A 72,089-nucleotide genomic window follows, 5' to 3' on the forward strand; every position below is an offset into this window, starting at 1 on the left:
TAATTATTTTCTACTGCTTTGAGTCCCCCTGGCTGGTTTGGCTCAGTGGATTGAGCGTCGGCCTGCGAGCTAAGTGTCGCTGGTTCGATCTTCCAGTCAGGGCACATCAGAGAAGGAAAACTCTGACTCCAAAAAACCTCCGCTGCCTTGCGGCATACCTCTTCAGGGGAAAGACTAAGGGAGTAAACCCCGACAGAAAATCCGGAGCCGGAGTCCCTAAGGCGGTTTGACGTTGTAGTCAACACCGGCAACTCCTGCGGCGCACCTGAAACCAAGCTGTATTGACTCCGTCTTTCCCTTGGATCCTTCAGCTGCGAAGAGAGGGGGGGGTCTGCTGCATGGGCAACAGCAGACCCTCCATATCACCCTGCCCAGGCTCTGTAGCTTCAGCTTCACTGGAGAGGACACTCCAGCGTCATCGCAAGATGTCGATTCAACACGGGAGGAGACAGATACCGTGTCACTCCCGAGTCGGACTGCACAGCCATTCTCGGCGGTGCAGATAGACTCTTAAGAAGTTACACCATCGTCTCTCGAGACGGACGGCTGCCGACGAGTAGGATAGGTTTCTACCCATCTTGAAAGCGTGTCAACAGAGACTAACAAATCTTTCCACACTCGTATCCCTGGCATCTGGGTAAATTGTATTGGCTAGTTCTAAAATGGTCACTGTACTTGGTATTGTTTCCCTTCTTTCTCTCTTTAGTTTTTAAATAGTTTATTTATTTTTAGAGAGAGAGAAAGGAAGAGTGAGAGACAGGGAAAAAACAACAATGTGTGGTTGCCTCTCACATGCCCCCATACGGGGACGTGGGCCCAACCCAGGTGCATGCCCTGACTGGGAAACCAACTGGCACCCTTTGAGTTCGCAGGGTACACTCAGTCCACTGAGCTGCACTAGCCAGGGCCCCCTTCTTTCTTTTTTAAATATTTTACTTTAGTTTTTGAGACATAAGAATTGAGAGGAGAGAGAGAAATATAGATGTGATGCAAGAAAAACACGGATCTGTTTCCTCGTTCTCACGTGTCCCTAACCAGCGTCCTGGGTCACAATGCAGGCACATGCCCTGACTGGGAATCGAACCGGTAACTTTGGTTTGCGAGATGATTGCCAACTTACTGAACCACACCAGTCAGGGCTTTTCCTTGATAGAGATCTGTCTTGGGGTTATTCTTCTGGCATAAAGCACATGTAGCAGTTACTTTTTGTATGGCTTTAGACAATCCAGGACCTGTGAGCTGTGGCTCACTATAGGCAGTTAATGAGCCCCTTCCACAGTGAGTGAACTTGTGCAAATGCTTCAGGACGGGCTCTAGCAATTGTCCAGGAAGCAGTGTGACTTCTTTCAAATTCTTTCTCCATCTACTATCAGGACCTTCTTCATCAAAACCCCGGCTATTAGCTTTCTCTAAGTCTGAAGTTGAACATACAGGGTCAAATTGAGACAAGTCTCGAACAGATGCCAGAGGCATTATAAATGTTCCTTTAGCATCCTCCGTCGTTGCTTGATCTGCCAAATGGATTCCTACAGCGACTTCAGTCTCTTTCTCCTGTCCAGGGTAGTGCATGACTGCCACCAGTAAAGGCACCTGGATAGCCTCTACTAATTTTAAACTTTCTGCTGCATGCTTAATCTTCTTTTCATTGGAGGTTAATAGTCTTCTTTCCTGCCAGATGGAACCATGTGTAGGCCAAACTGGGAAAGCATACCTCGAAGCAGTATACACATTCACTTTTTGTTTGACAATTTCAGTGCCCTCGTCAAGGCAACATGTTCAGCTTTCTGAGCACAGGTTCCTGGCAGCAAGGGTTAGCCTCCACTATTCCTTCAAGAGTCACAACTGCAAATTCAGCCTGTTTCCTTTGTCCATATAATTGCTTCCATCTGCATATAGACTCATCTCCCTCTTCTAGAGGAAGGTCCTGTAAATCAATGCTGAGACAGTAAAAGTTCAATTATCTCAGTACAGTCATGTATTATAGCACAGCTGAGTCTGGCTCTCAGAGAAGAGAGGCAGGCCTCAGCTTACTTGTAGTTTTGAGGTAGACGCTGAATTGATGAGAATAATTGCTTGCTATTTGCCCATTGAACTGGATTCATTTCATTTGCAGGATAAAGCTCAGCCCGCTCAGAAACAGCAGCAAAAGCAACAAATTTTTGAAAGATATGTTCCTATGAGGTTTTTGTGGAGAAGCGCTGCTTCCTATCCAATTTAAGTTGCTATGTTGAACAGCTTTAAGGTAAAAGCAAATATTTATGGGAGACCCTTATGTTAGAAAGTAAGTTGTTACTTAATACCTTTGAAGAGTTTAAAATCAAAAGCTATTTTTGCCAATGAGTGCAAGCACCTCCTGCTGGTGAGAATGAAGCAACTCTGTAGGAACTGGGATCTCTGAGACCTGGATGTGGGGACGGTGTTGGATCCAGAAACGTTTCTGCTATTAGAATTAAGGGAAACAGTTTAATTAAACAACTTCTGCAATGATCTGTGTAACCTTGAAGAACTAGGGTGTGAAATACACAGCTATACTTGGGTAGAATACACCACCACACACTGATAGCAGCATTTCCATTTTTAGTCCATGCTCGCCAGGAGGCCATGACTGAACAAGGCTCTTTCAAAGTATTAATAGGGACACGACAAGTACAAAAACTGATTATTTAGGACAATATGCATTGCTTTTAGAAAGAAAATGAGGTTTTAAAAGTTGTGTCAATTACATTAAAATAAATGCTGTTCTGTACCATACTTGGAAGAAAATAGTTTGAAGTACCATTGAGACAAAGTTCTTCACATCATAGGATACTTCAATCGTATCCAAATATAATGAAACTTCAGATTCATTATACGTCCCTTAGGGTAGTAACTACAAAGCTTCCATTTCATTTTAAAATGTTAACCTATTGTTCTTCTTTGCTGTCCTATTTCTGAATGCTATCACATATGAAAAACTAAGCCTGTAAAACATAAACCTCAAGGATATATTCAGACTTATTTTTACCTCAAGAATCACTCATTTTGCACCATTTACTTAAGGCTTATTCTCTGTAATGAAAGCCTTAACTAAATTAAATTATCAAGTATCCAGTAAGTTTATCTCCCTCTCTAAAGACAATAATTTTTGTTATATCTGGTACTCACATCTATGCTGCAGTATGTTTCCTTGTGGAAGATTTCATCTATAGAGAAATGGCGAGACCGTGTGCAGTGAGCAGAGTTCAGATTAAGTGAGCTCGTTCCTGTGAAATGAGGTAGAGATGGATGCGGAATCATTGTTTTGTATTTTTGCTCAAGAGCAATTTACCTTCCAAAGTTTCAAAGTAGTTGAGTATATTATTTATTTAAAATAATAAAACCTCACTAAAATATGACGGTACAAAACATTTTAAACGTTTTAAAACTCCTAAGGAAAAGAGAAAGATGACCTTTATTGGAAATAACCTTTTAGATATTTCTGTAGCATGTACATTTAGTTTGTGATTGATCCCACACCTGCCAAGACCACCTTCAGCAGCTCTACAGCAGAGAATAGTAAATATTAACTTGCAGATTTCTTATTAAAATTATTTTTAAAGATTTTACTTATTTTTAGAGGTGCGAGGGAGGAAGACAGAGAGAGAAACTTCAATGTGTGGTAGGCTTTCTCACATCATGACATTTCTCTCCTCGCTCTCCCTCATTTCCCTTCTCTCTCTAAAAAAAGGAAAATCTTTTAAAAAATTAATGGTATAACAAATTCTATTGAAAATGTGAAACGTAGTGCTACTCTGTTTTTATTGTTCACATCAGGAAATAAGCATTCTTACCACGTCTATGGCAGTGGCACAGAACTTAGAAACACGCTCCTTTGACAGGATCCTTCTGGGAAGGGGTGTCTATTCAGTCCTGAATTAGAGACGGGGAGTAGGCTGTGTACCATCAGCAGGGCTGGTTAGTATGGTTTGTTTAGGGGTATATTGGGATGTCCTAGAAGCGCTATAGAAAGGGGGGTTAAGTATATATGTAGTGATGTACCAATGTGTAAAAAATGCCCAAGAATCTCTAGAAAAGAAGAGTGATGCAAGAAATATGCTGTTGGATTTCATAAATGCATTTAAAGAGAAAAAAAATCAGAGCTTTTCTGATTCAAAAATGTTAATAATTCTTCATACAATGGACAACTCAGAGTTAAAAACTAAATACTGGTTTCTATTACACTTATTGGTTTGAAATGTACATAAGAAATCTGGCCGAAAAGAAACCTCTCACAGACACAAAACACATAATGGTGATTTTCAGAGGGAAAGTGGGGAAGAGGCAAGTAAGAAAGGGTCAAGAAAAATGTTCATGGAAGTACACTTGACTTTGGATGGTGAACACACAATACAATATGCAGAGGATGTAATATAGAATTGTACCCCTGAAACCTACATCATTTTATTAACATATGTTACCCCCAAAAATTCAATAAAATAGTAACACATGAATGAAATGTTTATGAATCTCACCTCTTTAACACTAACCACTTTGTAATCACTGCACATCAAGTTCACAAAAGCTCAGGTGGTTATTTAGCACTTGCATTCAGAGGTATTTTCTTTTATTTTTTATAGATTTTATTTATCTTTTTAGAGAGCAGGGGAGGGAGAGAGGGTGAGTTATGCCAATGTGCCAGAGAAACATCCATCTGTAGCCTCACACACCCTAATCTGGGACTTGGCCCGCAACCCATGCCTTGACTGGGAATAGAACTAGCAACCTTTCAGTTCACAGGCCACCAGTCAACTAACTGAGCCACACCAGCCAGGGCAGATTCAGTAGGTGTCTTAAATAAAAATGGTTATCATTTAGCCAAGACATAGAAGCTATCACTATATGGGAGTTCAATATAAGAAGTAAGGATAGGGGTGTCTTAGATAAACACAAGGGTTAAATGTTCATGACCTTCGATCTGCAGGGAGATATTAAGAATAACACCAATACAACAAAAGAGAAAGATGAAATAAGATAAATCAGTCTTTGTCACAATTAATGCTGTGTAATGAAGGACAGTATCACAGAAGAAAATATAGTCTATCAAAGGGAGAAAATAATTGTAAGTCACAGATCTTGTGTCCATCCACAATATTTGACAAGTTCTTACAACTCATAACCAAAAACAAGACATCCAAATTAAAGATGTCAGTCTCTCATTTTATGTTCATCAGTATTTCGTTTCTCTAATCTGGTGCACGTATGTTGGGTGCAATAATATTTACAGGGATTATATCCTCTGGTTAAATTTATCCCTTAGTGATTATGACATATCTTCTTGCTTTTTATAGCCTGTTTTAAATTCTTTCATTTATTTAACATAAGTATGGCTACCACTGCATTTTAAAATTTACAGTTGCATGACATAACTTTTTTCTTCACATTTCTGTGGAGGATGAACGAAGATTAAAAACTTTACCAAATTTGTTACATTTCAGGACGTCTCTTCAATATAAATTGTCTGATGTTGAATGGAGATTGAAAATGGTTATAGATTTTATTTAAATTCTTTACATTTTTTGTTTCCCTCCAGCATCAATAATCCAATGTTGATGAAATTTTGAGGACAGATTAAAATCTTTGCCACATTCTTTACATTTAAGCGGTTTTCTTTACAAAATGAATACTCTCATGTTGAATAAGACAGTTCTGCTGATTTGAACGTTGCGCTTTTACAATATATTTATATGAATTCTCAACAGTATGAACGACTTGATGGGCCTTTAACTATTCAGGAGCGAATAAAAGTTCTAAAAGTAAGATGACATTGATGGTAAGGGCTGAGGACCACATAAAGGCTTGGCCACATTTCCTACATTTGCATGGCTTTTTACCATGTAAATGAATTCTCTCAAGTTGAATAAGGTTTTAGAAATCCCAGGAGGCTTTGCCAGATTTTATACTCCAGTGAAGCTTCTCTGCAATATAAATTTCCGCTATTTCCGCTGTTGATTAAGCATTGAGGATGGGCAAAAAGGATTACCACACTGTCCATATTTATAAGGTTTCTCTCAAGTATGAATTCTCTGATGCTAAGTAAGCTTTGAGGACACCCTAAAGGCTTTGCCACATTCTGTACATTTATAAGGCTTCTCTCCAGTATGAATTCTCTGATGCTCACTAAGCTTTGAGGACTCCCTAAAGGCTTTACCACATTCTACACATTCATAAAGCTTCTCTCCAGTATGAATTCTCTGATGTTCGCTAAGCTTTGAGGACTTCCTAAAGGCTTTACCACATTCCCTACATTTATAAGGCTTCTCTCCAGAATGAATTCTCTGATGTTCAGTAAGCTTTGAGGACTGCCTAAAGGCTTTACCACATTCTTTACATTTATAAGGCTTCTCTCCAGAATGAATTCTCTGATGTTCACTAAGCTTTGAGGACTGCCTAAAGGCTTTACCACATTCTCTACATTTATAAGGTTTCTCTCCAGTATGAATTTTCTGATGGTTTCTAAGAAATGATCACCCGAAGAAAGCTTTACCACATTCTCTACATTTATACGGTTTCTCTCCAGTATGAATTTTCTGATGGAGTCTCAGCACTGATGACCAGCGAAAGGATTTACCAAATTCTCTTCATTTATAAGGCTTCTCTCCAGTATGAATTTTCTGATGAATAATAAGGGTTGAGATCTGATAAAACACTTTGCCACATTCTCTGCACATATGAGGCTTATGTCCAGTATATATCTTATGATCTAAACTATGACATGAAAGCCAATTAGATGTATTCTCATATTCCTTACATTTATGCATTTCTCCTGTACAGATTTTCTGAACTCCATTTACACTAAATATTTTACTGATGAGTTTACCACACGCAAAACTTTTGTAAACTTCATTCCCAATAGCAATATTATTTTCTTCAGTACTACTTGAAGATTGCTTAAAACTTGTGACACATTTACGTCGTTTGTTTGTCTTCTCCACAACAGGAATAACATGAGGTGTATTGTGATTGGACATTTGGTCAAAGAGTTCTTCACCTTCACAGTGGTTCTCTGGAAGATGAGTAGTCTTGTTACAGAAACAGGGGAGTCCAAAAATCCCCAGAGTTTGCTGCTGGGGGATGGGGAGAAGTAAGCAGCTTTTCAAATGCTTCCACATGCCTGAGGCTGGTGGCTACTGTCTTTCTTATGCAAATGGCTTTAATGCATCCAAAGCCTCAGGCAGATGGGAGGAGTCTTGAACCAGGGGACAGTATGGAAAGCACACAGAGCCTACGTAAGGGTCTGTGAATGGTCAGAACTGTTTGCAACGCCCACTGCGTCAGATGACGCAGTCAGGGATATATAAGGAGCTGCAGACATTTTAGACTCAGACTCTCTCTGGCGCTCGGACTCTCTCTGGCTCTGGCTCGTGCTCTCACTCTGGGACTCTCGCTCTCTGGCTCGCACTCTGGCTCTGGCGCTCTGACTCTCGCTTGTGCTCTCACTCTGGGACTCTCTCAAGCTCTCATTTGGGCTCTGGCTCTCACTGGCGCTCTGACTCTAGCTCTCTGACTCGGGCTCTCACTTGCGCTCTGGCTCTGGCGCTCAGATTCTCTCTCTGGCTCTTGCTCGTGCTCTCTCTCTGAGACACTCTCGCTCTCTGACTCGGGCTCTCACTCGCGCTCTCGGGCTCTCGCTCTCTCGCTCTCCCGTGTGCTCCCTCCACGTGGCTTGGTGAAGGGGCCTTCTCCATGTGGCTTGGAGAAGGGGTCTCCGGGCTGCTTTAAGAGGCTCTCGCCATGCGGTTTTGAGGAGGAGAGGAGATCTGCGCGGTTTGCAGGAAGAAGGCAGTTTGCAAGGAGGCTGAGAATCCAGGCGGTCCTGCATTGAGAGCTGGAGGGCACCACAGCACAGAAAGGACCTCCCCAATCAGATCGAATGATTGGCAGCTGCTGGTAAAGCTGAACTGTGTTGGGAAAGTAGGGAAACGGTTTCTCTGACTTCCCTAAAACTAGCCTGGTTTGGAAGGGGGGGAGGCAAGGATATGTGTTTGTGGGTATTTTAAAGAGCATAAGACTTAACAACAGAAATCCACAAATAACTAAATCTATATAACTGTTAAATAAACAATTCTTTTTCTTTTCACCAAACTCTGGTATTGAGAGTTATAATTTTGGCGGCGGGCAATCGGGCCCCTAACTAAAGAGCCCGTGGGTTTGTTTTCAATTGGAGCAGCCCAGGGGTTCTGTAACAATTTGGCGACCCAGATGGGACGTTAATAATTGCCCGTGGCAGGTCGACCCACTTGGGAGACACCTTCTGAGGGTGCCGACCGCCTAAGTACGCCTGTGTGGTGAAAAGAAAACAGAACTGGGAAGAGATTAGAGAAGTAAGGTTGTTTGCTAAAAATTATTTCTGTGTATTTCTAAAATAATGGCATCGTGGATACTAGATTTGTTTGTCCGATTAGGAGAATTCCTGGACGTAAAAGAATTATGGATGCCAGAGTGGTATATATGTTTTCTAGTCCTTGGGATTGTTTTGGTTATAGCCATTAGCATGTATGTCTGGGTTAATAAGAGCAGTTCTGGGCAAGTCCCTGATGGCAGCCCACTGGAGAGAATTTTGGAAAATTGGGATATGTACTGTCGTTATCCTATGACTAAGAAAATATTAATTTATTATTGTAATACTGTTTGGCCTGAGTATGTTCTGGGTGGTAAGAAAAGGTGGCCTGTGAATGGTACCCTGAATTATCATGTCATTAAGCAATTGAAAAGGTACTGCCTGCAATCAGGAAATTGGGAAGATGTTTATTATCTAAATGCATTTGCAGAGTTGCATAATAAGACCTTAGCAGAAATGGAGGCCCAAATAATGGTGCAGAGGAAAAAAGAGGTCTCAAAGCCTTTTCCTGAGAGTCAAACGCCGGAAGAAAGGGAGAATGAGGAAGTAGCCCTCTTTAATTCTCTAAATCCGGGAGACAAAGGCCCTAATTTGGCGCCAAGCCAGGCACAGGTGGGGGCGGTTCAGGAGGCCATAGCTTCCGCAGCAGTGGCTCCACCTCCTCTGCAGGAGGCCCAGGCTTCCGAGGTGGCGGTTCCTGTGGCGCAGCGCCCTCTGCAGGCGGCCGCAGCTCCTGCAATGCCAGTGGCGATGGCACAGCACCCTCTGCAGGTCGAGGTTGCTTCCACCATGCCACTTCCAGAGACGGAAGTGGCTTCCGCGGTGCCTGCCCTTTTTCAAACTCAAGGGACTTCTCTCGCGCCACCCTTTTTGGAGCCAGCCTCTGAAGTGACTACAAAGTCAATGACTCCATCCTTACAGGAGAAGGAGAGGGTCTCCCCCGCCAGAACCCGCCAAGGAACTCAGTATAGTCAGGGGACCTCCCAATTCGGAGCAAGCCAATTCCCTCTACGGCAGTACCCAATAGGTGGAATAAATCAGCAAGGCCAGCCCTCTGGCTACTATTGGGCCCATACTCCGTTTTCCACTTCAGATTTGCTAAATTGGAAGAATTCTAACCCCTCATATAGGGAAGATCCTCAGAAGATGGTAGAGCTTGTTGCCTCCATTTTTGCCACTCATAACCCGAACTGGGCAGATGTACAGGCTCTCCTAAATATTCTTCTAACTGGGGATGAGAGGCGACTGGTTACAAGTAAGGCTAATGAAGAGGCTCAGCGTCTCCATGGAGAGGATCCCCATGGGACCCCCGACCCAACTGTGGCAATTCCTTGGACAGAGCCTAACTGGGACCCAAATGGTGGAGGCTTAGTTCCTTTGAAACACTACAGGAAGTGTATATTGGAAGGACTTAGAAAAGGGGTACCCAAGCCAAAAAGCCTGACTATGGTACAGACTATTCAGCAAAAACCAGATGAGGATCCTTCTGAGTTCTTAGAGAGGATCTATCAAGCCTATAGAAAGTACACTGATGTTGATCCACAGGCACAAGAGAACTTAAGAATGGTGAACATGACATTTATTGGGCAGAGTGCCCCAGATATTAGACGGAAACTCCAGCGTATAGATGGGGTATTAGGAATGAGCCCCTCTCAGTTAGTGGACATCGCATTTAAAGTTTACCATGCAAGGGGAGTAGAAAAGAGAAGACAGGACCTGATGTTCTTTAAAACAGGCTGGAGAGGCCAAAGGAAGAAACAGGACCCTAAAGAGAGGAGGAAAGAGCCATTGGGCAAGGACCAGTGTGCCTATTGCAGAAAGAAGGGCCATTGGAAGAATGAGTGTCCAGATCGTAAGAAGGGAAGTAGAAATGAGAACCCTTGCACCCATTCAGACCTGGGGACAGAGTCTTACTGAAGAACTGAAAGACGCAAGGTCCCGAACAGCAGCTGGCTGAACAATGGACTGGTCCCTATGATGTTTTGCTAACAACACATTCTTCGCTGAAGCTGGTAGGAATCAAGTCCTGGATACACCACACACGGGTAAAACGAGCACCGCCTGAGGAGGACACAGACCCTGCTGCTGTGACTGACACCGAAAGGGAAAGTTGGACCTGCACTCCAGAAGAAGATTTGAAATTACTCTTTCGAAAAAAAGGACAGTGAACTGAAACACAGATTTAAAATGTTTCTTTTGCTTTAGGCATGTGCTTGCAAATCTAGGGAATTTTAGCTGCCAAATATTGAGTTTGGGTAGAGTCCTTTACAGTGTGGAAAAGAATTGGAAATGGGTTATGGTTAAATCTGAATGGGTAAACATATAGAAAGGTTGTGAAAGTTTTTAAACCTGGGAAAAGGGAAACCTCAACTACTTGTGGTCTAATTGTATGGTTACTGTACCTCTGTATTGGCATTTAGCCATTGGGGACCTAGGAAAGGTCATTTGGAATTCCCTGTATTGGTTTGGCATTAGCCACTGGAGACCTATGTAAGGTCTAGAATTCTCTGAGGCCTTGGAAGGGTCTGGAATTCTTTGGTTTGGCATTAGCCATTGGTGACCTAGGAAAGGTCATCTGGAATTCCCTGGATTGGCATTTAGCCTTGGGACCTAGGAAAGGTCATCTGGAATTCCCTGTATTGGTTTGGCATTAGCCACTGGAGACCTATGTAAGGTCTAGAATTCTCTGAGACCTAGGATGTGTCTGGAATTCTCTGTATTGGTACTGGCCATATAATCTGAAAGGAAAATTGAGGTTTCCCAGAGAAAGTTAAAAAAAAAAAAACTTCACATGTAGGAAAGTGAACAAAAGAAAGTATAAGGCATGGAAATGCAATTTTGGGAATATTAGAAGGACAAGGATTTTCCTTCACACTGTGTATTTTTCTCCTACCTGATCCCTCCAGAATTTGGCAATTTAAAGGAGTAAGTAATTACATTAGGTTTCTTTGCATAAAACTAAAAAGACCAGTTGTTAATAAAGGTATTGTTAACCAAGACTTTGACTGGAATGACATGCCTGAAGGAGGCATGCTTAGGCTCTGGTTGTTACCAGAAAGCCCTGAGGAACTGGACTTGACTTTTGAAGCTAAGGAAAGCCCAGAAGGAAAAAGGCCTGACACCTTGGTTGGTTGTGCGGTTCATGGCAGTCTTTCCAGGGAAGGAACGAAGGTTGCTTTCCTGAAGGATGGATAGAAAGAACCTTAAGGCACAATGGAAAACCCAAAGGATTTGGGAAAGCAGGTGTTTGCAGGCAAGGCTGAATGGCAGGTATGTGGCTCAGCTTCTGTGCCCTAATGGGCAAACCAAAAGTCAACATGAAGGTTCCTTGTGTAAGTTCCAGCATAGTAGACTTAAAGATCATATGTGATCAATCACTGCTCTTGTTGTGTTTATGCAAATGAACAGGCTAAATTAAAAACTGGACTTAATGCAGTCCCTTTACTGGCAAGGAGGGTGATCTTAAGGAGAAAAATCATGACTTAAGAAAAATTGCAATGCTCAGTGCAGCTAACTGTCTATAAAGTTTGTTTTCCATTTGAAAGTTAAACCAAGTCTGTGACATTATCAAGAATGCTTTATTTACAGGCAAGAAGAATGTCAAGTGCCTTGCAACTGGATGTCTTAACAATAAGACAGTCTCTCAGATTTGAAGACTGGTTTGTCAATTGTGTTGTGCGATTTAACATGCATGTTCTTTCTGTTTTCATAGGGCATAAGCCTATGATCTCTACCTGAGTAATTATCTGTACATATAGGCCTCACTTAAGAAGCCCATCTGCATTGTCACCTCCTGAGACTCAACGGTTTGGCTGAACTAAGTGGCTGAGTTGGTGAAGTATGGGGTGGTCTGCAGGCTTCACTTTAAAACTGGTTTCTTTTCTGTCCTAATGGCTTGGACAGAAAGGGCCCAGAGGTCTGAGAGGGGGGAAATCCAAAATTTATACCCCTCAGCCCAAACTAAGTATAGTGGGCAAAAGGGCTTTGAACAGGTGTGATGTGCCCTGCACACCTTCCTCCAAAGAAGCCATTTCTTTTTCCTAACGTGGGACATTGAAAAATTAATCCCTGCCTTTTGTATATAGTAGTTATAGGTTGAATTGTTTTTTTTAACCCTGTTGCCAAATCTGTTGCCCTCAGAATATGACAAGAATGCCAGCTTGTCCAGCAGTACCAGCCCTTGGAAACCAAGCATGCTGCTACCCAGGAATAGCCAACTGACCTGGACTCTGCAAGATTCTTCCCCATGTGGGAAGGGCACCCTCCCCTACATCCCCACTCTTATTAGGGATTTCTAGACCCAAGGGTAGGTAGGACAACGACCACGTTCAGCAGGAAGCAGTTAGAGGAGCATGAGACCTTCGCCCATTGTCCTTTATAAGATTATAAAGGGTCTTAGTCTGAACGGGGGGAAACTGTTACAGAAACAGGGGAGTCCAAAAATCCCCAGAGTTTGCTGCTGGGGGATGGGGAGAAGTAAGCAGCTTTTCAAATGCTTCCACATGCCTGAGGCTGGTGGCTACTGTCTTTCTTATGCAAATGGCTTTAATGCATCCAAAGCCTCAGGCAGATGGGAGGAGTCTTGAACCAGGGGACAGTATGGAAAGCACACAGAGCCTACGTAAGGGTCTGTGAATGGTCAGAACTGTTTGCAACGCCCACTGCGTCAGATGACGCAGTCAGGGATATATAAGGAGCTGCAGACATTTTAGACTCAGACTCTCTCTGGCGCTCGGACTCTCTCTGGCTCTGGCTCGTGCTCTCACTCTGGGACTCTCGCTCTCTGGCTCGCACTCTGGCTCTGGCGCTCTGACTCTCGCTTGTGCTCTCACTCTGGGACTCTCTCAAGCTCTCATTTGGGCTCTGGCTCTCACTGGCGCTCTGACTCTAGCTCTCTGACTCGGGCTCTCACTTGCGCTCTGGCTCTGGCGCTCAGATTCTCTCTCTGGCTCTTGCTCGTGCTCTCTCTCTGAGACACTCTCGCTCTCTGACTCGGGCTCTCACTCGCGCTCTCGGGCTCTCGCTCTCTCGCTCTCCCGTGTGCTCCCTCCACGTGGCTTGGTGAAGGGGCCTTCTCCATGTGGCTTGGAGAAGGGGTCTCCGGGCTGCTTTAAGAGGCTCTCGCCATGCGGTTTTGAGGAGGAGAGGAGATCTGCGCGGTTTGCAGGAAGAAGGCAGTTTGCAAGGAGGCTGAGAATCCAGGCGGTCCTGCATTGAGAGCTGGAGGGCACCACAGCACAGAAAGGACCTCCCCAATCAGATCGGATGATTGGCAGCTGCTGGTAAAGCTGAACTGTGTTGGGAAAGTAGGGAAACGGTTTCTCTGACTTCCCTAAAACTAGCCTGGTTTGGAAGGGGGGGAGGCAAGGATATGTGTTTGTGGGTATTTTAAAGAGCATAAGACTTAACAACAGAAATCCACAAATAACTAAATCTATATAACTGTTAAATAAACAATTCTTTTTCTTTTCACCAAACTCTGGTATTGAGAGTTATAATTTTGGCGGCGGGCAATCGGGCCCCTAACTAAAGAGCCCGTGGGTTTGTTTTCAATTGGAGCAGCCCAGGGGTTCTGTAACAGTCTTACATTTATTATAATTTGATTGGTGGTTAACAGTATTCCAATTTTCAGTGCATTGATAACTTCCGTCTTCATTCCATGTATGCTGGTAATCCTTGAAGATAGAAAAGGCCTTTATGTCACTTTTAATTTCATTAAACATGTACATTATTCCCAATTAACTATTCTGTGGTACCTATTAAACCATGCTGAGTGCATCAAAAATCGCTCCCAAGTTCATACTATTTTATATATTGGAGTAAAATAAAACATTATTTCTCAATGAAGTATAATAATTCCTTAATAAAGGGTAGCCAAATGATTAATTTAAATTTCACATGGGCATTTGATTTCACTAGATATACATATTGTAGATTGAAAGTTGAATCACAGTCTTCATTTTACGACAACTGAAATATCATATCCACCATGAATTATGAGAGTTCATAGATTTTCAGAAAGCTTCTAGAAGGATATATACTTAGATAATGTTATCAGGCTTCCCATTTGGGAATTTGTTGATCTGCAAATGTCACTGCCTTAAAGTCGGAGTTTCGTCAAATATGTTTTATTTTTCACCTTTTTAGGTAACAAGAATTTTATTATGAATCTTCGGTAGGTTCAGTCCATTTTAACTTCTGCTTTCTTCTGACATACTTTCTTATCAGCCTTACACTACATTATCAAAGGCACACCTTTCATATCTTACCAGTATTATTCTAGAGAATAAATCTTCTATTTTTGGCTTTTGCAACAAGGCCTGGTTGTCTTCAGATGACATAGCTGAAAGACACAAAATAAAGCTTCACACATATGACACTCAGGTCAATGTCCATTGAAGTTATACAATTATTGAATATTTCTTTTTTCCCTCTATTACTCTAGTCCTATTTCCCCCTCATTTCTCTCTACCACCCAGTCCACTTACCCTGTCTCTCACAGTCATTCCCCACCCTAGTGTCCACGTCCATGGGTCATTTATACTAGTTCTTGGAATATACACTTCCCCTTCTTCCCCTGTTCTCACCACCTCCCCCCCTCTGACCACTGTCAGTCTGCTCCTTGTTTCTATGCTTCTGGTTCTTTTTTGCTCATTTGTTAGTTTTGTTCATTAGGTTTCTGTATTAGGTGAGATCAATGGTATTTCGTCGCTTAGCTTATTTTGTAAGCGTAATACTCTGCAGTTCCATACATGTTATTGCAAAAGGTAGGAGTTCCTTTTCTTTTTTTCTTCTCTGTAGTATTCCATTCTGTAAATGTACCACAGTTTTTTGATCTACTCATCTACTGAAGGACACTTAGGCTGTTTCCAGCACTTGGCTATTATGAGTAGTGCTGCTATGAACACAGGGGTGCAGAGGTTCTTTTGAATTGGTGTTTCAAGACTCTTTGGGTACAATCCTAGCAGTGGAATCACTGGATCAAAAGACACTTCCATTTTTAGGTCTTTGAGAAAACTGATATTGTTTCCACAGTGGTTACACCTGCCTGCATTCCCACCAACAGTGCACTAAGGACCTCTTTTTTCACATCCGCGCCAGCACTTGGTGATTGTTGATTATTGCCATTTTGACCGGTGTGAAGTGCTATCTCATTGTAGTTTTTATTTGCATCTCTCTGAGGGTAGTGTGAATATATTATATCTTCAAAATGTTAAATGTTCAAAGCAAGACCAAGAAAGATACAATGATTCAACGTTAAATAAAAGAAACAGACAGGTGCTTACACTTGGCAACCATACCGCTCACATCCCCTGGCACACAATGGCAGTATTATAACAAAACTCCCCAAAATTCCCAGTTTCTATTCTGAACAGATGGAGGGTACAATGGGTTTAATTATCTTGCTTTTTATCGCTGTTTTGAAATACGTTTTTCTGTTTTGCATGGCAGAGTGCTAAAGACACGTTAATACACATTGAATGCAGGGTGCATTAAAAAAAAGGAATTGAGTGATTGATCAAAGACCATAGAAACTGTAGGACTGAAGACCAATATCAAGTATATAAAAAAATGTAAGAATAAGACCTGATGAGATTTTTTTTTTTACACCATCAAAAGAAAAACTAAACCAAGTAAATATAGACACTGGGATTACAGAAACTATAAAAACTGTGGAAAATTAGGGCAAATACACAAGGGTGCAAAGCATATACTTTATCAGTGTTTTCATAATTATTTTCTATTTTTAGATTTTATCTACTTATTTTTAGAGAAAGGGGAAGAAAGGGATAAAGAGGGGAGAGAAAGATCAAAGTGTGACAGAACAGCATTCCCTCACTTTTTGCGGCTATAACTTTCTAGAACACCCCCCAACACGCGAAGTAGGAACATTACATTAATTTTACACTCTTAAACCTATGTAACTTTAACAACATACATATACAGTACTGCAAAATCTGCGATAAAAAATTAAATATAGAATTTCCAACCAAGATAGAGGCGTACAGACACGCTGCATCTCCCTCCACAACTAAGAAATACAACTACCTCAAAACTAGAAAGTCAGAAGTTCTAGAAAATCAAACTACATGGAAGTCCAGAAAACAAAGATATAAAGAAGAAATACTCATCCAGACAGGTAGGAGGGGCGGAGAGGACGCAGTGTGGTGATGGCGGCAGCAGCAGGCTGACATAAAGCACAGTCACACATTTTAAAAAGTCGGGAGGGACACCTGGGGAGCGTTTCCAGCTCCTCATAGGATCTCGCAGCTCTCGGTCCCACCACTGGGGAAAATCAAGCCTCATTGCTTCTGACTGTGCAGACCAGTGGGGGCTGGGCTGGAGGGAGAAACTGCCGATCTCTCAGCAGAGTCCGCTTGCTTAAAGGACCTCCACAGTCCTAGAACGTCCGCAGACCCACCCCCTCTGGGAATGAAGGCCAGGACAGCAGTAGAGAGGCGCCAGTCCAGTGCAGAATTGGGAGAGGTGCCTGGAAAAGGGGCGAGTGTTGGGCAGACGGCATTGTTCCACCTCGGACCCCTTCCCCATATATAGCGCCACAACGTGGTGAAACAGGTCGCCCTGTACTGAGGAATCCCTAAGGCTCCGCCCCTTACAACATAACAAGAGTGACAGCTCTACCTGGAACGTGGAGGCAAACAAACACAGGAGCCTGTCAGAATGTGGACACAGAGAAGTAGGGCCTAAAAGGGGAATGGATCAAGGTTCCACTGGGAGAACTAAGCGACGAGGAGATAGCCAACCTAACAGATGTGGAGACAGACAATCTAACAGACGCAGAATTAAAAACACTGGTGATAAAGATGCTCACAGGCTTGTCAGATATGCTTGACTATGGCAAACACATAAGATAGGAAATGAAAGCTATATTAAGTGAAATGAAGAAAAATCCACACAAAGCCAATGCTGAAGGGAAGGAAATCGGGGTTCAAATCAATGATTTGGAACATAACGAAGAAAAAAGCAGTCAACCAGTGCAGAATGAGTAAGCAAGAATTGAAAAAAATATGGAAAACTTCCCAAATTTTGTGAGGGAGATGGACATACAGGTCTGGGAAGCACGAAGGGTCCCAGCCGAGCTGGACCCGGAGGGGACCACACCAGGATGCATCATGACTGAGATGCCAAAGGTGAAATATAAAGACAGAGTCCTGGGGGCAGCAAGAGAGAGGCAGAGAGTTGTCTACAGCGAGGTGCCTATAGGATTACCAGCTGATTTCTCAGGGGACACTTTGCAGGCAGGAAGGGACTGGCAAGCAGTATTCCATGTGATGAAAGGCAACCTGCAACCAGTATTCCTCTATCCAGCAAAGCTATCATTTGGAATGGAAGGGGAGATGAAGTGCTTCTCAGACAAGGTAAAGCTAAAGGAGTTCATCATCACCTAGCCATTATTATATGAAATGTCCAAGGGACTTAAAAAAAAGAAGATCAAAACTATGAACACTAAAATGACAACAAACTCACAACTATCAACAACTGAATCTAAAAAATAAAAACAATATCCAACTAAGGGATCCAGAATAGGAACAGAATCGTAGGTATGGGGATCATGTGGAGGGTTATCAGCTGCAAGGGGGGAGGTGGAGAAATGGGGATATGGTGCAGGGATTAAGAATCATAATTGATTGGTTAAAATAAACAGGGGGGAGTTAAGAATAATATAGGAAAAGGTGAAACCAAATAACTTATATGCACAACCCATGGACATCAACTAAGGGGGTTGGGATTGCTGGAGGGAAGCGGAGTACTGGGAAGAGGGGAGCAAAGGGGAAAGAATTGGAAATACTGTAATAACATAATCAATAAAATAAACCATTAAATAAATAAATAAATACTAGAGACAACTAGAAGTTCCAGAAAATCGAGCTGCATGGAAGTTCGACAGAGATATAAAGAAGAAATATTCATTAAGACAGGTAGGAGGGGTGGAGCCAGAATTGAGAGGAAACACTGTGGCAGGGGCATCAGCAACAGTGACAGCAGACACAGGCCAGCAGAAAGCATGGTCACATGTTTTAAAAAGTTGGGAGGGACACCTGCGGAGTGCTCCCAGCACCAGAACGGACCATGCAGCTCACTGTTCCAGCGCTGGGGAAAATAAAGCCTCATTACTTCTGACTGTGAAAACCCTTGCGGGTGAGGGCAGAGAAAGAAACTACTGGTCTCTCAGCAGAGTCCACTTGTTTAGAGGCCCCGACAGTCCTAGAATGTTCACAGAACCACCCACTCCAGGGTCGATGGCCAGGGCAACAGCTGGAAGGGAACGAGTCCCATAGGGGAAGAGGAAGGAGTGCCTGGAAAAGGGGCGAGTGTTGAGCAAGCGGCATTGATCCCTCTAAGATCCCTCCCCCACATACAGCAAGACAACATAGTGAAATGGGTCGCCCTGTACTGATGAATAACTAAGGCCCCACCCCTTATGACGTAACAGGTGCCCAGGCTCTACCTGAGACACACAGGTAAACAAACACAGGAGCCTGTCAAGATGAAGAGACAGAGAAGTATGGCCCCAAAGAGAGACTGGATCAAGGTTCCAGTGGGAGAAATAAGCAAAGAGGAGATAGCCTGCCTAACAGATGAAGAGTTCAAAACGCTGGTGATAATGAGGCTCACAGACTTGACAGATATGCTTGAGTATGGCAAATGTAGAAGGGAAGAAGTGAAGACTAAGCTAAGTGAAACAAAGGAAAATCCACACAAACCAATGGTGAAGGGAAGGAAACTGGGGTTCAAATCAACGATTTGGAACATAAGGAACCTCTGGGACAACTTCAAACATACCAACATCAGAATCATAAGTGGGGCCAGAAGGAGAAGAGGAGGAACATGAAATTGAAATTAATGTCAAAAAATAATGAAGGAAAACTTCCCAAATTTTGTTAAGGAAATAGACATACAAGATCAGGAGGTACAGAGAGTACCAAACAAGCTATACCCAAAAGAGGATCACACCAAGACACATCATAATTAAAATGGCAAAGGTTCAAGATAAACAGAATCTTAAAAGCAGCAAAAGAAGAGAGTAACATACAAAGGGGTTCCTATAAGACTATCAGCTGATTTCCCACAAGAAGCTTTGCAGGCAAGAAGGCACTGGCAAGGAATAGTCAAAGTAATGAAAAGCAAGGGTGTACAACCAAGATTACTCTATCCAGCAGAGCTTTCATTTAGAATGGAGGGCCAGAGAAAGTGCTTCCCAGACAAGGTGAAGCTAAAGGAGTTCATCAGCACCAAGTCCTTATTATATGAAATGTTAAAGGGGCTTATTTAAGAAAAAGATGATCAAAACTATGAACATTAAAATGACAACAAACACAACTATCAACAACAAAATCTAAAAAATAAAAACAAAAACAAACTAAGCAGACAAACAGAACTGGAGCAGAGTCATAGGTATGGGAATCATTTGGCGGGTTATCAGCTGGGAGGTGAAAGGGGGAGAAATGGGAAAATGATGCAGGGATTATAAAGCATAATTGGTAGATACAAAATAGACAGGGGGAAGTTAAGAATAACATAGTAAAGGTTGAAGCCAAAGAACTTACCTGCATGACCCAAAGACATGAACTTAGGGGCCTGGGATTTTTGGAGAGAAAGAGGGTACCAGGAAGATGGGAACAAAGGAAGAAAGACTGGGACAACTGTAACAGCACAATCAATAAAATACACTTAAAAAAGGGTTAATTTACAGTTTCTCAGCGACATGCACACATCTTCCCAGGTCCCCACCTCAATGGAAGGGGAGTCAGATCACAGTGGCCCTCACTGGAGAAAGGGAGGAGAGGACTTTGGCCCCAAGTGCTAATAGGATGACATAGGTCAATGGAGTAGAACCAGAGTTCCAAGATGATGTAGGAGCAAGGGACATGTTGGAGGCCAGCTGACCCTCTATGACAGCAACAGAAATCAACCTGGACTTTTCAAACTCCTTTGCCCTGAAGTACAGCTTCCCAAATCACACTTTATGTCTGGTGTCCTCTGTGACCTTTGGGTCTCTTACCTGTGTCATCCGCTGTCCCATTCCCACCTACCTCAGTAGGCAGATATTGTCTTTTTCCTGCCAACATCCCAGCGCTAGTTCATTTGCTCCACAATAGTGACCAGGACTGCCTCAGGGTAAACACGACCCGTTTATAAAAGAAGTGTTAGTTTTGATAGAGATTCTCTCATTTACAATCCAGTTAGTGCTCAGGTAAGAAGACTGGTAGAATAATAACAATCTCCAATTTCCATCCTGAGAATAAGAATCTGAAGGCTCTCCCAAAAGATGTTAAACTAATAGAAGAACTCACCCTCACCCACAGAAACCAGGTTCCTGTAGTTCTCCAATATCACATCCACCTGCAATTTCTGCTGAGCTGGGTCCAGGCATTCCCACTCCTCCTGAGAGAAATCTACTGACACGTCCCTGAACATAAAAGGTCCCTGAAAAATAAGACACATTTATCAAGGGGCACCAAGGGTTAACAATGAAACCCAACGTGAAAACTGTTAGAAGTGGCTTGGACCTAGGAGACTACACTGGCTCATCTAGTAAGATCATTCTGACCCAGTAATGTTCTCTAATGTACTTTCTAACACTGAGAAATGAGTGACTCATATCCACAGTCCACTGGAGAGACTTTTCAGGAAAAAACCTTTTAAATGAAGGGACAGACATAGCCATATGGATTGTTCAGTGTTGTCTTCCTATCATTCATGATAAATTGTGTATATTTCTCAGCAGGAAAGGCATGGTGAGCTGGAAGTGTAAGTCCTTTCTCACTTTTAATTCAGACAACACAGAATTGCAGATTTTTAAAAATGTAGATTCTGATTCAGAAGTCCGGGGGATGCGGCCTGTGTTTCCACATCTTTAACAAGCTCACACTTTACTAGTGACATCATTGTCTCTGGTGCACCTGCCATACGTCTGGATAGCACAAATGAAAAACAGAAAATAATACATGTGTGATTTTGTGTTAAAAGACTTTTACAAAATTTAACTTCTCAAGGAATAAGAGATGTGAGCCACAATATTATTTGAAAACTTAGTGAAAGTAATCTTAGAACAACATTCTTACTCCTATAAGAATATGTTCTGAAACACAGAGTAAAACATAGACTGATATTTACTCCAAACTTGATCTAAAATGTTTCAAAAAAACAAAGGCAAGTAGACATAAAGAGACCTCAAGGACATTCATCAAGGTTTTCTTTAACTGAGAATGAGAACATTTTAAGAGAATAAGAACACTTAAATAGCTCAAGTGTTAACATTTTATGCACATAATAAATACACATATCAAAAGTAGGTACAGGGACTCCTGTGAGCCTGCGTCGAGGACCGGGAGTCCCTGTGCCCTTGCTCCCCATTCCCTTTGCTCCTATGGGCCCTTGAGTCAGCCTGGGAGTTGCCTCTCCCCTCTCCCCTTCTCCCTTTTCCCTTCCATAAACCCATTTCCTACTCACCCCCCCCAAATGAAAAGTGACAGAAAACAAAATTTTTATGTCAATGAAATTAAGATTATTTTGTGATTCTGTAAATCTCATAAATCTACTAGTGAATGATACTTTCTGTTTTAGGAAAACAATGAAAGAGGAATGCATGAAGTGATAAAAAATAAAATGAAGCTAGTGTTCATTAGTCTTTTATTTCTTTTAAAATTTTGGTGTATCATAAGTGGAGAGTTACATCTTAGAAATTTAACAGACTGCAACATACATTAATATGACACTTGTCAACTTTGTGACAACACAGGAAGTGATAATGTAAAGTATGTCTATTACGCGAGTGTGGAATATAAAGAAAATTTACAGGAATAAGACCTGATTGATTAAATCCTCCATATCAAAAGCCAATGATCTCTATGAAGTAAAAGTAGGATCTTCATTTTCCAAAGCAAACTAAAACTAAAAAGGGGAGGACTTCCAGATGAAATGCTTTTTTTTTTTTTTTCTTTCAAATCCCTCAATAATTCCCACCTAGACCTTTGTTAGTGATGGAGGGAAACTATTGACTATTGGTGATGATGACACCACATCAACCAAATGAAAATCAGCTGGACTGGGACAGAGGCTATCAGGTGACTGAGGCACATAGAAGGACTTGTAATAACTGCTGTGACATTACTGAAAATAAAAATAGGTAAGAAAAGAAATCATTGCCTTGGTTGGTGTGGCTCAGTAGATTAAGCCTTTGCCTGCAAACCCAAATGTCTTTGGTTCGAGTACCCTTCAGAGCACAGGCCAGGTGTGTGGGCCAGGTCTCTGGTTGGGGACGTGCAGGATGCAAACTATCCATGTTTCTGTCGCACATCAATGTATATCTCCTTCTTCTCCCTCCCTTCCTCTTACTAAAATATTTTTTTAATCTTTTAAAATATTTGAAAAGTAAAAATATCATTATGTGAAAATGTTCACAAATAAACAAATTTTGCAAATGTCAAAACACACGTGACTCCAATGTGTGGAACACAATACTGTAGTTCATTTAAATAGCAGGGGTTTTGTACCAAACTAATGAGCTGCTCACTTCAATCTACTCTTCTTTGTCAGAACTTGCTGAACCATCATAACCAGTAAAATGAGCATTTTCTACCCCTGCTCTACAGAGCTCATGCTGCAGCCACGTGGACATAAAACCTACATTTCACTTTTCACTGATACATGAGCCTCTGAGCCCATCCCAACAGGGATGCTGACATAGGTACCTTCCCAGGTACATCTGTCAGACAGGGGATGTTTTCAGTAGTGAAAAGTCATTAATTCAAGGTGGCAATTCTTTATGGCCTTCAGGAGATGGGATAAAGGGAACACAGAGAAGGCTCTGGGACAAAGGGGAGAAGTATGTAAACTGCTGACTGTGACAATCAAAAGAAAGGAAAAAAATAAGTAGACAAAAAAATCTCACCAGGCCACAACATTAGAAGCAGAGAAATACAGGTTGCAGGTTCTAAACCACTGATGTTTGGAAGAAAAGCAAACATAGCTGCTGACCCAGGACACATCGTTTACCTGAGAAGCAGCCATGGCGCCCTGGTCCTGCTCCTGCTCCTGGCTGTTTTCTCAGGCGATGATATCCTGAGGAGTCACACTGGCATGTTGAGAATGTGCCTTCAAAGGTGTCAGCACAACCGTTGAATCCGCTTCCAGCACACTGACAAGCAGAAGGACATGAAAATGCTGGAAAGTCACCCTCCCTGTCCGTTGTCACAGGAGAGTCAGGAACAGTAAGCTCCTACATGGAGACCACACTGGTAGTTTTTTTTTTTTTTCTTTCAGGTGCTATCACTCCCCACTAAGGACATCCACAAACTCAAAGAGCAATGAGAACGTGTGCAGCTCTCTGGAACCCCAGCCCAGCAGAGCCTCCTATGACCAAAGCCTGCTCCCCACTCTTACAAAGGCCTGCTGGCTTACCTTTCCTTCCCTGCTCCTTCCCTGCCACCCCAGAGACAGGCATTCTCCTTTCTTTCTATAAGTGCCAAGAGACCTCTTTTTGTCTCTATTTTTCCCTGAGTTCACTTCTTTTTACTGTGGAATTTTAAATAAAATTTTTGTTATAATAAAAATAAATGCATGCCCCAGTTGAAATACTCAGTTGATAGCAACATCATCCTGGACACCAAAACACAGTAGTTTCATTCACGGTCAGGATACTTACCTAGGTTGTTGGTTCTATTCCCCTCAGGGCGCATGTGAAAGGCAGCCCATCAGTATAACTCTTTCAGATGAATGTTCCTCTCTCTCTCTGTCCCTCTCTCTCTTCCTTTGTCTCCAATATCAATAAGCACATCCACAAATGAGGATTTTTTTTAACAATGCACCCCAAAGCACTCCTGCAAATCCCAGAGCTCACCTTAGGATGACCCAGAGCACTTCAGCAAACAAGGATGCTCCACCCACAGCACTTGTCCTACTCTGTGGAGGATGACATAGCTGATGTTGTTTCTGGTACCTTCCCAGGTGATTTAATAGGAACCTGAAAGAAAACAGTTTATCATTTATAAGCATGCAGATCCCTAGGGAATGAGGGCCCCACCCTATGTTATAATTCTGCTGGTCTGCACTGGGACCATGAAATGGCATCTTTATCTAGTTCCCACCTGGTGCCTGAGTTACTTCCCCAGAGTGGTTTTCTGTAGCACTGGGACACACATATCAGACCCAGAAGACCTCAGACCTCTAGGTAATGTGAGGACTTTGGGCAGAAACTTCTAAAAGGACAGACTCCATAGGCAGAATTTTTTATTTTCAGGAAATTACAGACTTATTTGAGAAACATAAAATCTTAAATGCAACTTAGATGCTGAAAGTTTAAAAAATAAGCTATGAAAACATGTCCATCGAATTATACAATGAAGCAATGGGCTTTCTGGGACCCACATTTCAGGTCAATCCAGTGCTTCCTTCAATATTTCAGAGAATGGACAAGAGGGACTTGAGGGGAACAGCTGCTCTGTGGCTCACACTCACTGATTCAACAAATCACATAACAGGAATGAAAAAGCTCCTGAATATTGGACGAACTCTTGAAACTACGTTCTGACTGCAGTAAGATTATAGACATTCTTATCGAGTGAAGAGTGAAATAGCCTAGTATTAGTATTAGTTTGCCCTGATTACTGTGGCTCAGTTGCTTTAGCAACATTCTGCAAACTGAAAGGTCACCTGTTGGATTCTGGTTCAGGGCACAAGCAGGTGTTGTGGGCCAGTTCCCCAGTTGCGGTGTGCTAGAGGCAACCGATTGATATTGCCTCACACATTGTTGTTTATTTCTTTTATTTTTTTAATATGCTTTATTGACTATGCTGTTACAGTTATCCCAATTTCTTTTCCCTTTATTCCCCTCCCTCCAGCGACCCCCCTCCCCCCGGTTGTCCTCCCGCCTTAGTCCATGCCCATTGGTTGTGCATATAGTTCTTCTCAACTTCTTCCTGTCTACTCCACTCCCTCCTACTATGCTTAATTCCTGTACCATCGCCCTCCCTTTCCCCGCTTCCCGCTCCCCGCTGACCTCCCCTCATTATGTTCCCCATACCTATAATTCTTTTCCCACTCTCGTTGCCTACTTAGTTTGCATTTGTTTCAGTTCCCTAGGTTCTGTTGTTGGTTGTTGTGATACAGTCTTTCATTTTAATGTTCAAAGTTTTGATCCTCTTTCTCCTAAACAAGTCCTTTTAACATTTCATATAACAGTGGTTTAGATCTGATAAACTCCTTCAGTTTTCCTTTGTCCTGGAAGCACTTTCTCTGCCCTTCTATTTTGAATGACAGCTTCACTAGATAGAGTCTAACGGGCGGCGGCTAACGGTCCAGGGAGGCGGCAGAAGCGGCAGGAACCGCTAGGCGGAGAGAGACCAGGACCTACTGCTATGCATGAAGGTGGTGTGAGAAAAGGTATAATCTTGGACGGAAAACGAAAACTCGGGCAGAGGAAACGGCGGCAGGCGCCCTGCCTGAAAAATCCGGACAAAAGGCGCGGACCTCCGTCCCCGCCGGTTGGCCGCCGGGGTCCTGGCACTGCCGCCCTAATCTGTGCCCTGCCCTGGCATCCCTCCTACGCTTACCCCTTTCCCATGCCTTCTTGCAGTTACGCAGATTATGAAGAAAGGAAGGCAGAAGCCACAGATAAATAGGAATACGATTTGGATAAGGCAGGCAAGGAAAGTGGGAAGGGAACTCTGTGCACTTTGGAATCACCTATGCCCTCTCGGGCCAGGAGACCTCATACAACCACCACCTTGACTCCTGAGAGCTGATCAAGCCCAAGCCTTCCACCCATCCCCCTCTGATCAGAATCAGGGAATCAGGTCCTGGAAGGGGCAGGTGGCTCAGACACCAAGTGGGCCATCTCTACTCCTGTAAAGGAGGAAAGAGGAAGGACATCTCTAAAATCAGAGAAGGAAAACTCTGACTCCAAAAAACCTCCGCTGCCTTGCGGCATACCTCTTCAGGGGAAAGGCTAAGGGAGTAAACCCCGACAGAAAATCCGGAGCCGGAGTCCCTAAGGCGGTTTGACATTGTAGTCAACACCGGCAACTCCTGCGGCGCACCTGAAGCCAAGCTGTATTGACTTTGTCTTTCCCTTGGACCCTTCAGCTGCGAAGAGAGGGGGTGTCTGCTGCATGGGCAACAGCAGACCCTCCATATCACCCTGCCCAGGCTCTGTAGCTTCAGTTTCACTGGAGAGGACACTCCAGCGTCATCGCAAGATGTCGACTCAACACGGGAGGAGACAGATACCGGTTATAAGCTCATCCGATTGGCGAAGGAAACGAGCGCCAGGGGTCTCCTCTGACGGTGGGAGAGGTCATCGCACCTCACTGGACAGCTACCGCCCGCCTCAAGCTGGGCAGCCCCAGCCAATTAGGTGCCGTCTCGCCATGGCTCGCCTGCCCCACTGGGTGCGTGGGGATCAGAGAGGCGCCTCTCGAAAAGTGGGCCACAAAACACCCGCACCAGTTAATTCCAAGCAAACAACAAGAAAGAAGCCTCCGGCTCTTCGCCTCGCTAGCTGGAACATCAGGACCATGTGCCCCGGACTTACTGCAGACCTTCCGTGGATCAAGGGTGCCAGGAAAACCGCTGTCATCGATAGGGAACTGGCACGACTAAACATCGACATTGCGGCTCTACAGGAGACCCGGTTGGCCGACAACGGAACTATCAGAGAAACCAACTACACCTTCTACTGGCAAGGGAAGTCTCCGGACCAACCAAGACAGCACGGTGTTGGGTTCGCTGTGAAGAACATGCTTGTTAACTCCATAGAGCCACCCACAGGAGGCACAGAGAGATTACTTACCCTCCGATTGTCAACAACTTTCGGCCCAGTCAGCATTCTTAGCGCGTACGCCCCAACCCTCTGCGCCACCATCGAAGAGAAAGAACAGTTCTACCATGCACTGGACGAAGCGTTATCCAAGATCCCCAGAAGTAACGCTCTCTATCTCCTTGGAGACTTCAACGCAAGAGTAGGAGCCGACCACATGGCCTGGCCCACCTGCCTTGGAAACTTTGGGAGAGGAAAGATCAATGAGAATGGTCAGCGACTGCTTGAGCTTTCGTGTCACCACGGCCTGTGCGTGACAAACACATTCTTCAAGTGCAAAGAGATCCACCAGGTGTCATGGAGGCACCCCCGCTCCCGCCATTGGCACCAGCTTGACCTCGTCATCACCAGAAGAACGGATATTGGCAGCACCCTCCTCACCCGCAGCTACCACAGTGCAGACTGCGACACGGACCATGCCCTCGTGGTAAGCAAGGTGCGCATAATGCCGAAGAGGTTGCACCACTCCAAGATGAAGGGTCGCCCACGCATCAACACCAGTTGTGCCAGCAACCCAGTTAAGACCCAGCAATTCATCAACAAGATGGAAGATGCACTCGGCGAGGGAGTGGCGGCAGATGACATTATCGAATCCAATTGGCCACGTCTCCACGACGCCATATACAACTCCGCCATTATTGCTTACGGGAAGAAAGAGCGGAAGAACGCTGACTGGTACGAGGCTCACTGGGAAGAAATGGAACCCGTGATCGAGGCTAAGAGGAAGGCCCTACTGGCTTACAAGGCCACGCCCACTCCCAGTACACTTCAAGCTCTACGGGCTGCCAGGAACAAAGTCCAGAAGACCGCCCGCCACTGTGCCAACACCTATTGGCTAAACCTGTGCAGAAGCATTCAGGAAGCCGCCGATATAGGCAACGCACGAGGAATGTATGAGGGTATCAAGAAGGCAACAGGCCCAATCCCCTCCAAGATCGCCCCCCTTAAGTCCAAGACAGGTGAAGTCATCACTGACCAGGAACAGCAAATGCGGCGGTGGACCGAGCACTACCTCAAGCTGTACGCAACGAAGAACACCGTAACAGACACTGCTCTTAACGCCATCCCAGACCTACCAGTCATGGAGGAGCTAGACACCCCACCTACTGCGGCAGAGCTCAGCAAAGCCATCGACCGCCTCGCTTGCGGGAAAGCACCAGGAAGCGACGGAATCCCTCCAGAAATCCTAAAGAGCGGGAAACCAGTCCTGCTACAGCCGCTCCACCATCTACTCTGTCGCTGCTGGAAGGAGGGTTACATCCCCCAGGATATGAGAGATGCCAACATTATCACCATGTACAAGAACAAAGGAGACCGCAGCGACTGCAACAACTACCGGGGCATCTCTCTCCTCAGCGTCGTCGGCAAAGTATTCGCCCGGGTCGCTCTTGCCCGCCTGCAGACCCTTGCTTCCCGCGTCTACCCAGAGTCCCAGTGTGGCTTCAGAGCTGGCCGATCAACAGTGGACATGATCTTCTCCCTACGCCAGCTGCAGGAGAAGTGTCACGAGCAGCATAAACCACTCTACCTCGCCTTTATCGACCTTACGAAGGCGTTTGATCTGGTCAGTCGAAGCGGTCTCTTCAGCTTGCTACGGAAGATTGGCTGTCCACCACATCTGCTTGCTGTGGTCATGTAATTTCACGACAACATGCACAGCACGGTGTCCTATAACAGCGCAACCTCTGAGGCCTTCCCAGTCAGCAGCGGAGTAAAGCAGGGCTGCGTCCTCGCGCCTACGCTCTTCGGAATCTTCTTCTCCATGCTCCTCCAATACGCCTTTAAGGACTGCAGCGAGGGTGTCTTCATTCACACCAGATCCGATGGCAAGCTCTACAACCTGGCCCATCTACGAGCCAAGAACAAAGTCAAAGAGGTGCTCATCCGTGAGATGCTCTTCGCCGACGACGCAGCTTTGACATCACACTCCGAAGAGGGACTCCAGCAGCTAGTCACTTGCCTTTCCCACACATGCAAGGAGTTCAGACTAGCCATCAGCCTGACGAAGACGAATGTTATGGCTCAAGGCACGGGGACTCCCCCATGCATCACCATCGACGGGTACACCCTGGAGGTTGTCAACGACTTCACTTACCTCGGGTCCACCATCTCGAGCTCTCTGTCAGTCGACTTGGAGGTCAACCGGAGAATCGCCAGGGCAGCCACAGTTATGGCCAGACTGAACCGGCGAGCGTGGAACAATTCCAGCCTCACTGAGAAAACCAGACTGCGCATCTACCAAGCCTGCGTACTCAGCACTCTCCTCTATGGCAGCGAGACGTGGACCACCTACGCAAGGCACGAAAGGAAACTCAACAGCTTCCACATGAGGTGCCTGCGACGCGTCCTGCATGTCGCCTGGCAGGATAAGGTCCCCAACACCGAGGTGCTGAAGCGAGCCAATATGAGCAGTTTGCATGCAGTTCTTAGCGAGAGACGCCTCAGGTGGCTCGGCCATGTCAAAAGAATGGATGCAGGTCGTATCCCCAAAGACCTCCTCTACGGCGAGCTAGCAGAAGGCAAGAGGATGACAGGGCGCCCAAAACTGCGGTTCAAAGACATCTGCAAAAAGGACATGACACAATGCTCCATCAATCTCAACACATGGGAAGTTCAAGCAGACGACCGCCTAGCCTGGAGGCTCGCGGTCAGGCAAGGTACGTCACGTGCAGAGGCTGCGCGCAACGAGGAGGCGGTCCAGAAAAGATCGAGGCGGAAGCAGCATCAACAGCAGCAACAACGGCCATCTGCCTTCACCTGTAACAAGTGTGGCAGGGATTGTCACTCCCGAGTCGGATTGCACAGCCATTCTCGGCGGTGCAGATAGACTCTCAGGAAGCTACGCCATCGTCTCTCGAGACGGACGGCTGCCGACGATGACGACGAGATTTTTGCTTTTCATTCCTTTGAATATTTCTTGCCACTCCCTTCTTGCCTGCAGTGTTTCTTTTGAGAAATCAGCTGATAGTCTTATTGGGACCCCTTTGTATGTAATTCTCTTCTCTCTTGCTGCTTTTAAGATTTTCTCTTTATCCTTAATTTTTGACATTTTGATTATAATGTCTTGGTGTGGTTCTCCCTGGGTCCAGTTTATTTGGAACTCTCTGTGCTTCCTGGACCTATAAGCCTATTTCCTTCCCCAAGTTAGGGAAGTACTGCTTCATTATTTTTTCACATAATTTTTCAACTTCTAGTTCTTCTTCTTCACCTTCTGGCAACCCTATGATTCAGAGGTTGGCCTGCTTATAGCTGTCCCATAGGCTTCTGATCCTCTCCTCATTCTCCTCACTTTTCATTTCATCTTTCTGCACTGGTTGACTGTTTGTTCCTTCTCTATGTTCCGATTTGTTGATTTGATCCCTGGTTTTCTTTCCCCCACCACTAGTTTCGTATGTATTTTCATTCATTTAAGTAGGACTGGCCTTCATTCCTTCCCTGTCTTGTTTAAGATCTGCTGTTAGGTCTGTTAGCATTCATATAACCAAAGCTCTGAACTGTGCCTCAGAAAGATTTCCTATCTGCTGTCCCGTTAAATCAGATATTTGCTGGCTGGTCAGCTGTGTCACTGGGATCTCTATTGTGATCTGTGCCATCCTGACAGTTTTGTGTTTAGCTTTGCTTCCTGGGCGGGGCTGTCATACCTCCTACGCTATAGGGGGCAGGGCCCCGTGCACTGGTCAGTACCAGGCGATCTTCCCACCACACTGCAGTGCTTGTGCGGGGGCGGGGGTCCAAGGTGGATTCCTGTCGTTCACTCTCCACTCAGAAACAGGAAGCCTCCTCCTCTGTTCCCATGTCCTCTGGCCCTCACAGTCTGAGACAATGGGGTCGGCCTTCCCCGGCATTGGAATCGCAAGATGACAGGTCTGGTCTGTAGCCAGAGGTGCTCCCCAGGTGATTCTCACCTCCCCTTAAATACAGGTGTCTGTGCTTATCCCTGTCCTGCCGCCGTCACCGTAGCTGCCGCCGCCAGCACAGCTTGACCTCTCCGCCCCATCTTCGCCCCTCCTACCAGTCTGGATGAGCACCACTTCTTTATAACTTCATACATTGGACTTCCATGTAGCTTTATTTTCTGGAATTTCTGGTTATTTCTGGTTTTGCGGTAGTTGTATTCTTTCTTAGTTGTGAAGGGAGATGGAGCGTGTCAGTCTAGGCCTCTATCTTGGCCGGAAGTCTCACTTTGATGTTTCTCTCCCTCTCTCCACCCATTTTGTGCCTTGAAAAGAAAATAATATATAAAATCTTTTAAAACATAGATATCAACAATGCATACTTTATTTATTTTTTTAAGATCAGATTTATTTATTTTTAGAGAGAAGGGAAGGGAGGGAGAGGGAGGAGAAAACATCAATGTGTAGTTGCCTCTTGCACAACCCCAACTGGGACATGTCCAACAACCTAGGATGTGCCCTGATTGACAATCCACCCTATGACCCTTTGGTTCACAGTCTGGCGCTCAATCCACTGAGCCACAGCAGCCAGGGCAGCAATGCTTATTTTGAAAGTTAATGACTATTTACAGAAAACTTACTCAACAGACTAAGGTTTATCTCAATATTTAAAAAAAAATGCAATGGGAGAGGTAGAAGGAAAAAAGTAAATACAACAGAGAGGGGGAAAAAAGATCCAATGGTTTTACTAATCTTGGGAAAATCATCATGTGGTAACCAACTCTGTTACTTCTGTTCCAGGTTACCTCCCTCTTGCCATCCCAGGAAATAAGAAGGGATCCATGACTGGCAGACAAGGCGCTTCCCTCTGAGTGAATGAGGTTTGCAGTTGGACACATAGTTATAAAATTCACAAGCCTTATAAATTGAAGATTTGTAATTCTCATTCAAATGTATTTAAGAGGAACAATTCAGCAAATGTTCAATACTGATAGATGATAAACCATAAGCTGATATGTCACAACTTAATCATCCACCTCTGGGTTCCCCTTCTTTCTGTTACCTTGTATTTCTGTGTATGGATGTGTTTCTGTTTCTTCCCTCTTTCTCTGCACTTTAGTTGTTACCTTTGTTTCCCCTTCCCTGTGCCCTGCTCTTTCTCCCCTTTACTCTGTTCCCGTCCGGACACCTGTTCCATGAAACAGCTGAACCATGTTTCACCTTCACTTGCTCTTTCTCCCTGATCTTCCTCATTGCTCCCATCTCCATACACGTCTGCGTCCCTCCCGCCCCCGCCTGTGTCCCCTCTGTGGCCCCTGAGAGTCTTCCCGTCACCGCACCCCTAAGCTGGCTGACCCTCAGCGGTGTTGACCCGTGACCCCAAACCCCGTTCCCGCCCATGCTCTCGCGCCCCCAAACCCCTCAGAACCCCTCCCTCCGTCTGAGCGCCTCGCCCTGTGCTGCCCCCATCTGCTCACAGGCCCCCGCCCCGTCAGTTCCCTGCGTCTCCCCGGGGCCCTTCCGTCTCCCCGGCATCTCTCCTGCCCTCCTCCCCGGCTACCCCCACCCCAGTGACCCCTCCCTCCCACAGCGCTGCCCCGTCCCTCCCCCACCCCCAGCGTTGCCGTCTCCCACGGCCCCTCACCGGCCTCTCCTCCCTCTCACGGCCAGTCTCCCTCACCCTGTGTCCCGATCCCCTCACAGCCTCGTCCCACCGCCGTCCCGCGGGCCCCTCGCCCTCACCGCCTCCACAAAGGCCCTCCCGCGGGGGGCAGGTCGCCTCTTCTGGGGACACCGGGTACTTCCCTAGGTCCCGCCCCACGGAAAGTTTCGGTCTCTTATTAAATGGAGGAGGGGGAGGTCTCCCGTGGGAGGGACTGCAGATCCCCAGGCCATGGTGCAATTCGGGCTTTGAGCCCAGAGAGAGAAGGCCAGCGGTTGGGGGTGAAAGTGGGGTGGGAGTAGGGAGCGGAGGGGAGTGTAACTGGGGACGGGCGCAAACGAACGCAGAGCGTCCATGCGTCAGGGTCTCACAAGGACCCCGGACTCACCGCTGCTGGAGGCGCTGCAGCAGGGACTTCAACGTCTGCAGTGACCCTCAGCCTTTTCCGGCTCAGGAATGAGGACTTGGAAAATCAAGTTTCGACCGGGAAAACCCAAACTAGGAAAAACGTCGTGACCCCCGTTTCTCCAGTCTCTTCCTCTGTAGGAGACTGCGCATACAGTCAATGAGCCTGAGCTGAGTGGTTCTATAATGAGGGTGGGGGCGGGGCGGAGGTCGGAGGGCCCTTGGAAAGGCCCAGGGCTGCCCTGAGATGAGGAACCTAACAGGAGAGGGGAGGACTCAATGTCATGGTTTGCGCTGGATCGCCTCGGTTATAGACCCACTTTGGTCATTGCTTTTGATGTATGCGCATAATTACTAAAATTTGTAAGATTTTTTCCTCAAAATTAATATCTTGGTGACCGTCCAACGATTAAATTTTAGGTAATATCTTTCCCATAGAATGTGTGAGGAAGAGAATGAGTGCCACCTTGTGGACCTGCCTGGGGAGGGGCTTGATCTGTGAGAAACTGATCATGCATCTCACCTGAATGGATGGCCGGAGTGAGAGCTTTTGCTCACCGCCACTACAGTGAGGGCAGGATCCAGCTAGGGGTGTGTGAGGTGCAGGAGATAGATTCTGAACGCGGCCAGGGACTGACAAGAGGCCACGAGAGGGCACTGGCAATTAGCGAGGAAATGAGTACCACCCTGTGGACCTGCCTGGGGAGTGGCTTGAACTTCAATGCACTTTGCCTCCAAAGTGTCTTTTCCAGGGTTAAATATGCTGGTATCGAAACTGGAAAAGTCAGCGTTCAGGCTGTCACCAGGTATTGGTGACAGGTATTGAATCATTATGGGCGCTTTATTTAGATGGCCAACAATCTTATGAAGATGGCAGGATATGTATCCTAAAAGACCCTCTTGCATTTCATTTTAAGCCAGCTGTTTTTATGAGAAAAGCTGTAGGTATAATGTTTGAAATTGGGTGGGGTGGGGTGGGAGGGATGTAGATAAAGGTTTGGGGTTAATAGGAAAGATTAATGCAATAAAAACTGCAGTCAGGCAATCTCCCTAGTCTCCATTCACCTGTTGATAGGTGATTCTTTACGTCCTGTGCAGCAGGATGTCTCTCCCTGGAGCACAATGGCTCAGATACCTTCTTTTCCTTTTTTTTTTATGTCAAATTTGTTTGATTTTATTTTTTCTTTTTAACACTTTTATTTGTTTATTTATTTTTAGAGAGAGGGGAAAGGAGAAAGAGGGAGAGAAACATCACTGTGTGGTTGCCTCTCACACGCCCCCAACTGGACCTGACATGTTACCTAGTCATGTGCCCTGACTGGGAATCGAACCAGTGACACTTGGTTCACAGGCCGATGCTCGATCCACTGAGCCACAGAAGCCAAGGCTTTCAGATACCTCCTTTTTAAAATTTAAATTGTTTTTAAATTATTTATTTATTTTTAGAGAGAAGGGAAAGGAGAAAGAGAGGGAGAGAAATATCACTGTGTGGTTGCCTCTCACTTGCGCCCCCAACTGGGGACCTGATATGCAACCTAGTTATTTGCCCTGACTGGGAATTGAACCAGCGACACTTGGCTCGCAGGCCGACACTCAATCCACTGAGCCACAGCAGTAAGGTCAGATACCTTCTTGGTTGCTTGCAGCCCTCTGGGGCACTAAGATAAAATTGCTTATGGCCTCCTGGACTCCAGGTGGTTCACATGTTCATTTCCTGAAACAATACCTTTTACATGCATTAATTTCTAAGCTAATTAGCTATTAATTAAAACTAAAATTTTCCAACTCTTAAGTTGCCCCATCATTATGTATCATGCTGAGGGAAATAAGTCAATGTGAAAAGACAAATATCATATGATATCACTTATATCTGTGTCAGCAGTGAATATTTTACAATATACATATATATATATTTTTTCTATTAATTCAGGTCTTTGAGCCCCACTTGGGTCATCTGACCCAGGCCTTAGGAGTTGAAAATGCTGGGCCACCTATATAAGGCCACCAGTCTTACAGGTAATTCTGGCAGCAAAGAATAAGAGTGAGTCAACATGGGTAACTATGCTATTCACTCAGCTTTTACTGATGCAGGTTCAATCTCAATCAGTAATAATCATTATCAATGATGCTTAGAAACAATCAGATACAATATCTGATCAGAGAATTGGGGAATAACAAACTGGAGTCCCAAGAGTCCAGATCAGGTCCAAGTCAGGGAGGCAGCTGGGCAGTAAATGTCTTGAACACAAAGTCAGATGGATGAATACAAGGTGGAACTCTTTCTCCTGAGGCAGAAAGTGCACAAGATCTCAAGGTAACTTGCTCTCAGGATGCGTTTTCCATGGTCTGAAGTTAGTCCTGCTTATATACTCTTATATGATGCAATGTTGTGTCAGCTTCTGATAAACAGATGTAGTTTAGTGCAACATCGATAGCTACATGTGCTCTATGATGACCTGTGCACATTTTGAGAGGGTGGTGTTACCCATCAGATAAGCACATCGTTTATTTCGTTGTACTGCATATGCTTGAGGAATAGCATTGACCTCTGAGTCGTTGCTCTACTGTGCACACACTAAACATGGCTTTCTTCGTGGCCATCTTAATTCAGTCCTACTCTCTACAACCTGGAATCTACAGCAAAATAAACAAAGAAAATAAAAACCAATTCATAGGAACAAACAGCACTCTAAAGAATGCCAGAGGAAAGGCGGTTTGGGGCAGAGTGAAGAAGGTGAAGGGATTAGAAAGTACCAAATGGCAGTTACAAAATAGTGACAGGGATGTAAATTACAGCACAGGGAATAAATAGTCAGTCATGTTGTAAAAACGATGTATGTTGGGTAATAGAATCATCATTGGGAGTATGTTGTAAAATAAGTGATTATCTAAACACTAAACATGCTGCCTGTACACTTGAAACGAATACAGAATTATACTGAATATAAACAGTTACTGAAAACCAATTATTTAAGAAAGAGGGGAAAAGGGAGAGAGAAAAAGAGGGAAAGAAACATCTTGTACCAGCCCCAACCGGATTCCGAGTCTCCAACTTAGGCAGATGCCATGATCAGCAATTGAACTGGATACCTTTCACTTTGAAGGATGAGGCTAAACCAACTGAGAAATACCGACCAAGGCAACAAAAAAATTTTGAAGAAATGTTCCTGCATGCTTTTTGTGAAGAAGCACTGCTTCCTACCCAACTTAAGTTGCTATGTTGAGCAATTTTAAGGTAGAAGCATACATTTATGAGTCACTTGTGTTAGAAAGTAAGTCTCTTAATACTTTGAAAAGTTTTAAGTCAAAAGCTATTATTGCCAGAAACAGCAAGCACTTCTTGCTACTGAGGATAAAGAAACTCTGTACGAACTGGGATCTCTTGAGAAACTGGAGGTGGGGAGAGTGTTGGATCCAGAAACATTTCTCTCATTAGAATTAAAGGAAACACTTTTATTAAACAACTACTGCAATTATCTCTGTAACCATTAGAAACTAGCATGTGAAATGCACAGCTATCCCTGGTTAGAATACACAATCACACACTGACACTCAGCATTTCCTTTTCTAGTCCACGTTCACCATGGAGGCCATGGCCCAACAAGGTTCTTTAGGACAATGGGGTGGGATATGACAGTGGGAGGAGGGGTGGACTGGGTGGGGGGAAACAATGCAGGAAAATTGGGACAACTGTAATTGAAAAACAATAATAAAAAAGGTGCTTTAATAGTCTTAATAGACACGACATGGGATATTAGATGGGACAACTAAAAAATGTAATTAATTACGACAATATGCCATTGTTTTTAATTACATTAAAATAAATGTTCCATACCATACTTAGAATTAGTTTTATTATGCCCTTGAGATAAATTTTTTACATACTTCAATCATATCCAATTATAATGTAATTTCAAGTTCATTATGTGTTCCTTGGGACAGTAACTACAAAGCTTACTTCATTTTAAAATTGTAACATTTGTTTTTTAATAATTTATTTGTTTGTTGATGTTTTTGCTTATTTATTTTTTAGAGAGAGGGGAAAGGAGAAAGAGAGGGAGAGAAACATCAGTGTGTGGTTGCCTCTCACTCGCGCCCCCAACTGGGGATCTGACGTGCAACCTAGAAATGTGCCCTGACTGGGAATCGAACCAGCGACACTCGGCTCGCAGGCCGACACTCTTATCCACTGAGCCACAGCAGCCAGGACATTGTTTGTTTTTTTATGTTCTAATTCCAAGTGTTCTGTCCGCTGTTTTTAACTAAATCTGTAAAACATATAATCTCAAGGGTACATTCAGATTTATTTCTGCATAAAAAAATCACTAATTTTGCACCATTGAGTAAGGAGGTATATTCTCTGTAATATAAGTCTTAAGGAAAGTAAATTAAATTATCAAATATCCACTAAGTTTATCTCCCTGCCTACACTCAATAATTTTTGTTATTCTGTCTTCTAGTCAACATCTACTATGCAGTATTTCCTTGTGGAAAATTTCATCTAGAGAAGTCGCGACAGTGTGTGTGCAGTGAGCAGCTCAAAGGAAGTGGGCTTGGTTCTGGGAGCCAGAGTGAGAGATGGACAGGGAAGGGTAGTTTCTTATTTTTTGCTTGAGCAATTTATCCTCCAAAACTTCAACTTGAGTATATTATTTTAAGTAAAATAATAAAAGCTAACTAAAATGTTAGGGTAAAATATACTTTATAACGGTTACAAAACTCATACTAGTTCTGAAGAAAAAAAGAAAGATGCCCTTCATTGGAAATAACCTTTTAGATATTTCTATGGCATGTATATTTACTATGGTTGATCCAGCACCTGCCAAGACCATCTTCAGAGGCTCCACAGCAGAGAATAGTAGGTATGAACTTGCACATTTATCGTTAAAAATTGTTCATGGTATAACTTATGCTATTGATAATTTGAAAACTAGTGTTACTCTATGCTTTTATTGTTCACATCACAAAATAAGCATTCTTACCACATGTTCTGAATATGACAGTGGCAGGGAACTCAGGAACAGACACCTTTGAGGTGGTCTTTCTGGGAAGGGGTGTCTATTCAGGCCTCCATTAGAGACAGGGAGTAGACTCTGTACTATCCAGCAAGGCTGGTCAGTACAGTTTGTTTAGGGGCACATCCTTGGAGCTCTATACAAACCAGGTTTAAAGAAAGTATATACATAGTGATGTAGTGATGTGCACAAATGCCCAACAATTGATGAAAAGAAGAGTGATGCAAGAAACATTCTGCTTTAATAAATGCTTTGAAATTAAAGAAAAATAATTATAGCCCTTTTGTCTCAAAAATATAACTTTTCATACAATGGACAGTTTGGAGTTAAAAATTAAGTAACACAGGTTTTTATCATGCAATTTGGTTTAAAATATACATAAAGTATTAATAAGCAAAAGGAACCCTCAGACACAAAAACATAATGGTGATTTTCAGAGGGAAAAGTGGTGTGGGCAGGGAGGTGGTAGAGGAGAAATGTTGATGGGAGGACACTTGACTCTGGGTGGTGAATGCAATACCCAGAAGAGGTAATATAGAATTGTACCCATGAAACTTATATGATTTTATTAACCAAACCTAACCCAATAAATTCATACAAAGTTTTTAAAAATGTGTTATGAAACTCAATTTTTTAACAGTAAGACGTTTTAAAAGTTTTTATTTTTATTTATTTTAGAGAGGGAAATAGAGGGAGAGAAACATCAATGTGCAAAAGAAAGGTTGATTGGACCTGGCCTGTGACCGAGGCATGTGCCCTGACTGGGAATCGAACCAGCAACCTTTTTGTTCCCAGGGCCACGCTCAATACAGAGACACACCAGCCATGGCAAGAATTTTTTATTTACTGCACATCAATCTCACTACATCCCTAGTAGTTATTTGAGCACTCTCATTCAACAGGTGTTTTATTTTAAAAACATTTTATTAATTTTTTTAGAGAGGGAGGGTCAGGGAGAGAGGGGAAGATAAAACACCAATGTGCCAGAGAAACATCCATCTGTAGACTCTTGCATGCCCTAACCTGGGACCTTGCCTGCAACCCAGGCATGAAACCTGACTTGAAATTGAGCCGGCAACCTTTTGGTTACCAGGACTACACTCAACCTACTGAGCAACACCACCCAGAGAAGATTCAGTAGGTGTTTTAAATAAAAATGGTTATAATTTAGCCAAGACATAGAAGCTATCAATATATGGAAGCTAAATGTAAGAAGCATATTGGTTTCTTAGATAAACACATACGGTTAAATGACCTTGGATTTGCCAGAATTTTAGATATAACACCAATGCAAAAAAACAAAGATGAAATAAGGTAAACCTGTCTTAATAAAAATTAATGCTCTGTGTAATGAAGGACACTATCATATTAGTAAAAATACAGTCTATCAAAAAGGAGAAAATAATCTTAAGTCACAGATCTTGTGTCTACTATCCATAATATTTGACCAATTCTTAACTCTATAACCAAAAAAGGTCAACCTCCCCTTTTACGTTCACTAGTATTTGCTTTCTATATTCAGGTGCTTCCTAGGTTGGATGCATTAATGTTTACAAGGGTTATATCCTCATTAACTTGAGCCTTTTGTAATTATGAAATACCTTTTCATAGCCTGTTTTAAGATTTTTGTGTAACATAAGTATGGCTACCACAGCATTTAAATTTTTCCATTTGAATGAAATATCTTTTTTTCCACAATGGCAGTCTCTTCTTTATGGGAGTTCCAAATTTAAAAAACAGAAGTAAACAATCATTAATGAAATGGTTTACTATTTCAAGAAAAAAAGAAATCACCTTTACCTGAGTTACCCATCAGGACTTCTCTGACCTGCCAGAGGACCTAACAAAATAGGCTTCTGTGTATCTAAAAACTGCTTACATGGTGACTCCATTAAGTCCCCTCTACTACACAGGCCAGTTCACTATTAGCACGGTCCTTCTCACACCTATTATGTATAAACAGTCCCTATCAGATGTCTCACTACAATGGAATTCGCTGCAAGGTAGGTTGTTCTGGGGCCCAAAGGTAATGGTGAATACTTTTCTTTTTACTGTTTACTTTCACTTTGTGTCTTTTCATCTGAATTGGGTCTCTTATAGACAGCATATTCTTGCCTCTTGTTCTGTTATCTATTCACTATCCTGTTTTAAAAATATTTTTATTTACTTTTAAAGAGAGGAAGGAGAAAGAAAGAAACATAGATGTGAGAAACAGCGATGGCTTGCCTCACATATGTGTCCCATCGGGTGACTGAACCCACAACCCAGGCACATTGCCTGACCAGGAATGGATCCAGAGATCTATTGCTTGTGAGACACGCCCAACCGAGAGCCACACCGGTTACGGTTACCTTCTCTTTTTTGTTCTGATTATGTAATCCATTTACATTGCAGTGATTATTGATATGTACACAGTTATTGCAAGTTCTATATTCAGCAATACAGCCATAGTAGGTGACTTTAACTTTCCATAGACATCCAAAGAGAGATCTGACAGAAAGTCAACAAGAAAACAGTGGCCCTCACTGACACATTACAGGATATTGACTTGGCATATTTAGAGAATTTTATCCCAAATCAAAAGAATATATACTCTGGACAGAATGATGCCAGAATGATCCCTAAACCTAGGGTCAATACACGCTTTTCTTTTTAAATGAACACAATAAACAAACAAAAACCAATGTAGGTAATATTTGCATCAATACACATCTTTAATGTTCCTAACTGGAGTACCTGGAAATGAACAACTCTCATCTAGCTGAAACAGTATTCGTATGGATGTTCTGGACCCTGGACGTTGTCCTGTAACAAAACTAAAACCAGAGTCACCTGTCCAGGTAATGAGTCCTAGACACAAAATGAATTCTGATGTTGACTGAGGTTTGCAAATGGGTACAGCTGTTCCACATTTTTTTTTTTTGCTACATTCTCTCCAGTATCAATTTTGAGATATTGACAGAGATATGAAAGAGGATGAAGAACTTTACCAAATTTGTTACATTTTCAAGACTTCTCTTCAGTAAAAATTCTCTGATATTGAGTGAGGGTTGAAAATGCTTACAGTTTATTCTTCTCATTTTCTGTTTCCCTGCAGCATTAATTTTAATGTTGAATAACTTCTGAGCACAAGGTAAAACGTTGGCACATTCGCTACATTTAAAGTTTTCCTCCAGAATGAATACTCTCTTGGTGCCTAAGACCTACTGATGATTAAAAAACATGGCACTTACATACGATACACTTATAAAGTTTCTCCCCAGTATGAGGAGCTGATGTGGGATCAGTTTCGAGGAGTGAATTAAGGATTTGCCACAGGGTCCATATTTACAAGACATCTCTCAAGTATGATTACTGAGATGTCAAATAAGGGCTGAGGCCTGTCTAAAGGCCTGCCATTTTCCCTACACTACATCAACTTCCACCTTTATGAATTTTCTGAAGTTGAGCAAGTTTTCAGGAATCCCAAAGGGCTTTGAGACATTCTGCACTTACGAGGCTTCCCTCCAGTATGAAGTTTTGGATGTTGAATAAGGGTAGAGGACTGGCAAAAAGGCTTTACCACATTCTCCAGTATGAATTTTCTGATGTTGAGTAAGCACTGAGATTCGGAAAAAGGCTTTACCACATTCACTACATTTGTACAACTTCTATCCAGTATGAATTCTCTGATGTTGAGTAAGAGCGGAAAACAGTCTAAAAGCTTTGCCACATTCTCTACATGTATACAGTCTCTATCCAGTATGTATATTCTGGTGTTGAGTAAGCTTTGAGGACTCCCTAAAGGTTCTGCCACATTCTCTACATTTATAAGGCTTCTCTCCAGTATGCACTTTCTGATGCAGCGTAAGTGTTGAGGACAGGCTGAAAGCTTTACCACATTCTGTACATTTATAAGGCTTCTCTCCAGTATGAATTTTCTCATGTTGAATAAGGGTTGAGGACTGGTGAAAAACTTTACCACATTCTTTACATTTATAAGGCTTCTCCCCAGTATGAATTTTCTGATGGCGTCTTAGCACAGATGAGCAGGAAAAGGCTTTACCACATTCACTACATGTATACGGCGACTCTCCAGTATGTATATACTGGTGTTGAGTAAGCTTTGAGGACTCCCTAAAGGCTTTACCACATTCTCTACATTTATAAGGCTTCTCCCCAGTATGAATTTTCCAATGTCGAATAAGGTCTGAGGACTTGTAAAAAGCTTTACCACATACTTTACATTTATAAGGCTCCCTAGTATGAATTTTCTGATGTTGAGTAAGCACTGAGGTTTGGAAAAAGGCTTTACCACATTCGCTACATTTGTACAACTTCTCTCCAGTATGAATTCTCTGATGTTCAGTAAGAGCAGAAAACAGTCTAAAAACTTTGCCACATTCTCTACATGTATACGGCCTCTCTCCAGTATGTATATTCTGGTGTTGAATAAGCTTTGAGGAATCCCTAAAGGGTTTGCCACATTCTCTACATTTATAAGGCTTCTCTCCAGTATGAATTTTCTGATGTCGAGTAAGGGTTGATAAGTGGCAAAAGGCTTTACCACATTCTCTACATTCATACGGCTTCTCTCCGGTATGAACTGTCTGATGTTGAGTAAGAGCGGAAAACAGTCTAAAAGCTTTGCCACATTCTCTACATTTATAAGGCTTCTCTCCAGTATGCACTTTCTGATGCTGCGTAAGTGTTGAGGACAGGCTGAAAGCTTTACCACATTCTGTATATTTATAAGGCTTCTCTCCAGTATGAATTTTCTCATGACGAATAAGGGTTGAGGACTGGCGAAAAACTTTACCACATTCTTTACATTTATAAGGCTTCTCCCCAGTATGAATTCTCTGATGGCGTCTTAGCACGGATGAGGAGGAAAAGGCTTTACCACATTCACTACATGTATACGGCGACTCTCCAGTATGTATATACTGGTGTTCAGTAAGCTTTGAGGACTCCCTAAAGGCTTTACCACATTCTCTACATTTATAAGGCTTCTCCGCAGTATGAATTTTCTGATGTCGAATAAGGTTTGATAAGTGGCAAAAGGCTTTGCCACATTCTCTACATTCATACGGCTTCTCTCCGGTATGAATTCTCTGATGTTTAGTAAGGGTTGATAAGTTGCAAAAGGCTTTACCACATTCTGTACATTTATAAGGCTTCTTTCCAGTATGAATTCTCTGATATTGAGTACCTGTTGAGGAAAATCTAAAGGCTTTTCTACATTCTCTACACTTATATGGTTTCACGGAAGTATGAATAGTCTCATGAATAGTAAGAGCTGAGAAGCAAATAAAAGATTTGCCACATTCTCTACATATGTAAGGTTTCTGTCCAGTATCTATTTTCTGATGTAGAGTAAGATCTAGAAGCCAATGATATGTTTTTCCACATTCTATACATTGTTTTTCTCCAATACAGATTTTCTTCACTCCATTTTCATTAACTATTTTACTGAACACTTTCCCACACAGTAAAGATGTTGAAACTTCCCTCAAGATTGGAATATTCTTTTCTTCAGTACTATTTGAAGATTCCTGAAATAATCTAACACAGTTAATTTGTTGGTTTGTCTTCTTCACAATAGGAATAACCTGGTAAGTTTTGTGATTTGACATTTGGTCAAACACTTTTCCGTTTTTATAATGGTTCTCTTGAAGATGAGTATTCTTACATATTTTACGATTTGACTTGTGGTTAATAATTTTCCAGTTTTCACTGCACTGATAACTTCTGTCTTCATTACATGTACTCTGGTGGTAATCATTAAAGATAGAAAGGCCTTTAGTGACACCTATAATTTATTAAACATGTACACTTATTCCCAAATAACATTTGTGTGATACCTATTAATTCGGTAGTTGAATGAAAAAATCACACCCAAGTTAATAAAAATTTTATATATTGCAGTAAAACATTACTTCTCAGTGAAGTATAATAATTCCTCTAATAAAGGTATTGCCAAGTCAATTATATTTAAATTTTACATGTGATTACAATTCACTAAACTTTATAAACTACTGAAAGTTTAATCCCACTCTCCATTTTAGACAATTCAAATGATGATATTCAGCATGAAATATGAGTTGATAATTTTCCAGACTGCTTTTAGAAAAATATATACACCTCCAAAATTGTTTTCTGGCTTCACATTTTGGAACACACTGATCTGCAAATGTGACTGACTTAAAGTGAAAGTCTCTCCAAATGTGTTAGTTTTCACCTCTTTAGATAATAAGGATTTTATCATGAACAATTATCTGATTTTAACATCCTTTTTTCTTGTGGCACACTTTCTTATCAGCCTTTCATTACATTATCAAAGGCACACCTTTGATATCTTACCAGTATTATTTCAGATAATAAATCTTCTATTCCTTGCTTTTGCAATAAGGCCTGGTTGCCTTCCGATGACAGGGCTGAAAGATAAAAAATTAAGGTTCAGAAGAATGACACTCAAGTGAATGTACACTTAAACAAAATATATTTGTTTGTTTATTTTGAGAGAGAAAAGAAAGGAGAAAGAGAGGGAGAGAAACATCACTGTGTGGTTGCCTCTCACTTGTGCCCCCAACTAGGGACCTAACATGCAACCTAGTCATGTGCCCTGACTGGGAATCGAACCAGCGATATACTTGGTATGCAGGCCAAAGCTCATCCACTGAGCCACAGCATCCGGGTAGAACGTACACTTAAGTTAAACAATTACTGGGTATATTACATTTTTGAGCACTTCAAAAATGTTAAATCTTCAAAGCAAGACCAAGAAAGGTAAAATGAGAATTCAATCAAAGGAAGAAACAGTTCCTTACATTTGGTAACCATATTGCTCATCTCATGACACACAGTGGCAGTATTTTAAGAATACTCCCAATTCCGTTTCTACTCTGGAGAGATGGAGGGTGCAGCATGTTCAATGAATCTGCTTTTCATAAGCATCTTCGAAATATGTGTTTCTGTGTTGCATGACATACAGTGCTAAAACCATGTCAATAAATGGTGAATGCATTGTAGCGCATAGTTAAAAGAGTTGACTAATGGATCAAACACCATAGGAAATACAGGACTGAAGACCAATATCAAGCGCCAAAAAACATCTACAAAACAGTTATGAGATTGTTTTTCATAACATCAAAAGAAAAAGCAAAATATAGACAATGGGATTACATAAAGTATGAAAACTCCTGCACATAAAGGGAAATATACAGGGGTGAAAAACACAACCCGTGGAACAGAAGAAAATTGAAGCAAAGCATATATCTGATGTCTTTAGTATTCAGAATATATAAAGAAATTTTACAAAACATGATAAAACAAGTAACAAATTTTTACATGGTCAAAGATATATGGATAAGTAATATAAAAAAAGGCAGGAATACACAATGGAGTGAGAGTGAGACAGATTCTTTAATAAATGGTACAATGAATATAGGACCAATACACACAAAATAATATAACTCCACCAATTTCATATGCCATGTACCAAAATAAATTCACAATGGACTGAAAACTACATTATAAGACCTAAAACCATGAAACCACGACAAGAAAGGATAGTCAATGAACTCTGCAAATGCACTTAAAAAAAAATTGGATATATTTCGGTAGGCATGGCAAACAAGAAAAAACATTTAAACAAATGAGACTACAACAAAATAAGTTTTTTTTGCACAGCAAAGGAAACCATCGAGAAAACAAATAAAATAACCAATCTGCTGAATAGGGGAACATACACCAATAATGCTATCTATTGAAAAACATATGAGAAACTTACACAGCTTAACACTAAAAAACCAATATGATTGAAGAATGGGCAGAGGACCTGAATAAATATTTGTCCAAACAACACAGGAAGACAGCCATGACTTCCGGCCAAAATGGAGACATAGGAAGAGATGCTTCGCCTCCTTCCACAACCATAAGAAGGATTACATCCACCTTAAAACAAAAAAAACGGGAACTACCAGAAAATCGAACTAAGTCCAACAAACAAAAATATAAAGAACTAATACTCATGGAAACAGGTAGGAGCAGTAGAGCTGGGAAGCCAAACAGAGAGACACAGTGTGGCTATAGAAGTGGCTGCCATAGTTAAGGCACTCGCTACAGCTGGCCAGTGGAAAGAGCAGTCACACATTATAAAAGCGGGGAGGGAACCCTGGAGGACGATTCCAGACACAGGCCAGACTGCGAAGCTAACAGTTTCATTACCAGGAAAATAAAACCTCATTACTTCTGGCTGTAAAACCAGTGGGCATTGGAAAGGAGGAGGAAACTGTCTCTCAAGAGTCTATTGAGAAGAATCCACGGTCCTAGAATGTACAAACCCACCCACTCTGGGAACCATCACCAGGGCAAAGCTATAGGAGCATCGGTCACATATGGGAAGCGGGTGAACTGACTAGAAAAAGGGAGAGTGCTGAGAAGGCTACATTGTTCCCTCTCTGACCCCTTCCGCACATACAGCACTGCAAGGCAGGGAAATGGATCATCCATCCTGACAAATACCTAAGGCTCTGCTCCTTGAAACGTAACAGGTGCGACTGTTCTACCTAAGATACAGAGGCAAATACAGGATAGTGTAAAGCTGAGGAGACAGAGAAGTATGGAACAAAAGAGGGACTGGATCAAGGTTCCAGTGGGAGAAATAAGCAAAGAGGCAACAGCCAACCTAACAGACACAGAGTACAAAACACTCGTGATAATGATGCTCACAGACTTGACAGAAATGCTTGAGTACGGCAAATGCAGAAGGAAAGAAGTGAAGGCTCATCTAAGTACAATGAAGGAAAAACCACACAAAACCAAGGGTGAAGGGAAGGAAGCTGGGGTTCAGATCAATGATTTGGAACATAAGGAAGAAAAAAACAGTCAACCAGTACAGAATGAGGAAACAAGAACTGAAAAAAAATGAGGAGAGGCTTAGGAAACTCTGGGACAATTTTAAACATACCAATATCTGAATCATAGGGGTGTCAGAAGGACAAGGGGAAGAGCAAGAAATTGAAAACTCATGGGAAAAAATAATGAAGAACAACTTGCCAAATTTGGCAAAGGAAATAGACACACAAGTGCAGGAAGCACAGAGAATACCAAATAAGCTAGACCCAAAAAGGACAACAGCAAGACACATAATAATTAAAATGTCAAAATTAAAGGTAAAGACAGAATCAAAAGCAGCAAGATAAAAGAAAGAGTTACCTACAAGGGGATTCCTATAAGGTTATCAGCTGATTTCTCAAAAGATACTTTGCAGGCAAGAAGGGATTGGCAAGAAGTATTCAAAGTGATGAAAAGCAAGGACTTATAACCAAGATTGCTCTCTCCAGCAAAGCTATCATGTAGAATGGAAGGGCAGAGAAAGTGCTTCTGAGACAAGGTAAAGCGAAATGAGTTCATCATCACCAAGCCCTTATTATATGAAATATTAAAGGGTCTTACTTAAGAAAAAGATCAAAACTATGAACATTTAAATGACAACAAACACAACTATCAAAAACAGAATGTAAAAAAGAAAATGAAAGACAAACTAAGTAAACAACCAGAATAGAAATAGAATAATAGGTATGGGGATCAGCTGGAGGGTTATCAACAGGAAGGGGGAAAGTGGACAAATGGTGCAGGAACTAAGAAGCCTAATTGGTAGATACAAAATAGAAAGGTGGAAGTTAAGGATAACACAAGAAAGGGTGATCCCAAAGAACTTATATGCATGACCTATGGACATGAACTAAGGGAGGTAGGATTGCTAGAGGGAAGGGAGCTACTAGGTGGAACTGAGCAAAGGAAAATTAAATTTGGACAACTGTAATAGCATACTCAATAAAATACACTTAAAAATAAAATAAAAATATTATGTAATATAGTTTTGATTTTGTAAAAATATAATTCAACTTAGAAAAGTTTTAAAAACAATTTATTTACTTATTTTTATTTTTTAAAAGATATTAGTTATTTATTTTTAGAGAGAGGGGAAGGGAGAGGGAAAGAGGGAGAGAAACATCAATGCAAGGTTGCCTCTCAGGTTCCCCCATCTGGGGCCATGGTCCTCAACCCAGGCATGTGCCCTAACTGGGAATCAAACCTGCGACCCTTTGGTTTGCAGGCCAGTGCTCAATCCACTGAGCAACACTAGCCAAGCCTAGAAGTTTTTACTCACATAAACAGAACATGAATTCAAAAATGAAAAGAGATAAAATAACACTATTTCTGAAACACGCTGGACCATTAACAAAGCACAGAAAGAAACAAGGTGAGTCATGAACAAAGTTGGGTAAAAACCACACAAATGTACACCATAATTTTGATGACAACTGACAAAATACTGATACGTATTAGTAAGTCCCACAATGTCTTTAGTTTACTGAGGGAAAAACTATCATTTATATTCTTAAGACATCAATAAAAACAAAAATGCAATCAACTGAACTTGAGGAACCTATCATAAAAAGGTAACACACCAGAACACTGGTGGGAATTGTGGCTAAGTGAGAATGAGGGGTGCTGGAATCCATGTCTTCCTCTGAAACGGTCGCACACAGACTTACTGGGACTCCCTCGCTCTGAACTCCAGCCTTAGGACAGCAGCTTAACAGGCCCCAGGGACATATGCAGGGGAACTGAATTGTCTGGCCTCAGGACAAAGGCTGGAAGGGCAGTTTTCTCCCACACAGCAGTCCTGGCACAGGCCATTATTCCCTTGCTGAGCCCTCCCCACCACAGAGCCACAGGCAGGTGCCATACATGAGTCCCTGTCTTCCTGGATAACACTGTAGCCATGTTCTACTGATTTCCTAGACCTTGCCCCACTCAACTTGATATCCCACCCAAGTTATGTCCAGTGGATTTTCCATAAAAACGGCCTCTCCTGTCTCATGCTTCAGACTGTCCTTAATCTCAGAAACAAACAGCAACTGGAAGCTCCATATCACACAGTAAGGGGTCACATGCACGGCACCGGCCGCAGCTGGCCTTGGATCACATCTTGGCCTCTCCTGGGCTCCTCCACGACAAACACAAGTAGGAGCAACTGCATATCGCTCTGTAACATAGCCAGGTGGAACCGGGCTGACCTTACACCTGAAGAGAAGATTCAGTGCCAATGCACCCAGTGGACAGATTAGGACAAGGCCGCATTACAACCCTACTACTTCTACAAGGAACACACTCATGGGGCCGACTCAGTGAGAACCAAGGCACCACTGAACACTTTGCTAAAAAAGAAGTGCCTAATAATTGTGTGACCCACTTCTTACCAAAAACATACAATCGGGCATGTAGTCTCAGCACTTCTTAAAACATAAGCAGAAATCTAACCGAGGTGTAATCAGAAAGTGAAAACACATCAGGCACAGTCCCGGGCATCATTGGACTGAACAAGATAGAATTACAAAACGATAGTGATCAAGAAATCAGGTTAAGAATAAAGACCATCATACATGGTGGTTCTAAGGCTGCCTATGGCAGTAATTTACTGAAGAACTCTATAAGGTAAGGAGATACTTTAAACAATTCTAACACAAAGAAACTGGAGTATACAAACTGGAGATTTCGTATGTCAGTTCATACAAAGCAAAACGACATTGTGAAGGGCAAGAGAAAACTGGATTGTATCATTTGGGGGAGGTGTATAGGGTAGCAATGAAGTCACTGAATTTAAACTTCCTGGGGTTCTGTTTGAAGCCTATAGGATTACAAACTATACACCAGAAATCATGAACCCCAGGGTTCCTGAAACAAATCCCAGGCCCTCAACCACTTTCTTCATAAACTCCATCCATGAGACAAAAACAAAACTTAAAAAAACTAAGGCTGAATTTCTAATTTCTCAGCAATGAACACAGATTTTTCCAGGTCCCCAATGCAATGGTAGCAAAGCCTGACCATTCCGGACCTCATGGTCGAAGATGAGGTCTTTGGCCCCAAATGCTAATAGGATGACACAGGTCACTGGAGTAGAACCAGAGTCGGAAGATGACACTGGAGGAATGGACGTGTTGGAGACCAGCTGGCCCTCTGTGACAGCAACAGAAATCAACCTCAACTTTTCAGACTCCTTTTACTGAAGCACAGTTCACAAACCACATTTTAAGTCTGGTGTCCTGGGTGACCTTTAGGCCCCTTCCCTGTGTCATCTGCTGTTCCATTCCCACCTACCTGAGTGACCAGATATTGGTTTTTTTCTGCAAACATCCCAGCGCTCCTTCATTTGCTCCACAATAGCGACCAGGGCTGGCTTAGGGAAAACATGACCTGTTTATAAAAGAAACATTAGTTCTAATATAAATTCTGCCATTTACAGTGCAGTTTTTGCTAAGGTAAGAAGACTGGTAGACTAATAACCTCCAGTGTCTCCCTTGAGAGTAAGAGTCTGAAAGGCTAAGTCCCCAAATGATATTAAACTAATAAAGAAAACCCCACCCTGCAGCTGGTGTAGGAAGTTTGAAAAAAGACTCATCCTCACCCACGGAGGCCAGGTTCCTGTAGTTCTCCAACATCACATCCATGTACAATTTTCGCTGAGCTGAGTCCAGGCATTCCCACTCCTGCTGAGAGAAATCTACTGACACGTCCCTGAGTGTAAAAGGTCCCTGAAAAATAAAACACCTTTACCAAGTGGCCACCAGGCGTTAATAATGTAACCCAATATGAAAACAGTGTTAGAAGTGTGTTGAACCTTGGAGACTACACTGAATAATCCAGTAAGATCATTTTGATCCCGTAATATTCTCTAATGTATTTTCTAACAGTAGAAATGAGAATGACACCTGTCCACAATCCACTGCAGAGATTTTTCCATAAAAATAACCTTTTAAATGAGGGACAGACATAGCCGTATGCATTGGTCAGTGTTGTATTTTTATTATTCATGATAAATTGTGTATATTCATCAGTAGGAAAATCATGGAGAATTGGACATATAAGTACCTCTTCAAATTTAACCCTTTGAGTGCCAATGTTGCTGTGAGTGACGCTGACAACTTTTCCCAAAAGTGCTGTCGTTCCCATTGACTCTTTCGATGGCTATAAATATAAATAACAATGAAGTAATTTGTATTTTGTTTTGTTCTGTATTTTGTACCTCAGGTTATATATTGATATAACTTTTTCTCATTTTGATCCAAATTTAGAATTTTTACGCTTGTTCAAATACTGACATATTAATTGTTATGATTTTTTTTACATTTTAAAGAGTCCTTTTAATTTCATTTATCTTTGCAATAATCATCAAAACTATGCAGTGTGCAAGATAAAGAAACTTGCTTATACACATTTTCATTGATTCACGGTAGAGCGTTAGCGTTTTGTTTACAAACTGTTTATTACTATTGATATCTATTGATATATGTCTCTAGTGTGAATGCCGTTTCTGTTCATATTTTTTCACATTATGAAGTTTTTTTCCCAAAAATTTATGCAATACTTGGCATACTTCTTACTTGTTATACATGCTGTTATGTGTATTTTCAAATTATATTCACAGCTTTTATATTATGCCATATATTATACTTCAAAAGTCATATTGAAGAAATTTCTTTTTCTAAAATAATTGTTAATAAAATACTTTTAACGCAATAAATTTTTTGCTAAATTGTGTCAACACTGCTTATAAAAGAAGAGTGTATTTACTAAATGTCGTGAAATTTTCAGCAATTATGAATAATGTTTTTATAGACATTTTTCATAAACTCTGCATTTCTCAGCAAAATAGCCTGGCATTTCCCACACGAATTTCAGCAATTACGCATGAACAAAGAACTGCAGTTTTTAAAAAATGTATATTCTCATTCAGAAGTTCTGGGATGGGGCTTGTGTTTCCACATCTTTTACAAGCTCACACTTTACTAGTGATACCATTGTCTCTGGTCCACATGACACACTTCTGAATAGAACAATAAGGAATACAAAATAATTCATACATGATTTTGAATTGAAGGACTTCTGCACTTCTCAAGGAATAAGAAACATATTGGCTAAAACATTACTTGAAAATTTAGTGAAGGTAAGCTTAGAACAACATTTTTCTTCCTATTAGAATATTTTCTGAAATACAGATTAAAACATAGACCTTCAGATTTACTCCAAACTTGATCTAATATTTTTCAACAAACAGAGGCAAATACACATAGACACCTCACGAACATTCATTGCAGTTTCTATAATTGAGAATGAAAACATTTTAAGAGAGTAAGAACACTAAATAGCTCAACTGTTAACATTTTATGCACATGGACACATACACATATCGAAACTAGATATAAATGAAAAGTGATAGAAAACTGTACTTTTATGTTAATGAAATGAAGATTTTTCTGTGATTTGGTAAATCTTATGAATCTACTTGTGTATATCTTTTGTTTCAGGAACACAGTAAAAGGAGAAATGTAAAAAATGATAAAGAATAAAATGTAACTAGTGTTTATTAGTCTTTTATTTTTTAGAAAAGTTTTGTGCATCGCCCTGCCTGGTGTGGCTCAGGTGATTGAGTGCCAGCATGCAACCTGAAGGGTTACTGGTTCGATTCCCAGCCAGGGCACACGCCTGGGTTCTGGGCAAGGTTCCCCAGTCTGCAGCAGGAGAGAGGCAACCAGTTTATGTTTCTCACACACATCGATGTATCTCGCCTGATTTTCCTCCCCAACCCTAAAAAGAATAAAATCTTGAAAAAAATTTTTTTTACTCTAAAGTGGAGTTATATGTTAGAAATTTTATAATGCAATATTCATTATTATGACTCTTGTAAACTTTCTTAACACGAGTTATAACACAGAGTATGTTGGAAACAAGAGTGTGAAATGTAATGAAAATTTAGTGGAAAAAGGCATGGTTCATTAAACCCTCCATATCAAAAGCCAATGATCTCTAGGAAATAAATGTAGGGCCTTCATTTTCCAAAGCAAACTGAAATTAAGGGTTGTTTCCAATGGAATGTAATGGGTTTTTCCAAAACTATCAAAAATTCCCTGCTAAACCCTGGTTAATGATGATGAGAAACTATTGACTATTGGTGGAGAGACCACCTCAGCTAAATAAACATCAGATGCACTGGAACAGTGAATATCACGTTACCAAAGCACAGAGAAGATGTCATCACTGCTGTGACATTACTGAAAGAAAAAAAATACATAAGAAAAGAAATCTTTGCTGAGGCTGGTGTGGTGCAGGGGATTGAGCGCTGGCCGCCAACCCAAAGGTCAGTGGTCAATTCCCCTTCAGAGCACAGGTCAGGGATGCGGGCCAGGTCTTTGGTTGGAGCCCTGCCAGAGGCAACTGATCCATATTTCTCTTGCACATCAATGTTAATCTCCTTGTTTTTCTCCCTCTGTACCCCTCTCTCAATATATACTATTTTTAAATCTTTTTAAAAAGGAAAGAAATCACATGAAAATGTTCACAAATATTAATTTTGCAAATTTCAATGCACATGTGACTCTCATGTGTTGAACTAAAATACTGAAGTATATTTAGATAGAAACAAGCCCTAGCTGGTGTGGCTTAGTAAATGGAGCGCATGTCTGCAAAACAAAGGGTCACAGGTTTGATTCCCAGTCAGGGCACATGTCTGGGTGGCAGGCCAGGTCTCCACCCAGGTCCCTAGCTGGGGGCTCATGAGAGGCAACCATACATTTATGTTTATCTCCCTGTCTCTCCATTCCTGTCTCTAAAAATAATACATACATACATACATACATGCACACAAGCAAGAGATTTGTACCAAACTAGTGAGCTAGTTTCTTCTATCTACTCTTGTCAGAACTTGCTGAGCTATCCTGACCAATAAAATGAGCATTTATTACTCCGCGTCTACAAAGATGATGCTGCAGCTACATGAACCTAAAAGCTTCATCTTACTTCTTCGCCAATACCTGCGCCTCTGAGCCCATTCCAACAGGGGTGTTGCACACGGGCGCCTTCCCAGGTAGATATGAGAGAAAGAGGTTGTTTTCAGTATTTAATAGCTAGTAATTCACGGCAGATATTCTTCATGGCCTTGGGGATCTTGGATAAAGAGAACGCAGAGAAGGCTCTGGGACAAAGGGGAGAAGTTTGTAAACTGCTGACCTTGGCAATCATAAGAAAAAAGGGAAAAAATAAGAAGATAAAAACAACTTTACTAGGCAAGAATACCGGAGGCAGAGAAATACAGGTTGCAGGTTCTAAGCCACTGACGTTCGGAAGAAAAGCAAACACAGCCTCTAACCCAGGACACATCGTTTACCTGAGAAGCAGCCATGAAGCCCTGGTCCTGCTCCCGCTCCGGGCTGTTTTCACAGTCGATAATACGCTGAATTACTCTGGGATTTGAGACTGTACCTTCAGAGGTTTCTGCACAGCCCCTGATTCCTCTTCCAGCACAATGACAAGCAGGACCTGAAAATGCTGGAAAGGTCACCACTTCCGTCCTTTGTCAGAGGAGAGTCAGGAACAGTAAGCTCCTACATCACAACAACCACATGGTAGTTTTTTGTTCTTGTTTTCAGGTGCCCTCTCCCCTCACAGAGGCCCACAAACTCATAGAGCACTGAGAACGTGTGCTGCTCTCCTGAACCCCAAGCAGCAGAGCACCCTGCAGCCCCCCTGACCCAAATGCCCACCTGAACTTACAAGGAATGCCAGCATACCTTTTCTTTCCCTGCTCCTTCCCTTCCACCCTACAGATAAGCTTTCTCCTTTCTTTTTGCTAATTGACTAGAGCCCTTCTTTCAACTCTAATGTTCCCTGAGCTCACTGGTAACTGTGGAATTTTAATGAAAATGTTCTTATAATTAAAATAAAAGACATGCTGGCTGAGTGGCTCAGTTGATTGCAGCATCATCCCGGACACCAAAACACTGTGAGTTTGATTCATCATCAGAATACCTACCTAGGTTGCAGACTCCACCCCTCCCTGGGTGCATATGGGAGGTGCCCATACATGTTTCTTTCACACCAATTTTTTTTTGTCTCTCTCTCTTTTGCTCTGTCTCTACTATCAACAAGCACACCCACAAATAAGGATATTACAAAAATGCATCCCAAAGCCCTCCTTTGAATCCCTGGGTTCACCTTAAGATGAGCTAGAGCACTTGAGTAAACAAGCATGCTCCACCCAGAGCACTTGTCCAACTCTGTGGAGGATAACATAGCTGATGTCCTTTCTCAAACCTTCTCAGGTGATTTAATATGAACCGGAAACAGTTTCGCTTTAATAAGCATGCAGACCCCTAGGGAATGAGGGCCTCACTCTAAGTTATAATTCTGCTGATCTGCAGTGGGGACCATGAAATGGCTTCTTTATCTACTTCCCTCCTGGTGCCTGAGTTACTCCCCCAGAGTGGTTTTCTGTAGCACCAGGACACACATATCAGACCCAGTACTCCTCAGAGCTTTGGGTACTGTGAAGACTTTGGGCAGAAACTTCTAAAAGGACAGCCTCCATGGGCATAAATTATTCTTATTTTCTAGGAAATTAGAAAAACTTATTTCAGAAATATAAAGTGATAAATACAAGTTTTGATGATGAAAATTTTAAAAATATTAGCTATGAAAACATGTCCATAAAATTACAGAATGAAATGATGGGCTTTCTGGGACCCATGTTTCAGGTCAATCCAGTGCTTCCTTCAATATTTTCAGAGAATGGACAAGAGGGACTTCAGAGGAACCACTGGCTGTGGCTCACAGTCAGATTCAACAAATCACATAAAGGGAAGGTAAAACCTGCTGAACATTACATGAACTCTTGAAACTACGTTTGGACTGTAGTAAGATTAAGACATTCTTACCAAGTACACAGTGAAATAGGCTGATATCATTTACTAAGTGCCAATGGATGTTCCAACATAGGATAACCAGTAGAAAGGATGCAGCGCTCAGAATTTAAACTAGAAATAATATATTCAAAAGAAAAACTATGTGGAACTTTTTCCTAAATCCAAGTTTTTCCCTGACTGGTATGACTCAGTGGGTTTAGCATCATCCTGCAAATTGAAAGGTTACAAGTTCCATTCCAGATACAGCCACATGCATGGATTTCAGGCTGTGTCCACAATTTGGGTTGTGCTAGAGGCAACTAACTGGTTGATGACTGTCTTACACATTGAAGTTTCCCTCCCTCTCCCTCCCTTTCCCTGTCTTGAAATTAAAAATAAATATATATTAAACCTTTTATAACGTACTTATCATCAATGCTTGAGAGATTAATGACTACAGAAAAATTATTCAAAAGACTAAGATTTATCTAAATATGTTCTGTAAAAATATATTCAAAGTGAGAGTTAGAAAAAAAAGGAAATACAAAAAAAAAAAAGGGCGGGTGGAGGAGACCCAATGGTTTTAATATTCCTGGAAAAAGCATTATGTGGTAACAGACTCAGCTACGTCAGTTCCAGGTTACTTTCCTCTTGCCATTTAAGGAAATGGGGAAGGAGCCATGACTGGGCAACAAGTCTGCCCCCTTGAGTAAATGAGGGTCACAGTTGAGAGCAAATAATTATAAAATTCACAAGCCTGGAGATCTGTATTTCTTATTCAAATGAATTTAAGTGAAACAATTCAGCAAATGTTACATATTGACAGATTATAAAATCATATGGTGACATCTCACGACTTAAATCATCTACATCCCGAAGCCCCTCACTCATCCACATTTGGGTTCCCCTTCTTCCCACTACTGTGTTTCTGTGTACGGATGCGTTTCCGTCTCTTCCCCGTTTCTCTGCACTTTTGTTCTTTCCTGGATTTCCCCTTCCCTCTCCCCTGCCCGTTCTCCCCTCTTCTCTGTTCCCGTCCCTACACCCGTTTCGTGAAAGGACGGAAACCTATTTCACCTTCACTTACTCTACTCCCTCATCTGATGGCTTCGCTCCCATCTCCATGCAACCTGCGTCCCTCCCCTCCCCACCCCGCGCCTGTGTCCTCTCTGCGGCCGCTGTGAGTCTTCCCGTCACCACCACCCCCCCACTCCACCTCGGTGACTTCAGCGCTGTTTGTCCCTCTGACCCGTGACCCCAAACCCCGTTCCCGCCCCCGCTGTCGCGCCCCCAACTCTTCTCAGAACCCCTCCCTCCGTCTGAGCGCCTTGCCCTGTGCCACCCCCACGTCTACGCACAGGCCCCCGCCCCGTCAGCTCCCCGCGTCTCCCCGGCATCTCTCCCGCCCTCCTCCCCGGCTGCCCCCCCCAGTGACCCCTCCCTCCCACGGCGCTGCCCCGTCCCTCCCCCACCCCCGGCGTCGCCGTCTCCCACGGCCCCTCACCGGCCTCTCCTCCCTCTCACGGCCCGTCTCCCTCACCCCGTGCCCGGATCCCCTCACAGCCTCGTCCCGCCGCCGTCCCGCGGGCCCCTCGCCCTCACCGCCTCCACAAAGGCCCTCCCGCGGGAGGATGGGGGCAGGTCGCCTCTTCTGGGGACACGGTGTACTTATCTCCTAGGTCCCACCCCACGAAAAGTGTGCTTTTCTTGGTTTCGGGTTTCTTATTAAATGGGGGAAGGGGAGGGGACGGTCTCCGGTGGGCGGACCCCAGATCCCAGTCCCGGAGCAACCGACCTCCTAGAGCGAGAGAGACAAGGCGGCAAGGGAGGCGGCGGAGGGAGGAGGGATTCGCAAACGAATAATTAGGTCTACGCATCAGGGTCTCACAAGGACCCGGGACTCACCGGGGCAGGACGCTCGGCTGCAGGGACTTCAACATCCGTAGTGACTAAGGAATGAGGACTTGAAAAATCAAGTTTCGACCGGAAAAACCCAAACTGGGAAGAACCTCGTGACGTTCCTTGCTCCACTCTCTTCTCTGTGAGACTGCGCATGCTCCTCACTCAGCACGGGGATGAGCCTGGGCTGAGCGCTTCCGCAATGAAGGTGGGGGCGGGGCTGCTGGGTGTGGCCCGGCTTGCGCAGAGATGGGGACTGTAGGGAGGGGGACGCAGTTGCGTGATCTGTGCTTCATTGCACCTTGGTTTCTTTAGTTATAGACTTTCCTTGGTCATCGCTTTTGGTTTGTGCACATAATTATTCCTAATACTTGTAAGATTTCTTTCCAAAATTAATATTTTGGTGACTCGCCAATGATTACTAGGTAACATCTTTCCCACACAATGTCACCTTCCGTCTGGTTTCTCCCTCTCAATCTATACAAAATGGTGCTGGGAGGGAAAAGAGGGTGTTGTCGGGGAGGGTTTCTGGGCCTGAAAAGAGGCCAGGCAAGTACAGTGACAGTGAGGAAGTGATGAGTGCCACCTTGTGGACTTGCCCCTAGAAAGGCCTGAACTTCCAGTGGGCTTTGCCTCGGAAGTTTCTTTTCTAGGTTTAAATATGCTGGTATGAAACAAGAAAGCTGGCGTTTGTCTGAGAAATGCTCACAATAAAAACACCGGGACACAGGACTTCAGCACTAACCGAGGCATTTGTTTATTCACGGATATGCAGGGCCGAGCACAGCCAGGGGTATGGGCGCTGAAGCAGACCAACCAAACTGATTTTATACTAAAGTGAGTAGCCCCCCACCCCCATCTTCCCCCTTTCTCCATTACTGGGTACTCAGGGGTTACAATCTAACGTGATTAACTAAGGTTAAGGGTAATTTCGTGAGAGGTCTGTTTCCAGCTCTCCCTAGCTCCGTCTGGGTGTGGTGATAAACCTATCTCTAGCTCCCCTTCGAAGAGTCCCAGAGTCCTTGTGTTTGGGTTGAATATCTTCCCCCTTTCATCTTAGAGACATTGATGATGAGCTATGGAATGTTCTTTCCTGATTTGTATGCTAATATTTTCCCTTGCTTTACTTTTGACTCAGAGACTGACCCTCCTAATTCAAGATTCAATTACATTTGTTCTTTGCTGATAATTATTTTCTACTGCTTTGAGTCCCCCTGGCTGGTTTGGCTCAGTGGATTGAGCGTAGGCCTGTGAGCTAAGTGTCGCTGGTTCGATCTTCCAGTCAGGGCACATCAGAGAAGGAAAACTCTGACTCCAAAAAACCTCCGCTGCCTTGCGGCATACCTCTTCAGGGGAAAGGCTAAGGGAGTAAACCCCGACAGAAAATCCGGAGCCGGAGTCCCTAAGGCGGTTTGACGTTGTAGTCAAGACCGGCAACTCCTGCGGCGCACCTGAAACCAAGCTGTATTGACTCCGTCTTTCCCTTGGATCCTTCAGCTGTGAAGAGAGGGGGGGTCTGCTGCATGGGCAACAGCAGATCCTCCGTATCACCCTGCCCAGGCTCTGTAGCTTCAGCTTCACTGGAGAGGACACTCCAGCGTCACCGTAAGATGTCGATACAACACGGGAGGAGACAGATACCGTGTCACTCCCGAGTCGGACTGCACAGCCATTCTCGGCGGTGCAGATAGACTCTTAAGAAGCTACACCATCGTCTCTCGAGACGGACGGCTGCCGACGAGTATAAATGTTCCTTTAGCATCCTCCGTCGTTGCTTGATCTGCCAAATGGATTCCTACAGCGACTTCAGTCTCTTTCTCCTGTCCAGGGTAGTGCATGACTGCCACCAGTAAAGGCACCTGGATAGCCTCTACTAATTTTAAACTTTCTGCTGCATGCTTAATCTTCTTTTCATTGGAGGTTAATAGTCTTCTTTCCTGCCAGATGGAACCATGTGTAGGCCAAACTGGGAAAGCATACCTCGAAGCAGTATACACATTCACTTTTTGTTTGACAATTTCAGTGCCCTCGTCAAGGCAACATGTTCAGCTTTCTGAGCACAGGTTCCTGGCAGCAAGGGTTAGCCTCCACTATTCCTTCAAGAGTCACAACTGCAAATTCAGCCTGTTTCCTTTGTCCATATAATTGCTTCCATCTGCATATAGACTCATCTCCCTCTTCTAGAGGAAGGTCCTGTAAATCAATGCTGAGACAGTAAAAGTTCAATTATCTCAGTACAGTCATGTATTATAGCACAGCTGAGTCTGGCTCTCAGAGAAGAGAGGCAGGCCTCAGCTTACTTGTAGTTTTGAGGTAGACGCTGAATTGATGAGAATAATTGCTTGCTATTTGCCCATTGAACTGGATTCATTTCATTTGCAGGATAAAGCTCAGCCCGCTCAGAAACAGCAGCAAAAGCAACAAATTTTTGAAAGATATGTTCCTATGAGGTTTTTGTGGAGAAGCGCTGCTTCCTATCCAATTTAAGTTGCTATGTTGAACAGCTTTAAGGTAAAAGCAAATATTTATGGGAGACCCTTATGTTAGAAAGTAAGTTGTTACTTAATACCTTTGAAGAGTTTAAAATCAAAAGCTATTTTTGCCAATGAGTGCAAGCACCTCCTGCTGGTGAGAATGAAGCAACTCTGTAGGAACTGGGATCTCTGAGACCTGGATGTGGGGACGGTGTTGGATCCAGAAACGTTTCTGCTATTAGAATTAAGGGAAACAGTTTAATTAAACAACTTCTGCAATGATCTGTGTAACCTTGAAGAACTAGGGTGTGAAATACACAGCTATACTTGGGTAGAATACACCACCACACACTGATAGCAGCATTTCCATTTTTAGTCCATGCTCGCCAGGAGGCCATGACTGAACAAGGCTCTTTCAAAGTATTAATAGGGACACGACAAGTACAAAAACTGATTATTTAGGACAATATGCATTGCTTTTAGAAAGAAAATGAGGTTTTAAAAGTTGTGTCAATTACATTAAAATAAATGCTGTTCTGTACCATACTTGGAAGAAAATAGTTTGAAGTACCATTGAGACAAAGTTCTTCACATCATACGATACTTCAATCGTATCCAAATATAATGCAACTTCAGATTCATTATACGTCCCTTAGGGTAGTAACTACAAAGCTTCCATTTCATTTTAAAATGTTAACCTATTTTTCTTCTTTGGTGTCCTATTTCTGAATGCTATCACATATGAAAAACTAAGCCTGTAAAACGTAAACCTCAAGGATATATTCAGACTTATTTTTACCTCAAGAATCACTCATTTTGCACCATTTACTTAAGGCTTATTCTCTGTAATGAAAGCCTTAACTAAATTAAATTATCAAGTATCCAGTAAGTTTATCTCCCTCTCTAAAGACAATAATTTTTGTTATATCTGGTACTCACATCTATGCTGCAGTATGTTTCCTTGTGGAAGATTTCATCTATAGAGAAATGACGAGACCGTGTGCAGTGAGCAGAGTTCAGATTAAGTGAGCTCGTTCCTGTGAAATGAGGTAGAGATGGATGCGGAATCATTGTTTTGTATTTTTGCTCAAGAGCAATTTACCTTCCAAAGTTTCAAAGTAGTTGAGTATATTATTTATTTAAAATAATAAAACCTCACTAAAATATTACGGTAAAAAACATTTTAAAAGTTTTAAAACTCCTAAGGAAAAGAGAAAGATGACCTTTATTGGAAATAACCTTTTAGATATTTCTGTAGCATGTACATTTAGTTTGTGATTGATCCCACACCTGCCAAGACCACCTTCAGCAGCTCTACAGCAGAGAATAGTAAATATTAACTTGCAGATTTCTTATTAAAATTATTTTTAAAGATTTTACTTATTTTTAGAGGTGCGAGGGAGGAAGACAGATAGAGAAACTTCAATGTGTGATAGGCTTTCTCACATCATGACATTTCTCTCCTCGCTCTCCCTCATTTCCCTTCTCTCTCTAAAAAAAGGAAAATCTTTTAAAAAATTAATGGTATCACAAATTCTATTGAAAATGTGAAACGTAGTGCTACTCTGTTTTTATTGTTCACATCAGGAAATAAGCATTCTTACCACGTCTCTGCATATGGCAGTGGCACAGAACTTAGAAACACACTCCTTTGACAGGATCCTTCTGGGAAGGGGTGTCTATTCAGTCCTGAATTAGAGACGGGGAGTAGGCTGTGTACCATCAGCAGGGCTGGTTAGTATGGTTTGTTTAGGGGTATATCGGGATGTCCTAGAAGCGCTATAGAAAGGGGGGGTTAAGTATATATGTAGTGATGTACCAATGTGTAAAAAATGCCCAAGAATCTCTAGAAAAGAAGAGTGATGCAAGAAATATGCTGTTGGATTTCATAAATGCATTTAAAGAGAAAAAAAATCAGAGCTTTTCTGATTCAAAAATGTTAATAATTCTTCATACAATGGACAACTCAGAGTTAAAAACTAAATACTGGTTTCTATTACACTTATTGGTTTGAAATGTACATAAGAAATCTGGCCGAAAAGAAACCTCTCACAGACACAAAACACATAATGGTGATTTTCAGAGGGAAAGTGGGGAAGAGGCAAGTAGGAAAGGGTCAAGAAAAATGTTCATGGAAGTACACCATGAAATGGCATCTTTATCTAGTTCCCACCTGGTGCCTGAGTTACTCCCCCAGAGTGGTTTTCTGTAGCACTGGGACACACATATCAGACCCAGAAGACCTCAGACCTCTAGGTAATGTGAGGACTTTGGGCAGAAACTTCTAAAAGGACAGACTCCATAGGCAGAATTTTTTATTTTCAGGAAATTACAGACTTATTTTAGAAACATAAAATCTTAAATGCAACTTAGATGCTGAAAGTTTAAAAAATATGCTATGAAAACATGTCCATCGAATTATACAATGAAGTAATGGGCTTTCTGGGACCCACATTTCAGGTCAATCCAGTGCTTCTTTCAATATTTCAGAGAATGGACAAGATGGACTTGAGGGGAACAGCTGCTCTGTGGCTCACACTCACTGATTCAACAAATCACATAACGGGAATGAAAAAGCTCCTGAACATTAGACGAACCCTTGAAACTATGTTCTGACTGCAGTAAGATTATAGACATTCTTATCGAGTGAAGAGTGAAATAGCCTAGTATTAGTATTAGTTTGCCCTGATTACTGTGGCTCAGTTGCTTTAGCAACATTCTGCAAACTGAAAGGTCACCTGTTGGATTCTGGTTCAGGGCACAAGCAGGTGTTGTGGGCCAGTTCCCCACTTGGGGTGTGCTAGAGGCAACCAATTGATATTGCCTCACACATTGATGTTTATTTCTTCTATTTTTTTAATATGCTTTATTGACTGTGCTGTTACAGTTATCCCAATTTCTTTTCCCTTTATTCCCCTCCCCCCAGTGACCCCCCTCCCCCCAGTTGTTCACCCGCCTTAGTCCATGCCCATTGGTTGTGCATATAGTTCTTCTCAACTTCTTCCTGTCTACTCCACTCCCTCCTACTATGCTTAATTCCTGTACCATCTCCCTCCCTTTCCCCGCTTCCTGCTCCCCGCTGACCTCCCCTCATTATGTTCCCCATACCCTACGCTATAGGGGGCAGGGCCCCGTGCACTGGTCAGTACCAGGCGATCTTCCCACCACACTGCGGTGCTTGTGTGGGGGCGGGGGTCCAAGATCGATTCCTGTCGTTCACTCTCCACTGAGAAACAGGAAGCCTCCTCCTCTGTTCCCATGTCCTCTGGCCCTCACAGTCTGAAACAATGGGGTCGGCCTTCCCCGGCATTGGAATCGCAAGATGACAGGTCTGGTCTGGAGCCAGAGGTGCTCCTCAGGTGCTTCTCACCTCCCCTTAAATACAGGTGTCTGTGCTTATCCCTGTCCTGCCGCCGTCACCGTAGCTGCCGCCCCCAGCACAGCTTGACCTCTCCGCCCCATCTTCGCCCCTCCTACCCGTCTGGATGAGCACCACTTCTTTATAACTTCATACATTGGACTTCCATGTAGCTTTATTTTCTGGAACTTCTGGTTATTTCTGGTTTTGCGGTAGTTGTATTCTTTCTTAGTTGTGAAGGGAGATGGAGCGTGTCAGTCTAGGCCTCTATCTTGGCCGGAAGTCTCACTTTGATGTTTCTCTCCCTCTCTCCACCCATTTTGTGCCTTGAAAAGAAAATAATATATAAAATCTTTTAAAACATAGATTATCAGCAATGCATACTTTATTTTTTTAAGATCAGATTTATTTATTTTTAGAGAGAAGGGAAGTGAGGGAGAGGGGGGAGAAAACATCAATGTGTAGTTGCCTCTTGCACAACCCCAACTGGGACATGTCCAACAACCTGGGATGTGCCCTGATTGACAATCCACCCTATGACCCTTTGGTTCACAGTCTGGCGCTCAATCCACTGAGCCACAGCAGCCAGGGCAGCAATGCTTATTTTCAAAGTTAATGACTATTTACAGAAAACTTACTCAACAGACTAAGGTTTATCTCAATATTTTAAAAAAATGCAATGGGAGAGGTAGAAGGAAAAAGTAAATAAAACAGAGAGGGGGAAAAAAAGATCCAATGGTTTTACTAATCTTAGGAAATCATCATGTGGTAACCAACTCTGTTACTTCTGTTCCAGGTTACCTCCCTCTTGCCATCCCAGGAAATAAGAACGGATCCATGACTGGCAGACAAGGGGCTTCCCTCTGAGTGAATGAGGTTTGCAGTTGGACACATAGTTATAAAATTCACAAGCCTTATAAATTGAAGATTTGTAATTCTCATTCAAATGTATTTAAGAGGAACAATTCAGCAAATGTTAAATACTGATAGATGATAAACCATAAGCTGATATGTTGCAACTTAATCATCCACCTCTGGGTTCCCCTTCTTTCTGTTACCTCGTATTTCTGTATATGGATGTGTTTCTGTTTCTTCCCTCTTTCTCTGCACTTTAGTTGTTACCTTTGTTTCCCCTTCCCAGTGCCCTGCTCTTTCTCCCCTTTTCTCTGTTCCTGTCCGGACACCTACCTGTTCGATGAAACAGCTGAACCATGTTTCACCTTCACTTGCTCTTTCTCCCTGATCTTCCTCATTGCTCCCATCTCCATAAACGTCTCCGTCCCTCCCGCCCCCGCCTGTGTCCCCTCTGTGGCCCCTGAGAGTCTTCCCGTCACCGCCCCCCGAAGCTAGCTGACCCTCAGCGGTGTTGACCCGTGACCCTAAACCCCGTTCCCGCCCCTGCTCTCGCGCCCCCAATCCCCTCAGAACCCCTCCCTCCGTCTGAGCGCCTCGCCCTGTGCCGCCCCCACGTCTGCGCACAGGCCCCCGCCCCTTCAGCTCCCTGCGTCTCCCCGGGGCCCCTCCGTCCTCCGGGCATCTCTCCCGCCCTCCTCCCCGGCTGCCCCCCCCAGTGACCCCTCCCTCCCACGGCGCTGCCCAGTCCCTCCCCCACTCCCGGCGTTGCCGTCTCCCACGGCCCCTCACCGGCCTCTCCTCCCTCTCACGGCCCGTCTCCCTCACCCCGTGTCCGGATCCCCTCACAGCCTCGTCCCGCCGCCGTCCCGCGGGCCCCTCGCCCTCACCGCCTCCACAAAGGCCCTCCCGCGGGGGGCAGGTCGCCTCTTCTGGGGACACCGGGTACTTCCCTAGGTCCCACCCCACGGAAAGTTTCGGTCTCTTATTAAATGGAGGAGGGGGAGGTCTCCCGTGGGAGGGACTGCAGATCCCCAGGCCATGGTGCAATTCGGGCTTTGAGCCCAGAGAGAGAAGGCCAGCGGTTGGGGGTGAAAATGGGGTGGGAGTAGGGAGCGGAGGGAGTGTAGCTGGGGAGGGGCGCAAACGAACGCAGAGCGTCCATGCGTCAGGGTCTCACAAGGACCCCGGACTCACCGCTGCTGGAGGCGCTGCAGCAGGGACTTCAACGTCTGCAGTGACCCTCAGCCTTTTCCGGCTCAGGAATGAGGACTTGGAAAATCAAGTTTCGACCGGGAAAACCCAAACTAGGAAAAACGTCGTGACCCCCGTTTCTCCAGTCTCTTCCTCTGTAGGAGACTGCGCATACAGTCAATGAGCCTGAGCTGAGTGGTTCTATAATGAGGGTGGGGGCGGGGCGGAGGTCGGAGGGCCCTTGGAAAGGCCCAGGGCTGCCCTGAGATGAGGAACCTAACAGGAGAGGGGAGGACTCAATGTCATGGTTTGCGCTGGATCGCCTCGGTTATAGACCCACTTTGGTCATTGCTTTTGATGTATGCGCATAATTATTACTAAAATTTGTAAGATTTTTTCCTCAAAATTAGTATCTTGGTGACTGTCCAACGATTAAATTTTAGGTAAGATCTTTCCCATAGAATGTGTGAGGAAGAGAATGAGTGCCACCTTGTGGACCTGCCTGGGGAGGAGCTTGATCTGTGAGAAACTGATCATGCATCTCACCTGAACGGATGGCCGGAGTGAGAGCTTTTGCTCACCGCCACGACAGTGAGGGCAGGATCCAGCTAGGGGTGTGTGAGGTGCAGGCGATAGATTCTGAACACGGCCAGGGACTGACAAGAGGCCACGAGAGGGCACTGGCAATTAGCAAGGAAATGAGTACCACCCTGTGGACCTGCCTGGAGAGTGGCTTGAACTTCAATGCACTTTGCCTCCAAAGTGTCTTTTCCAGGGTTAAATATGCTGGTATCGAAACTGGAAAAGTCAGCGTTCAGGCTGTCACCAGGTATTGGTGACAGGTATTGAATCCTTATGGGCGCTTTATTTAGATGGCCAACAATCTTATGAAGATGGCAGGATATGTATCCTAAAAGACCCTCTTGCATTTCATTTTAAGCCAGCTGTTTTTATGAGAAAAGCTGTAGGTAAAAGGTTTGAAATTGGGTGGGGTGGGGTGGGAGGGATGTAGATAAAGGTTTGGGGTTAATAGGAAAGATTCCGTCGGCAGCCGTCCGTCTCGAGAGACGATGGTGTAGCTTCTTCAGAGTCTATCTGCACCGCCAAGAATGGCTGTGCAGTCCGACTCGGGAGTGACATGGTATCTGTCTCCTCCCGTGTTGAATCGACATCTTGCGATGACGCTGAAGCTACAGAGCCTGGGCAGGGTAATATGGAGGGTCTGCTGTTGCCCATGCAGCAGACCCCCCCTCTCTTCGCAGCTGAAGGGTCCAAGGGAAAGACGGAGTCGATACAGCTTGGGTTCAGGTGCGCCGCAGGAGTTGCCGGTGTTGACTACAACGTCAAACCGCCTTAGGGACTCCGGCTCCGGATTTTCTGTCGGGGTTTACTCCCTTAGCCTTTCCCCTGAAGAGGTATGCCGCAAGGCAGCGGAGGTTTTTTGGAGTCAGAGTTTTCCTTCTCTGATGTACCCTGACTGGAAGATCGAACCAGCGACACTTAGCTCGCAGGCCGACGCTCAATCCACTGAGCTAAACCAGCCAGGGCAAAATAGGAAAGATTAATGCAATAAAAACTGCAGTCAGGCAATCTCCCTAGTCTCCATTCGCCTGTTGATAGGTGATTCTTTATGTCCTGTGCAGCAGGATGTCTCTCCCTGGAGCACAATGGCTCAGATACCTTCTTTTCCTTTTTTTTTATGTCAAATTTGTTTGATTTTATTTTTTCTTTTTAACAATTTTATTTATTTATTTTTAGAGAGAGGGGAAAGGAGAAAGAGAGGGAGAGAAATATCACTGTGTGGTTGCCTCTCACTTGCGCCCCCAACTGGGGACCTGATATGCAACCTAGTTATTTGCCCTGACTGGGAATTGAACCAGCGACACCTGGCTCGCAGGCCGACGCTCAGTCCACTGAGCCACAGCAGTAAGGTCAGATACCTTCTTGGTTGCTTGCAGCCCTCTGGGGCACTAAGATAAAATTGCTTATGGCCTCCTGGACTCCAGGTGGTTCACATGTTCATTTCCTGAAACAATACCTTTTACATGCATTAATTTCTAAGCTAATTAGCTATTAATTAAAACTAAAATTTTCCAACTCTTAAGTTGCCCCATCATTATGTATCATGCTGAGGGAAATAAGTCAATGTGAAAAGACAAATATCATATGATATCACTTATATCTGTGTCAGCAGTGAATGTTTTACAATATACATACATACATATATATATATATATATATATATATATATATATTTATATATATATATTTTTTTCTATTAATTCAGGTCTTTGAGCCCCACTTGGGTCATCTGACCCAGGCCTTAGGAGTTGAAAATGCTGGGCCACCTATATAAGGCCACCAGTCTTACAGGTAATTCTGGCAGCAAAGAATAAGAGTGAGTCAACATGGGTAACTATGCTATTCACTCAGCTTTTACTGATGCAGGTTCAATCTCAATCAGTAATAATCAATCATTATCAATGATGCTTAGAAACAATCAGATACAATATCTGATCAGAGAACTGGGGAATAACAAACCGGAGTCCCAAGAGTCCAGATCAGGTCCAAGTCAGGGAGGCAACTGGGCAGTAAATGTCTTGAACACAAAGTCAGATGGATGAATACAAGGTGGAACTCTTTCTCCTGAGGCAGAAAGTGCACAAGATCTCAAGGTAACTTGCTCTCAGGATGCGTTTCCCGCGGTCTGAAGTTAGTCCTGCTTATATACTCTTATATGATGCAATGTTGTGTCAGCTTCTGATAAACAGATGTAGTTTAGTGCAACATCGATAGCTACATGTGCTCTATGATGACCTGTGCACATTTTGAGAGGGTGGTGTTACCCATCAGATAAGCACATCGTTTATTTCGTTGTACTGCATATGCTTGAGGAATAGCATTGACCTCTGAGTCGTTGCTCTACTGTGCACACACTAAACATGGCTTTCTTCGTGGCCATCTTAATTCAGTCCTACTCTCTACAACCTGGAATCTACAGCAAAATAAACAAAGAAAATAAAAACCAATTCATAGGAACAAACAGCACTCTAAAGGATGCCAGAGGAAAGGCGGTTTGGGGCAGAGTGAAGAAGGTGAAGGGATTAGAAAGTACCAAATGGCAGTTACAAAATAGTGACAGGGATGTAAATTACAGCACAGGGAATATATAGTCAGTCATGTTGTAAAAACGATGTATGTTGGGTAATAGAATCATCATTGCGAGTATGTTGTAAAGTAAGTGATTGTCTAAACACTAAACATGCTGCCTGTACACTTGAAACGAATACAGAATGATACTGAATGTAAACAGTTACTGAAAACCAATTATTTAAGAAAGAGGGGAAAAGGGAGAGAGAAAAAGAGGGAAAGAAACATCTTGTACCAGCCCCAACCGGATTCCGAGTCTCCAACTTAGGCAGATGCCATGACCAGCAATTGAACTGGATACCTTTCACTTTGAAGGATGAGGCTAAACCAACTGAGAAATACCGACCAAGGCCACAAAAAATTTTGAAGAAATGTTCCTGCATGCTTTTTGTGAAGAAGCACTGCTTCCTACCCAACTTAAGTTGCTATGTTGAGCAATTTTAAGGTAGAAGCATACATTTATGAGTCACTTGTGTTAGAAAGTAAGTCTCTTAATACTTTGAAAAGTTTTAAGTCAAAAGCTATTATTGCCAGAAACAGCAAGCACTTCTTGCTACTGAGGATAAAGAAACTCTGTACGAACTGGGATCTCTTGAGAAACTGGAGGTGGGGAGAGTGTTGGATCCAGAAACATTTCTCTCATTAGAATTAAAGGAAACACTTTTATTAAACAACTACTGCAATTATCTCTGTAACCATTAGAAACTAGCATGTGAAATGCACAGCTATCCCTGGTTAGAATACACAATCACACACTGACACTCAGCATTTCCTTTTCTAGTCCACGTTCACCATGGAGGCCATGGCCCAACAAGGTTCTTTAGGACAATGGGGTGGGATATGACTGTGGGAGGAGGGGTGGACTGGGTGGGGGGAAACAATGCAGGAAAATTGGGACAACTGTAATTGAAAAACAATAATAAAAAAAGGTGCTTTAATAGTCTTAATAGACACGACATGGGATATTAGATGGGACAACTAAAAAATGTAATTAATTACGACAATATGCCATTGCTTTTAATTACATTAAAATAAATGTTCCATACCATACTTAGAATTAGTTTTATTATGCCCTTGAGATAAATTTTTTATACTTCAATCATATCCAAGTATAATGTAATTTCAAGTTCATTATGTGTTCCTTGGGACAGTAACTACAAAGCTTACTTCATTTTAAAATTGTAACATTTGTTTTTTAATAATTTATTTGTTTGTTGATGTTTTTGCTTATTTATTTTTTAGAGAGAGGGGAAAGGAGAAAGAGAGGGAGAGAAACATCAGTGTGTGGTTGCCTCTCACTCGCGCCCCCAACTGGGGATCTGACGTGCAACCTAGAAATGTGCCCTGACTGGGAATCGAACCAGCGACACTCGGCTCGCAGGCCGACACTCTATCCACTGAGCCACAGCAGCCAGGACATTGTTTGTTTTTTTATGTTCTAATTCCAAGTGTTCTGTCCGCTGTTTTTAACTAAATCTGTAAAACATATAATCTCAAGGGTACATTCAGATTTATTTCTGCATTAAAAAATCACTAATTTTGCACCATTGAGTCGTCGGCAGCCGTCCGTCTCGAGAGACGATGGTGTAGCTTCTTCAGAGTCTATCTGCACCGCCAAGAATGGCTGTGCAGTCCGACTCGGGAGTGACATGGTATCTGTCTCCTCCCGTGTTGAATCGACATCTTGCGATGACGCTGAAGCTACAGAGCCTGGGCAGGGTAATATGGAGGGTCTGCTGTTGCCCATGCAGCAGACCCCCCCTCTCTTCGCAGCTGAAGGGTCCAAGGGAAAGACGGAGTCGATACAGCTTGGGTTCAGGTGCGCCGCAGGAGTTGCCGGTGTTGACTACAACGTCAAACCGCCTTAGGGACTCCGGCTCCGGATTTTCTGTCGGGGTTTACTCCCTTAGCCTTTCCCCTGAAGAGGTATGCCGCAAGGCAGCGGAGGTTTTTTGGAGTCAGAGTTTTCCTTCTCTGATGTACCCTGACTGGAAGATCGAACCAGCGACACTTAGCTCGCAGGCCGACGCTCAATCCACTGAGCTAAACCAGCCAGGGCAAAATAGGAAAGATTAATGCAATAAAAACTGCAGTCAGGCAATCTCCCTAGTCTCCATTCGCCTGTTGATAGGTGATTCTTTATGTCCTGTGCAGCAGGATGTCTCTCCCTGGAGCACAATGGCTCAGATACCTTCTTTTCCTTTTTTTTTATGTCAAATTTGTTTGATTTTATTTTTTCTTTTTAACAATTTTATTTATTTATTTTTAGAGAGAGGGGAAAGGAGAAAGAGAGGGAGAGAAATATCACTGTGTGGTTGCCTCTCACTTGCGCCCCCAACTGGGGACCTGATATGCAACCTAGTTATTTGCCCTGACTGGGAATTGAACCAGCGACACCTGGCTCGCAGGCCGACGCTCAGTCCACTGAGCCACAGCAGTAAGGTCAGATACCTTCTTGGTTGCTTGCAGCCCTCTGGGGCACTAAGATAAAATTGCTTATGGCCTCCTGGACTCCAGGTGGTTCACATGTTCATTTCCTGAAACAATACCTTTTACATGCATTAATTTCTAAGCTAATTAGCTATTAATTAAAACTAAAATTTTCCAACTCTTAAGTTGCCCCATCATTATGTATCATGCTGAGGGAAATAAGTCAATGTGAAAAGACAAATATCATATGATATCACTTATATCTGTGTCAGCAGTGAATGTTTTACAATATACATACATACATATATATATATATATATATATATATATATATATATATATTTATATATTTTTTTTTTCTATTAATTCAGGTCTTTGAGCCCCACTTGGGTCATCTGACCCAGGCCTTAGGAGTTGAAAATGCTGGGCCACCTATATAAGGCCACCAGTCTTACAGGTAATTCTGGCAGCAAAGAATAAGAGTGAGTCAACATGGGTAACTATGCTATTCACTCAGCTTTTACTGATGCAGGTTCAATCTCAATCAGTAATAATCAATCATTATCAATGATGCTTAGAAACAATCAGATACAATATCTGATCAGAGAACTGGGGAATAACAAACCGGAGTCCCAAGAGTCCAGATCAGGTCCAAGTCAGGGAGGCAACTGGGCAGTAAATGTCTTGAACACAAAGTCAGATGGATGAATACAAGGTGGAACTCTTTCTCCTGAGGCAGAAAGTGCACAAGATCTCAAGGTAACTTGCTCTCAGGATGCGTTTCCCGCGGTCTGAAGTTAGTCCTGCTTATATACTCTTATATGATGCAA

The 72,089-nt window shown here is 43.1% G+C and overlaps 1 protein-coding gene and 1 pseudogene across 1 annotated transcript; both read right to left on the reverse strand.

Moving 5' to 3' along the window:
- Window positions 1-5,951: 5,951 nt before the first annotated feature.
- LOC149995345 (uncharacterized) lies at window positions 5,952-33,989 on the reverse strand (annotated as a pseudogene).
- Window positions 33,990-41,882: 7,893 nt separating this feature from the next.
- LOC149995346 (uncharacterized) lies at window positions 41,883-54,404 on the reverse strand. Its single transcript, XM_090259467.1, has 8 exons — window positions 54,390-54,404; window positions 50,634-50,760; window positions 50,327-50,422; window positions 44,516-44,589; window positions 43,695-43,923; window positions 43,603-43,616; window positions 42,516-43,266; window positions 41,883-42,350 (listed from the first exon to the last, which is right to left on the reverse strand). Exons 1-8 carry the CDS (start codon window positions 54,402-54,404, stop codon window positions 41,908-41,910), a joined length of 1,749 nt encoding a protein of 582 aa, XP_090115593.1. The 3' UTR covers window positions 41,883-41,907.
- Between the last annotated feature and the right edge of the window lie 17,685 nt (window positions 54,405-72,089).

The sequence above is a fragment of the Furipterus horrens genome, unplaced genomic scaffold (assembly GCF_987537825.1).
Source record: "Furipterus horrens unplaced genomic scaffold, mFurHor1.1.pri manual_scaffold_13, whole genome shotgun sequence".
Classification (NCBI taxonomy): domain Eukaryota; kingdom Metazoa; phylum Chordata; class Mammalia; order Chiroptera; family Furipteridae; genus Furipterus; species Furipterus horrens.

Excerpts from the sequence above, each read along its gene's own strand:
- LOC149995346 (XM_090259467.1), bottom strand. Across the intron at positions 44,590-50,326 it reads ACCAATATCTGGTCACTCAG|CCCTGTCATCGGAAGGCAAC; the intron begins GTAGGTGGGAAT and ends TTTATCTTTCAG. Across the intron at positions 43,924-44,515 it reads TATTATCTGAAATAATACTG|AGTACATGTAATGAAGACAG; the intron begins GTAAGATATCAA and ends GATTACCACCAG.